We start from the raw sequence: 71,642 nt of genomic DNA on the forward strand, positions 1-71,642 counted from the left end.
CATCTGGAGGTCTGGGTTTGGTGGGGGGTGGCAGGAGAGAAAGGGAAAAGGTGGAAGTGGGAAGGAGACCCCCCATTTGCTATCACAACTAGCACCGGGTCCCTCTTCTCTCCAGGGCCTGGTGCATGATCTGACTGATGACTGGACTGGGATTTCTACTAACCTCTGGGTCTCACATCACATTCAACCACTTCCTCTGGTCTCCCTTAGTTCAGCTCTCTGAGCTTCTGTAAGCTAAAAAAAAAACAAGAATCGCTTGGTCACCTACAGTGAAGACAGAATAGCCACTTGCTTTGGTGCCTCCCTGAAAGTTCTCTGCTGGGGGGAGAAAAGGGTCTCTCTCTCTCTCTCTCTCTCTCTCTCTCTCTCTCTCTCTCTCTCTCTCTTTCTCTCTCAGAATTCTGTTTTGCATTAACTTGCAAAGTCTGGTTAGAGCCCCTGGAGAACGTGCATCAAATATTCAGCAATGACCTCAACCAATTGCATCAGAACTTCTGGGGAGGGAGCCGGAGCATCAGTATTATTAAAACCTCCCTAAGTGATTTTAATGTGAAGCCAGAGTCTACTGGACTAAATGGAGCCCGGAGCTTTGTCACTGGGAGCAGAGTGTGCAGGATCGAGGAGGTTGATCTATTATGAGGGGAGGCAGTATGATCTCAGCCAGGACCTCAGTCCGGCAAGAGCAATAATGAAACGTGTGCAGAGGAGAGCCAAAGACCACATTAGCTAAGGGAAGCTGGGGGTGGGGTGGGTGGAGAACTTTTGCAACACAGATGCAGGGAAAAGGTAGGAGGCTAAGGTCACAGACTTTGAATCTTAGGGTTGGGGATCATATACCCCATGAGACCCAGATTTTTGCCCTGCTCCCAAACAGACCTGCCTTATTAGTAATAAAATATCATCATAATAACCTGGACCTGGTGGGACCAAATAGCAGGTTATGAAGGCCCTGGGATTCATTGCAGGCAGTGCCCTTGCCCCAAGGCACCTGAATCCAGGATGCTAATGAGTCTTCCCTTCAGTCATAGTCAGGAGTTCTGCACCCGGCGCTCAGACTGTCGTGCTCAGACCACAGGTCTGCATCCACATCCAATGGGTCCCTAGATATATTTGTCCAGGATTGAGAGTCCAGAAATACACACAGCTCCCAGGGAGATGCTGACCAGTCCAGAGAGATGGGGAAGAAGGAATGGATACAAGTCCTAGCCTCTGTTCAGTTGGGGATCCATTCTTAGAGTCCGGGAGAGCCCAGATGGAGCATGGATTCGCAACACTGTCCTTGTACTTTCTAGAATCTATTTTGCTAGTGAGCCTCTTGCTCAGGCCCAGCTGAAAAGGCAGCCCAAACACCGGCCAACTCCAGCAGCATTTCAAGTGAACTCAGAGAGCTAGGGATGTAGCTCAGTCGATCGAACGATCAGGTAGCGTGCATGGAGCCCTGAGTTCCATTCCCAGCTCTGCACAGAGGGGATACAGCGGTGCCAGCGCTTGGGAGGGAGGGGCAAGATCAGAAGTGTGATGTCACCCTTGGTTATAGAGTGAACTCAAGGCCCAGCCTGGGATACAAGTGTTCTGCTCCCGCCCCCACAATCCTAACAAAATGAAGTATGCCTAGAAATCCCACTTGTAGAACCTCATAGTGTGGAGACCTGTATTAGTCACATCCAAAGTACAGGAACTGACAAGATAGCCCTGGAATGGGCACTGTGAGCTGCTTCCTCTCTACTTACAGAGAAGGAAGGAAGTCTTTGCTAAAAGTTAGACACAGAGTAGTATCGCTGTAGTAGTCAGACACCAAGTTCAAGAGGCAGAGCTAGAAAGCAGCCAGATGGTACCCCTGGGTGGGGCTGTTGCCTGGGGAAGGACATAAGGGGACTTTGTGGGATTCCGTCACTGTTCTAGACCTTGATCAAAGTAACAGTGACACTTGTGTAAAAATTCATGAACCCACACACCAAAAAAGCAGTGAAATTTAAATGCTCGATGTACCTAACAGCGACGGAAGAAAGTCAGGAAAGGTTGCAAAGTGTTGTTTTCAGATGTATGCCATCTTGTAACTGTGGTTCGTGGAGAAGAGTCTGGAAGAAAAGTAAACCCTTTGTCTGAGTGGACGGGGACAGTGGAAGCCCATCTCTACCTCTGAGCATTTGCATCTGTGCCTTCCCACGTTCCTCATGAGGTACCCCAGACTAGCTCAGTGGTTAGAGTACCACGTAAGAGTAAAGACCAGAGTTCAGATCCCCAGAGGCCTCGTAAAAAAGGAGTTGTCTATAAATTCCCTGGAGCAAACTTCCTTGAAGAACTAGCTAAACCTGTGAGCTGAGTCTCTTCTCCAGTGCAATCCTGCCTCCCAACGCAAGGTGGAGAGTGATGGAGAGTGACAATAAGTGTCAACCGCAGGTCTCCACAGGTGAGTGCACGGAAATGGGAACATGCACACACAAACACATGTCAAAACAAAACAAACAACAACACAAAACGACAGGCTTTGCAACCGGACCTTTAGAAACTGCGCATCCTGGAAACGTCCAGGGTCTCTGCTCATTGGTTCACAGGTACAGGTTCCCACATCCTAGAACTGAACAAGGCCAGGTGCTGCGGGTACTCCTCCCCCTCCCCCACCCCCGTCATTCAACTCTACACTAGGCAGAACCATCTGTAACAAGGCATTAGGAGAGGCAGGGGGACTCAGAACCCCGGTCATACCACCCCTACTCGTCCTGTCCCCTTCCCCATGAATGACTGAGTGGCCAGGTCCACTAATTGGTCTTTACAGGCCAGATTACAAATGGTGGTAGGGGCGAATTCCAGTCACACCTCCAACCAGGCAAATGAACCCTTGCTCTGTCCTCTCTTCAATATGAATGTGACACCTGCAGGCTACAGCTTGTCGCACTGTGAGAATTATTTCTCCATTAAAATGCAGGAATTGGAGCTTTGCCCAGGAAGGGCAGCTAAAAATACTGCTCTCCAAGGCACTTGTCATTGGGGGACATGGTGGCCACTCTCCTCACCCTTCAGCTTCCAGGCCAGTTCCATACCTGCCGGGTCTCTTCTCAAGCATTGGCTACTGTCGTGTCCAATCCTCACCTCAACCTGACTGGAAGAAAAGACACCAGGTGTCTCTCTTATACAGATGGGAAAACAGGTGCAGGCTGCTGCTGGCCCAGGGTCACTGCCCATTCTACAGAACCATTGAAACAGTAACAGTGTTGTGTTGACTGCAGGGTGGAAAGCCTCGGCCTCACCGCACCCTGACATGTTTTCCCTATTAGTCTTGTTTGCGTCTCACAACAAACCTTTGAAGCTGTCAGCCAACCCTGGGTGGGGACAGAGGTCCACAGATGGGAACAAAGTGCACAGGGCACTGATGGGGGAGTGTGTGTGTCAAGAGACAGTGCTTTTGGATTCCAAAACCCACCCAGAGCACCAAATGTAGGACATCAAGAAAAGACAATCTGTTGCTGGAGTCGTCAAACCCTCTGGTTTCGGTTGTTGTTTTGAGACAGGATCTCATGTAGCCAAGGCTGGTCTCAAAATCAATACACAGGCTAGATGACCTTGAACTCTGATCTTTCTGCCTCCAGCCCCTGAGTGCCAAGAACAGAAATGTATAGAGTCATGTCCCATTTATGCAGTGCTGAGGTTCAAACCCAGCCTCAAACCATCCAGTTTGTAAAGGTCACACGCGTCTCACACAGAACACTGCACCACTATTCAGTAAAGAAACCGTCAATGTTCTGAGGGATGACATCATGTGAGTAGCCTGAGCCCCATCAAAGCTCAGCTTTCTGCTCAAGGCTTGCTATGGTCTGACTAAGGCCTAGTTCTGAAGCTATGCCCCAAGGAAAAAGGACGCAGGACGTTTTGCAGGCTCCCCCATCCCTGAATCTTGTTCTCTACAAATTTGTTTGTTCACCAAGCTCACTATCCTCTCAGACTTCCTAGAGGAAGGTCATCCAAAGTGATAACCAAAGATCACAGAGCAGAGCCAGGCCCTGGGCCTATTTCAGATTACCCCGGGTCAGGCAGGAATAGCATATGTTTTTTTCTCCTCAACTTAACAGAAGCTTGAGAAGAGGGAACAGTTGAGAAAGTGCCTCTGTAAGATCGAGCTGCAGACAAGTCTGTGTGGCATTTTCTTGATTAGTGGTTGATGTGGGAGTGTCCATCCCACTGTGGGCGGCACCATCCCTGGGCAAGTGGTCCTGAGTTGTACAAGAAAGCAGGCTAAGCAAGACAAGAGGAGCAAACCTATAAGCAGCACTTCTTCGTGACGTCTGCTCCAGTTCATGTCTCCAGGTTCTCGCATTGATTTCACTTCCTGAAGAACTATGATCGGGATATGGAAGCTGAGATAAACCCTTTCCTCCCCAAGTTGACTTGGTCATGGTGTTTTATCACAGCAATAAAAACCTTAATACATTCTCATCATGAAGTGGGGACATCAGTAGACGCCCTAAACCAGGCTAGACTTGGAGACAAAGAAATCAAGGGGAATGCACATGAGTGGCAGGAGCCTCTGGCAAAGGAACCTGATTCTGGTCAACCAACTTCACTTTCCCAAGTAGGAAATTGCAGCCAGGAACCTAAGGAGGGCACAGGACTCTGGAGAGCTAGGTAACCCTTCTCCAGGCGGAAATGCACAGAACAAATTTGCTAGCCACCCCACTGTTTCACAGACATCACAGGTGAGAAGCTATTGAAAGAAAAAGACATTTATTTCTCCCAAAATATTCCCAGTTTAGCGTCCCGTGTTTATTAGTTTTAGCCCTTGAGATGGCTTCTCTGTCTAGCCCCAGTTGTCCTGGAACTCACTCTGTAGACCAGGCTGACTCCAAAGTAAGTCAGAGATCTTCCTGCTTCTGCCAGGGTCCCATGTTTAAATTATCCCCAGGTTCTCCAGTACTGGGGTGCGAGAGAGACCTTCAGGACATCAGAAGTTCTGCCAAAAGCCAGGGCTGTCAGAGACAAGCCAGGTATATACCCCAGCTCCAGAATAGCACCACAGTAAGAAGGCCCTTCTTGTCCTCAGACTTCAGCTGTTGAGGAGGTCCCAGCGTGGCATAGGCTTCTGACCCTACCCAGGTCTGCATGGCTGTGGCCACCTGCCTTCCAGTGCACACATATAGACTCTGAAAAATACCCAGTTCTCAAGGTATGGTAAGGGGCTGTGCCTTCTCCAGGTTTCCACCCCTACCCTGGGGTCAGGGACAGTGTTGGAAGCTGTGGGCACAGCAGGGAGCAAGGCCATTCCCCAGCTGGAGTTAAGGTCTCTGATTTCAGCAGGACCCTAGTACCCAGCACAATGCTCACCCCTGTTGTTGGGGTGCACTGTGTGAAGGTGTGTCTCTATATATTCAATTGTTAATTTGTACCAGCAGAGGGCTAAAGGCTGTCAGAATCTGGTGTTATTTCCATGGCCCATCTCTGGTCTCGTATTTTATAAATATGTTTCTTCCTCACGTGCCTAAGGCAAAATTATATCTGATCACCTTTAACAAAGAGTTGACGGCCAATAGTTGGTCAGGAAGTCAAAGGTCGTACTTCCGGGCAGAGATAGGGACGCTGGGAGAAGAACTGAATCATGGGAGATTTGTCGGCGGACACAGAGGTGGATGATTCAGAGTGGAGCAGAGGTAGGCCTGGCCATGTGGTGGGACATAGTGCCAGGATTAGTCGGGATAGAGTATTTGGGATACCTCCCGGCAAAAAAACCTAAGCTTTAAAATAATTAATAAACTTCTGTATCATTATTTAATCTAGCTGGCAGGGTCTGTGAAAGTCCTGTTGGACGCTGTGGTTGTTCAACAGATGTTAATTTACTAAGAAAGGAAAAGTAACAAAGATTTCCAACACGGGAAGCACAGGGTTGAAGGCTGACTCCCTGAGGGGCCCTGAGAACCAGGCCGACCAGCACCTGCTTCCTGAGGCGAGAAAGGGCACAGCCCAGGGCAGCCAGAGGAGACCATGCAAGGCAAGTATGTACGCGATCCAGCACGCACAGCTGTGACCCATGTGTGTGGATGGGGAGTGTGCCCCATCTCACTTAGGGAGGGAGAAAACCAAAGCCAGGGCCAGATGAGGGCAGGGGAGTCAGGTTGAGGACTTGCTGAGAGATGGGATCCCATCGTTGATGGGTGACTAAGATATGTCAGGGCCATGGGAGAAAGAACCAAGAGGTAACTAAGCATCTGTCTTCAGAGGAATAAGGCAGGGGTTCATCTGAATAGCATGTGCCTTGGAGAATAGTAGCAGTAATACAGTCTCTGCATGGCTTTGGAGGCACAAGGACATGGGGATGGTTTGTGTATATCTATTAAAGTAAGGCAGAAGGAAGGTCCGTGTAGTATCACAAGGCCACCGGATGACTCTGGAGGGACACTGAGGTGGAGAACTCTTTGTGTCGAGTCCGTAAGAAATAAGGCCGCAGGATGGTTCGTGTATCGTGTCACTGGAGAAAGGAGGCTTCAGGATGATGGGAATTAAGTCCATTGGGAAAATAAGGCTGTGGGTAGCCTGTAAACCACGTCCTCTAAAGAATGGGTAGATCTGTGGAACAAAACCCATTCATTGGGGGCAGGGCTCACATTGAGGCTCAATACAGCCAGAGGGTGGGCCCCCCCACCAGGGAAGGGCAGCAGCTTCCAGTCAAGCTATTTCTTGTCCGTCATCTGCATTTCATGGTGGGATGAAAGGAAAAGGAGGAAAATGCATTAGAAGCTAGAAGCTCTGCTCTTGGGGGTACATCAGACGTAACATGCCCAATTGGGAGTGTGCACCCTAACCACTAGCCTGGAGGCTGTTATGTGTGCAGGATAGGTAGTGCTAAGGAGTGTGTCTCCTTACACTGCTACCTTGTATGTACACAAGAGCCAGTAGGGAGAGTGAGTCTGCTCACCCTACATACTCCCTCCTACTGGCCTGCTCGGTTCATCTGACTCACCCTTCAAGGCCTGGCTCACTTCCCTCCTCTGGCAGGGTACCCCTTTCCATTCTGATGACCTGAAGAAGAAGAGTACTGCAGGAAACCCTTTCCCTCTGACTGTGCCTCCCTCTTGAGGAACATCCAGAGCTGACACCCCTGGCCCTGCTCCACGTCCCAGCTTGCACCAGCAGTTTACAAGGCCACGCGTGGCCCCGTTCTTCTCCCCTCCTTTGGAATCTGTCTGTCCTCAGGAAAGGAGCTGTCATAGCCTGCTTCTGCAGCCATCCATCTTGGACACAGACTAAGGCCAGCAGGATGCCTCCCTGGGGAGCAGGAAAGCCCGTTGCTTCCCCTATAGGGCTACTCTGTGTAGCAACTCTCTTCAGACACCCAGCTGACATTTCTCAGCAGCAGGCTCAATTCTTCCGTGCTCACTGCCTCCCAAGGGCAGCAAGGAGAGCGCTCACTTCCTGTTTCCGAATTAACCTGCCCACGTGAGTGACAAGGACCACTGTACAGACTAGCCCCCTCCTATGCACCAGAAACCTGACTGTCCGGATGAAAGCTAGATTTCTAGCCTCACCTGGAAAAAACAGGTCACATGACTAGGTTCTGCCCAATGGGATGTACCTAAAGTGACAGGAGCTATTCTTGACCAAGCCCTAGAAAGACGTTCCCTGCCCTCCTTCTCATGCCTTGCCTCTGGAGAGGGCATGGCAGCCATAGCAACCTCTTAGACCCAGGGATAAGAGCTTCTTTTTTTTTTTTTTTTTTTTTTTTGGTTCTTTTTTTCGGAGCTGGGGACCGAACCCAGGGCCTTGCCCTTCCTAGGTAAGCGCACTACCACTGAGCTAAATCCCCAGCCCCGGATAAGAGCTTCTTATTGCAGGGAACAGAATGCAGGCCCTAGGCTACCTGCAGCTTTAAAACCATCAGACAGGAGAGGTAGAAGTGCCTGGTGCGGGGAAACCTGTGTAGGACATTTGGGTCCTATTAAAGCAGCTAGGACTCAGGTTCCTCCACCATCTCACCAGGAGGCGAGTGGATACTACTCTTCTGGAGCAGAAGGTTGATGATGGCTACCCCACTCCCCAGCTTCCCTCACAGACACATAAACATGAACACACGCACACATTCAATCTCGGGTGATGCAACTTTACCTTCTTTGTTTTCAGAGTGTTTCAGAGGCCGAAGAGCTAAAAAAAAAATACAGGACAGACCTTGTAATGAGAGAAGCACCCCAGGGAGTTAGCTGGAGGGAGAAATAAGGTGGGGTGCGGAAGGGATGGACAGACCTCGGCACCATTGTAGTGCCGGGGGTAGGAGCCCCAGAGCCATCCCAAGCCTCAGCTCACTAGTCCGACCTCTACCCCCTCTGAATAAGTCCCACAGGTCTCTCCTCTCTGAATCTCAGGCTCCTATTTCTACAGAATGGGGACAAGGACTCACATCCCACTAGCTGGAGATGTGGCAGCCCACAGAGCCCAGGCCATAAATGAGGTGAAATGAGGATGAGGGAGGCTGGCATGGTTACAGATGCCTCCCGAGGCCCAAGGGCACGTGGCTGACTGACTCTAGCCCACTCTCCTCCCCTCTCCCTCCCCCCTCCCTCCTCCTGCCAACGTCTGCCTCTGTGTGAGAAATGAGGCCCAGTCCCAGGTCCATCTCCATGCTCCACACAGGCACCAACCAACAGGTGGTGAATTAATTGGCGTGATTTATAGCAGTCCCCAGGCATAGCTCCTGCTCTTTCTTCTCTGGGGGTGGGGAGGGAGCTGCTAGCAACCGGACCAGTACAGGAAGGCTCATTGGAAATCTGCCTTTCTCAGCCTGGTCGCTCCTGGTCCTGCAGCTGTGGGCCACTAGGACCTCAACATTCACCCTAAGACCCGATCTCAGTCTAAGACCCTCTACAAAGCAACGGCTTCTCTAGCTCTGGAGAGAGCTTCAGAACAGCTCTTAGGCACAATCAGAGCAGGGCCAGGGCCATGGAAGCCCAGGGGAGCAAAGCATTTTGCCGATGTTGCACAGCCTCTAAGGAGAACTGGGCTGTCCACAGATGTCTGCTTTATCACAACAGGCGCCACCTCAAGCTCTTAACTGGACACCAGGCGTGGTACTATCCTCTGTATAGACCATCTCATTTAATCCAATGTGGAAACACCTAGAGTCCTATTCTCATACCCATTTTTTTACACGTGGGAAAACAGACCAAAGGACAGTTATTTGCCGAAGGCTCCTTTGTTTATAAGAGACGTCCTCTCTCCTGAAGCGCTCCTCCTACCCCGTCTGGGAAAGTCCTCAGTTGGTACAGTCCTGATGGATGGACCAAGGTATCTAGGAGACTCCTGAGTGGTGGTTGACCCTGGGTTGGAGGCCTCCATCAGAGGGTTCTTCAAACCTCAGAGCATGAAGTCTCATCTCCTGTCCTCTCCAATTAAAAGGGCCAGACTCACCTGTCTTGGATCCTTCTCCATCCCCATCCTGGTCCTCAGCACCTAGAAGGGTGAATAACCAGCATTCTCAGTCCTCTTAGTCCTCTCAGCCTCGTACTCCCACACCTGGCGAATGAACGGATTTGACTTCTGGTCTGATTGCTGGATTCAAGGCTGGAGCTTGAGACCAGACCAGAGCCAAACCTAGGATATAATGGGAAAGCTGTAGCAAGAAGCCCAACTCTTCCTGGCCATGGCCGCTTACCCAGCTTTCTACCCACTCACAAGCCAGCCAACATCACCACATCTGCACTCTCCATTTGTGTGTGTGTGTGTGTGTGTGTGTGTGTGTGTGTGTGTGTGTGTGTGTCTGGTGTGGACATGTGTATGTGTGTATGGTGTAGGCATGTGTATGTGTATGGTGTGTGTGTGTGTGTATGGTGTAGGCATGTGTGTGTGTGTATGTGTATGGTGTGTGTGTGTGTATGTGTATGGTGTGTGTGTGTGTGTCTGGTGTGGGCATGTGCATGAGTGTGTCTGGTGTGGGCATGTGCATGTGTGTATGTGCATGTATGCGTGCATGCATATGAAGGTCAGATGTTGACATCAAGTATCTTCTTCAGTGAGTCCTCACCTTGGTTTTTTTTTTGTTTTTTTGGTTTTTTTTTTTTTTTTGTTTTTTTGGTTCTTTTTTTCGGAGCTGGGGACCGAACCCAGGGCCTTGCGCTTCCTAGGTAAGCGCTCTACCACTGAGCTAAATCCCCAGCCCCCTCACCTTGTTTTTTGACACAGGGTCTCTCATCGAACATGGAGCTCACTGATTCAGCTAGAATGGCTGGCCAGTGAACTTCAGGGACCTTTCTGTCTCCCCAAACCCCATCGTTGCAGAAGCAAGCTGCTACATCAGGCTTTAACCTGGGTGCTGGGGATCCAAACTCAAGTCCTCATGCTTGCCACTTTCCTGACAGAGTCACCTCCCCAGTCCCTCTGTTCCCCACTTTAATGTGCCCACCCATCCTCTATTTGCCACACACAGCCCACCTAACCATCTGGCCCAAGCATCACTTACCCACAATCCACCAAACTCTGCACACGTTTTCCTCATACCTAGTCACCTTCCTGTCTCCACTACCTACCTGTCTGCTCTCGTGTCTCAGTTTACTCATGTGACACCCACCAACATCCTCTCGCCCATCTACAATCACCAATACCAACTCAAAAGTGCTCATGTCCAGCAGATGATGGCACCATTCTGTACACTCCAAGGAAGACACACTCTTCCCAGTGACACACAAATTAAATGTTCACAATGCTCGAAACCCATTCTCACTCACATACCCACAAGGCTTATATATTCAGTTTCACGTTTGTTTCTGCAGATACACTGATTCCTCGTCACACGGCAGCCTTACACACCCACCACCCTCAAGAAAACATCACTCTCCTGTTTACACCCAGTTGCCATGCGTACACACTGACAGGGAGATTCACACCCACTCACATAGGATGTTAGCCTCAAGGTCTAAGGCTAGAACCCTCCTGTTTATTCTGTCACATGCCCAGAAACTGTTTGAATGTCTGTTTCCCTCCCAAACGCACACTGAAATTAGCTGCCGTCAAACTGTACCAAGGACTGGGACTTGTGGGCTGGAGAGATTGCGCAGTGGTTAGAGCACTGTCTGCTCTTGTAGAGGACAAGATTCTGTTCTCAGCACCCACAGGGCAACCAATCATCACCTGTAACTCCAGTTCCAGGCATGCATGCAGGCAAAACACCCATACACAAAAACTTTAAAAAATTAGACTTAAACTTTAAATTATTGTTTCTGAAAAAGGCGATGCTTCTAAAGAGTGATGAGGCCGTGACTGATCCACCCTTGCAGCTGGGACTGGTGCTGTGGCCTTTTGTTCTCGCTTTCCACCATTTAATGACCAGCAAGGCCTCTCCAGATGCAGGTGCCTGGGCACGGTATTGACTTACTTACTTTGCACATGCATCTGAGTATGTGGTACTCGTGCATGTGTGCATGCCTGTTTACATGTATATGGGTGACTCGTATGCAGAGGCCCAAGGCTGATGTCAGGAGTCTTCCTTGATCACTCGACATGTTGTTCATTAAGTCCAGGTCTCTCAGTTGAATCCAGAGCTCACTGATATGGCTAGTCTAGCTGACCCATTTGATCCGAGGAAGCCCTGTCCCCTTCTAAGAGCTGGAATTACAGACAGGCTGCCATGCCCATTAGACATTTATGTAGGAGCTGGGGTTCCAAACTCCAACTTTCATTCTTCTGTGGCAAGTGCCACAGCTGTCTGGATATGGTACCCCAGCTTGAGAAAAGCACAAGCCAGTAAATTTCTGTTCTTTACATGGTCCTGTCTTAGGTATTCTCTTACAGCTACACCAATAAACTAAAACAATGATGTATGCCCCAAGACATGCTGGCATGTATGTACACCACAAGCACACGTACACACACACACACACACACACACACACACACACACACACACACACGAGTCACTCTCCCTCACCTGCATTCTCCTCTTCACAGCTCTGCTTGATCTTTCTCCAGCACACGAAGGCCAGGGCCACCAGCAGTATCACAAGACAGACAGAGAGCCCCACAGTCACCCATAGAGCCTCAGGGGGGAATGTCATGGGCTGCCCTAGAAGAGGAAGAAGCATGAGACCATCTTGTTCCCATGGTGTGAACAGGGGCTCCCAGTCTTGCTGCAAGCCACCAAGGTAAATGATGGCTCACTCAGGCTCCCATGACCACAGCTCCACTCACCCTACCAAACCATTGTGGCTATGGGTTTGCCTCAGAAGGGAGGAGGGGGAGCTAAGAAGCCTGAGGGTGACTAATAACCATGGATAGGGCCTCACTGACCTAGGATAATCTTTCTGTCTTCTAAGGGTGTGGTTCCAAACACCAGCCTTCATTCTTCTGTGGCAAGTGCTTTCCTCAGTTCTCCCAGCTGCCTGGTTATGGTACTCCAGCTTGAGAAGCACAAGCCAGTAAATTTCTGTTCTTCACATGGACCTGTCGCAGGAATTCTCTGACAGCTGCACCAACTGAAATAGTGATGTGCCCCAAGACAAGCAGGCATGATCTCTAAGGATCTCTAAGCTGACCCAGCTCCCAGCTTTTCTGTCTAATGTTGCCACAGGAAACCCCACTTCAGCCATTCTTTACAGAATCACTTCCGACTCCTTCCAGGATCTACACAGTCGCTGTCATTTTCCCTTCCTAGCAGAGTCCCCTCTCCAGAGGCCTCCCTCACGGTTGCAGTCCCACCTGCTTTACATCATCTCGAAGGTCAGGAGGCATCAGTCAGCTACAGCCCGTGAGCCAGACTGTGGCCTGTTTTTGACAGTCCGTGAGCTAGTGTTCGCTTTTATATTTGGAAAAAGCTACAAAAAGAAAGGAGAAAGAAAGAGAACAGAAGGAAAAGCTACTCTGGAGATGTACCTCAGTCGGTAGACTGCTTACCTAGAACACATGAAGCTCCAGCTTTGATTCCCAGCAGCATATGAACTGGGTATGGTTTCCCACGCTGCCTGGGATCGCGGAACTAAGGAGTAGAGGTGGGAGGAGAAGAAACTCAAGGTCCTCTGACCTTTACACGTAGGCACATGATAAATGAGGTTTTAAAATAATGAAGATGGAGGAGACTAGTTGGGCAGAGGAGGGGGACCAGCAGGAGTGAGAGGGGACATGAAGTGGAATTAGGGGTGAGCATGATCAGAATGCATTGTATACATATGTGAAATAAAATCTATTCAATATGTAATTAATATAAGCTAATAAAAAAACTTAAATACTCAAAAGGAAAGTTCATCCTGACCCTGTCTCAAGCATGGTCTGACTTCCTTCATTCTCCCAGCCGAGGACACGGTCAGCTAGGCTCAGATCTACATCTCCAGTGTTTGCTCTAGAAAGCCCTCTCTCTCCAGAGACGCCTGGCACAGCACGCTCAACATCACTAACCCCCATCAGGTGAGGGGAGACCAGGCGGAGGACTGAGCATCGAAATCCCAGAATACTGTACGAGGCAGAGCTGCCCGAGGCCAAATGCAGGCCAAGAGCGCCAAGGTAAGCCAGCTCTGCTCTAATGGAAACAGGAGGCCAGCCGGCGGGGAGGAGAGAAACTGGGCTAAGAGGCCAACGCCGGATTCAGATCCTGGTTCATCTGCCCGCTGCAGAATGCGGCAGAAGGATCCAAAGGATCCTCAGGTGGAGTTGAGAGAAGCCGGGAACACGCCACTGCCTTTAGCACTTGTCAATTTTCAAAGTGGGGCCTGGCCCCCAAAACCTTTGGAGCCAGTGTGCTGGTTTGTAGTCTTGGGAGAATCTCTTTTTCCCTGGGCCTTGGTCTCTTGTCTGAATTGTGCTCGACGACTCTTGCCCAAATGAAATCCCTTTCAGTCAGTGATAGCTACTGAGGAAATGTTGCCTGAAGTGAGGCAACTGCTCTCTTTCACACACAAACCCTTGCTTCTCGGTGAGCCTACTGCAGACATCCCAGCCCACCAGTGCAGGATGGTCATGAGTCCTCCGTCCTTCCTGATAACCTCCACACCTCTGTCCATCCCACATCTCACTCCACACTTCTTGGTCTTTCTTGTAAAAACAAAACAAAACCAGAAACAAAACAAAAAACCTGTGGGTTTTTTTTTTTAAAGAAAGATTGTGAGTGCATACGTGTGTGCTCACACATGTATGTGAGAGCAACCACAGGCCAGAAAAGAGCATCTGTTTCCTTGGAGTTGGAATTATAGGTGTTTGCAAGCTACATGATGTGTGCTTGGATGTAAACTCTGGTCTTCAATGATAGAGCAGCAATAACCACTGAGCTCTCTGCCCAATCTCAGTGAAGCATGGCTTCCCTACAGTTCTCTGTAAGATCATGGTGGTACCTCAGAGTATGAGAGAGCTGAGGAAGGGTCTCCCTTAGAGGATGCATAGACTGGCTCTCTACAGAGAGTAGGCTCAGGCTTGGGGAGATCTGGGCAATGCCTTAAAGAGTAGGTAGAATAAGACTTAGCCCTGGAAGATTAAGCAGGAATGGTGGCCACTGGCTCTGAGTTCATCTGGATAGAAGGACCGGCATGCTTAGCAGGAGGTGAGCTGCAATGAGGCCTAAGGTTTACACAGACACTGGCAACCACTGGAAGGAGAAAGTTGGGTGGGCTGGAGGTGTCAGGCAGAAGGTATGGGAAGAGAAGAGACAAGGACCAGTGACAACACCCTGATCTCAGAGACATAGGAGGTCCCTGGGAAAGAGGATGACACTGGGGAGCTAGACCTAGCACACAGACTTACCAAAGGACTGAGCAGAGACATGCCGAGGCCAGACACAGAGGGTGACTGTCTACCTTGGCCTGAAAGTGAGCCTGGGCCCTCTTTACATCCCCAAGCACTGAAAGTGCCTATCTGGACTAGTACTGACCTGGAAACCAGAGATTAAGTGACTCCCCCAATGTGAGTCTCAATCTAGCGTTTGACCACATGGTGGCAGTAGAGACAATCCTGGCTAATCCGACTATGACACTCAAATCTGCAGGGAGAAGGGCTGCCCTGCCACCAGGTAAGATCTGCCTGCGAGGCTCCAAAGTCTCTTGGGCTTCACAGTTGGGACAATGAAGTGCTCACTGAAAGGCACATCCTCACTCAGCATGTCTCTAAGCAAGCCTGTGCCTGCCCCAGAATCCCACCCACACCTCTAGAGTCCAGGAAAATGCTTTGTGACCTAAGTAAGAGGCCCAGGTACCATGGAAAGCAAACATTACAAATGATTGACCAGCTCAAGAAAGCAAGTCCCTTAAAGACTTCTCACTGGGGAGGCTTTGGAATACATGAAATCTATATGAAGACTTCTACACTGATATTCCAGTTTAGGGCCTTGAGAAGAGGCAGCTGCTCCCTCAGCTCTTCCCCAGCTGGCCATCTCCCCTTACCTGTGATGGTGACCGAGCCATGAGCATCTTGCTGCAACACCGGGTTGCGGACCAGGCAGCTGTAGGTGCCATTAGCACCCAGCACCACCCTCAGCACACTGTGAACATCGAACAGGCCCCGCTCGTTGGCCATCTGGGATGTGGTCACATTGCCAGTCAAGGGCAATCCCTGTCCGTCCTTCCAGAACACCTCAGCCTCGGGATAGCCCTGGTAGCTGGAGCACGTGATGGTCACCATGTCCCCTGGACGCAGGTCCTTGTTGGGCTCCAGGGTCATGCTGGGCTTTGAGTAGGGGGCTGGAGGGTGGCAGAGGGCAGAGATTGATGACAGTTAGCACAGGGGATCCAGTGGAGGAAAGGACACAGAGGCTGAGGGTCAGGAGCCAGCTCTGGGGCTTTCTATGATGGTGGCTTCAGCAGTTGGACGGGGTGGGCTGCATGCAGACTGGACAAGGAGGGCGAAATGCTCCCACCTGTGATTCAACTGCCACCTGCAGACTGGCATCAGCACTGCGAAAGGCCTGGATGCCCACGAAGCAGGGGACGCCCCCAACAGCTACATACATGCACTAAACCCTCAAGAACACGCTGCCCTAGGCCAGCAGGTCAGGGACGAATGCTGTGCAGCTGCTAAGATAGGCCTGCTCTGCACTCAGTCCCCGGGGAAGCGTGCACAGGCTATTGGGTGTTCATTAGTTGCCAGATGAGGTTAAATTGTGCCAGACTGAACCAGGCTCGGGGGAGGAGCAGCATAGGGAGGTGTCACTGCCCACCAGGGCCACCACAGGGTCTTCAGAGACCTGGACCTTCATGCCTCCTGGGTCAGAATCAAAGACAAAGCATTAAGGAGGGATAGGGCCTCTACAGCCATTCCACACCCACTTCTCCCATCAAACCCCAGGCCTTCTTCATTCTCGTTCTCTAGAGACAGACGGAGTCTCATATTTTCACAGCAGGCTGGTCTTGTCTGACAAAAGCCATCCCTGAGATCCAGACTTGGGGCAATAGGATGGTCGTGAGTCTCTAAAGAACAACCCCCTTCCCCAGCAGAACCCCGTTCCCTTGTTCACGACCTGTTGACCAGGTGCATCTCCATTCTTCAGGAGATTTCTACGGCCTTGGAGTCTGGGAAGTCAAGAGGGCCTTCGAGCAGTGACTCCTCCCTACCTGGAGTGCCCTGCCCCACCACCCTATCACAATCAAGCATCTCACTTGTTTGGAGACTAAAGATAAGGAACTAACTTCCTTTCATTTCAAGTGTAATTGACAGAACTGTAACCTCCCCTTTAAGGTGCCACTGAAAACCAAAAAATAAAAGCCCGCGGGGCTTCTGTGGATTGTGGTGATCCTACTGTAACACTATGTTGAGTACCAGGCATCTGTAGGAACCATTAGCATCCTGGACCACCCTAAGCATGCTGTGCACATCAAACAAGCCCTGCTCCTTGGCCATCTAAGATGTGGTCACAAGGCCAGTCTGGTGAGCCCTGCCAGAACACGGAGACCTCAGGGCAGCCCTGGGAGCCAGAGCACATGATGTTGGCTTGTCCCCAGGTGGTTGGGCTCCAGAGTCATGCTGGGCTTTGAGTAGAAAGGCTGGAGGGTGGCAGAGGACAGTAATCGCCAAGCGCATCAGTGCAGGAGATTGTGGAAGACCACAAGGCTGTTAGTGTGGGAGTCGGCTCATCTATAGTGTAGCAGTGTATAAGAGGCCACATGCAGAAGGATGAAGAGTGGAAGCAGAGGGTGGATGTCCCTCTCCACACTCACCGGCCACCTGCAGGCTAACAGCAGCGCTGTCAAAGTCCTGGATGCTCACAAAGCAGGTGTAGCTGCCCTCGTCGGTTACTCGGACACGCTGCAGCCTCAGGGATGCATTGCCCTGCACCAACAAGTCAGGGAAGAGCGCCGTGCGGTTGGCATAGGCACTGCCTTGGTCCCGGCCCTCAGTGAAGCTGTGCACCAGCTGTTTGGTGTCTGTCAGCTGCCAGATGAGGTTGAGCTGTCTCAGGCTGAAGCCAGGCTCTGGGGAGAAGGAGCAGCGTAGGGTGGCATCCGTATCCACTAGGGCCACCACAGGGTCTTCAGAGACTTGGACCTCCACAGCTCCTGGGGTGGGGGTGAGTCGGAAGGAGCAGGGCAGTTAGGAAAAATGGGGTTTCTCAGGGTCTCTCTCCTTTTCCAGCTACTGCTAGGCTCTGCATACTCTTCCTTCTAGGGCTGAGGCTCACAGTAAGTTCTTCTGGAAGTACTTATGAAAGAAAAAGAAGAAGAAAGAGCCAAAGAAGCCAGGGACTCGAAAGCTGAAAGGCAGCTTTCAAGCTTGGCAGGTACTTTCCACCTACCGGGTCCTTTGCATTTTCCTACAAATACATACTATTTGTATAGGAAGGGTGCCTGCAAAAGTAAACACCCACTGTTCTTAGTGATTCCCTTTGGGTGCGAGAACTTCATGGGTGCCTTTCTCCTCTTCATGAATAAACATACTTAACTTCAGTGCAAGAAAGAATACCCATGTCTTTAAATAAGGTGTGAGGCAGGAGCTCTTATAACACAGAGCCCATAGTGTGTGCCAGGAAGAGGGACCAGCAGGTGTAAAGGCCCTGAGGTGTGGGCAGAAGGAGCACACGGGAAGGTAACTCAGTGGGAAAGCCCACTGGTGGCCGGCCAGACAGGGCTTTGAGAGATGCTGGAAGAAACCTGGGGTTTTCCACCTTCGAGAGGATGTCATTAAGGAGGGCACTAATTATTGGGTGTGTTCTGGGTAGAAAAGCCTGACGTTCACCCTGGCTCTGTCTATAAAGGGAGACTATATTGTAGAAGGGTAAGGGAGTAGTCGGGAGACCAGCTCAGAGGTCCTCATAAGAAGTGGTGATACAGTAGTGGATAGGATACCTGAGGCTGTTAGCACAGTCAGCTAAAGGCTTTAAGCACTCAGGAGGCAGAGGCAGGAGGATCTCCGTAACTTTGAAGCCAGCCTGGACAGCATAACAAGTTCTAGGCCCTGGAGTGAAAGGCAACCATAGATATTGAGAGAACCAGCCAGATCTCATATGCAGCCCAGAGAATTATCAATGTTTGCTGGTTGATGAGGGTGAAAAGGAAGAAATATGTGGTGATTTGAATGAGAACGTGCCTCCAAGAGATTGTTCATATGTTTAAAATACTAATGGAACTGTTTGGGAAGGATTAAGGGGTGTGGCCTAGTTAGAGGAGGTGTCGAATTAGTGTGGGCTTTGAGGTTTCAAAAGCCTGTGCCATCCTCTTTGTCTTGTGCTTGTGGATCAGATGTAATCTCTCAGTTACTGTTCTGGTGCTATGCCTGCCTGCCTGCCTGTCTGTCTGTCTGCCTGCCTGTCTGCCTGCCTGCCTGTCTGTCTGCCATCACATTCTCCACCATGATGGTCATGGACTCACCCTCTGACATTGTTAGGCAAGCTCCAAAGGAAATGCTTTCTTTTATAAGTTATAAGAAAATGGGCCCTGGACAAGTCCTCTGTTGGCCCCTGTGCCTTTTATCCTATAAACATTTCAGCACAAACAATCTTCAAATGAAGCCAACTGAAACAGCACCATAGAGGGCTTGAAAAATTTGTATTTGTTTTGTGATTAAGCTTTTACTATGAATTCTATACATACTCTTTCTTAGTATGTGGTGTCTAGCGGTTGATACTGGCCCTGAATCTTTCAGTGATTCCATGAAAACTCAGGCCAGTTTTCATCCTTGCCAACTAGTCCCCCCTTGTAGGGGACATGTAGGACATGGAACTTAGTCACCTAAAGTCCTTTTTAAAGAAGTTAAAACCAGGCCAGATGTGGTGGCACACACCTTTTATCCCAGCACTTGTGTGGCAGAAACAGGTGCATTTCTGTGTGAGTTTGAGACCTGCCTGTCTACATAGTGAGTTCAAAGACAGCCAGGAACACACAGTGAGACCCCGTCTCAAACAAACAGGTACACAAAAAGAAATCACTCATGGTTAGAGATGGTATTGTCTCTAGTGACCACTAGATGGCACCAGACACTCAGTTTTGTTTTCTCCATATGGTGGATGGTGGGAAGTACCTTCATCTATTCATCGTGGTGACTGGGCACTGTATACACAGCAAGCATCCACCCAGTCCCTGAGGTTAGACCCTGCTTTCTGAGCAGAGCGACAATAGGCAATAAGCAAAGGAACCGTATGTCGAGTGGAGGTAAATGCTAGGAAGAATGTAGTAAAGGCTAGGAGGGAGGGTGCTATGCTGTTTTACACAAAGTCGTCAAGAAGGCGTGCTGAGAAGCTGTCATTTGAGCAAAGGTTTGCAACAAAATAAAGAGTGGAATCATGCCTGTGTCTGAGGACAGAAAGTTCTGGGCAGAGGACAACGTATGCACCAGGGTCCTGAGGAGAATTCACAGTGTGTTCAAGAACTTGTACTATCACAGCACACAGTCCCATTTTACAGATGAAGAAGTAGAGGCTAAGGTAAAGAAGGTTGGTTGCCTTTGGTGCCGAGATAGAAATCAGTATAATTCTTCAAGACAGAGGCAGCCTGGCTGGAGCCCAGGGAGGAGTAAGCATCCCCATACACCACCACGACCGCCATCCTTCCCCTCACCTGTAAGGCAGAGGCACAACACTCCCAGTGCCGTGCCCATAGACACACCCACACTGGGGCCACCCCATCCTCGAAGCATCTTCCTGTGAGACAGCTGACAGCTGGACTCTCCGTGGCGGATGGCTGCTCCTGCCTGTGGAAAAGGAAGAGGGACTTTTGTCTTCAAAGTTCCTCCAGAGTCCCCAGAACCAACCAAATCTAGGTGGGAAGAGGCCAGGCAGCTAGCCAGACAAGGCCGATGAGCTTCGGGTCCAGGGTGTGCCCAGGTCACTTTGCATGATGGGAGAGTAAAGGGGTCGGATTTAGACAGACTTGGAGTTCAACTTGAAAAGTCTACTCAACCCTAAAGGTAGCCAGGAGCCACGGAGGGTTCTGGAATGAGGAAATAGCATTGTCGGGGATGCTTTGATAGCATCTTCAGGGTAAAAGAAAGGAGGCAGCCGAGTGATAAAGCAGGTGCAGATCACAGTGACGGCATCTGAGAGCGTAGGGTAGGACACAAGAAGGCAGCAGTCAGGACACTTGGTTCTGAGGCCTGGTTACTGGGGTGGGAAATGTGGAATATTTGGTCTAAGGCGTGTTAGGTTATGAGCATGTGTGCAGAAAGCCCAGGGCAGAGTCCTGGGAGCGGCAGAAACGTACGGATGTGGAGTTTGGAGAGACACTTGCTAGTTTAATACCTGTGTACCAAACCACCAAGGCCTGGCAGAGAAGAAGGCCAGGAGCAGGGCTGGTGTCTGTGTCACTGTCAGGCCTCAGCAAGAGTTGGATCTGTTACAACCGACCAAGGCTGGCCCAGAAGGGTCCCAGACTTCCCTAGGTTTAGCTTGCAGGTGCCTCACTCAGGCAGAGTGCAAGCACCAACCACATCTAGTGCCTTGTGCTGTTGCCTGCTCAAGCCATGTGACCCATGTCCGTCTGTCCCACCTAACAGTAACAGGCAAGAATACGAACATTTTATATCCTCATGACCACCTCCAGAGACAGACTGATTGCCTTGGTCACATTTAGCAGGAGAAACACATGCATACATACATACATACATACATACATACATACATACACACACACACACACACAGACACACACACACACACACACACACACACACACACACACACACGCAAGAGCTGAAAAGGGCCCAATCCGATGGCACTTCTTTCTACCTCTGATGGAGCAAATGCTGTCTACAACCAAGCATTTGGTCTAGCCTCAGGACAGCCCTTCCACCTTATCCTTTCCTCTCAGTCCCTTATGTCAGGCAGCTGCACAGAGGGAGTCCCTGAGCCAAACCTTGCATCCTGGCCAGCCACCCACTTCTCATGGTTCACTGCAGGGAAAACCCTGGGCAGCCACTTCCTTTCCAGATGCTTCCGGTCCAAGGTCTGGTGGCCTCAAAGCCTCACCGTCTGGGTGCTGAGTCAGCAGCTCCAATTCATAGAGGCACCCTTGGGGACACCATTTCCTGCCTGACAAGGGCACCGTCAGCCTGCAGGAAAACCTATCAGGCAGCTGCCTGTACTCCTGGCTATGTGCCACAGGAAGCTAAAGCCGACAGAGCTACCAGCCTCTAAGTCCTCTTTTACCCCCAGGCAGAAGCAAATCCTGGGAGCTGGGGTGTGGCTCAGTTGGTGGGGTGCTTACACAGCAAGTCCGAAGCTCCTGGTTCAACCTCTGAGGCCCTCTTAAACCAGGCGTGGTGCTTCATGCCAGTAATCTGAGCACTCCCAAATAGATGCAGGGAGATCAGGAGTTCAGGGCCATCCTTAGCTACATAGTGAGTGAGTGCAAGGCCATCCTGGGTTACAAGAGACGCTTGTCTCAAAACAAAAACAGACCCTGAGTCTGTCAGTGCTTCTTGGGTCCCATGTCTTCCACTCTGCTGCCTGGACCTGCCATCTAGGGCCACCCAGGCGCTCTTCACTAACCCCCTAAGACCCACACGTCACCCCTACCAAACTCATTCTCTCAGGTGCCTTCTCTTGAGAGCTAAGACAGGAATCAGCTCGTGTTGTCCCCTGCTTGAGAATCTCCCATGGCTTCCCGGTAGTTTCAAGAGAAGACCTACACACCTCTCTTCCTGACAGTCAAGGCTCTTAGGATGCCCTCCCCTGCTTCAAGCTATTCCGTTACTGGGCTTTACCCCTAAGATCACTTGTGAATGTCTGTCGAACATGTGAGATCAAGGAGTCCCTCTCCTCGTCAGGCTACTTGAGTTTCCCAGAATGTGGCTGTTCCTCCCTCCAGAAGCGTCCATGAGAGGCTTCCAGAGTGGACGCTAATTTTGTTCCTTTGCTTCTTTTACTCAATTCTGGGCTCACGAAGGCCATCATTGTAATCCAGCCTAGAAACTCCAGGGAGCACCCCCGCCCCCCAACAAGAAAGAGTACAGAGTGCCTTGACCTCCTGTAGAGACACTGTGGTAAGAGCCAGCCACGCTCACCTTAAACCTGCTGCAAGCATATTCAACCGATCCCAGAAGGTTTAGGACCCAAGGACACTCCCAAGACACCACCCAAGACTCATTACCCCAAACAGTAAAAAGAGCAAACCTGATTGCCAATACGGGGTCTGAGCCAAGATGCCCTGGACCTACAGGGATTCTACCCCAACCATAACCAATGGCATCATCCCAGTCTCTTTTATTTTATTTTTAATAAGATATTATTATTATTAAAAGGATATTGGATCCCATGAAACTGATGACTGTGAGTCACCACGTGGGTGCTGGAAACTGACTGGAACCAACTCTCCAACCTGATTTCTTTGTTTGATTATGTGTTGCGGTGTTGTGCGTGGGTTTGTACAAGTGTGGGTATGTGCACAAGGCAGTGCGGGTGCCCAGGGTCTGGAAGAGGGCATCAGATTTCCTTAAGTGGGAGTTACAGATGGCTGTGAGCCACCATGTGAGTGGGAACCGAACTTGGGGCTACCTGTAAGAGCAATACACGCTCTTAACCACAGAGCCACCCCCACCCCCATCCCACAACCCACCCCGCACCCCCAAACCTTTCAAAACAAGGACAAAGGTGAGAGAGTTGCAGAGCTCTAGAAATATCAACTTCCTGAATCCAGATATTCCTGAAGCAAGATGCAGACCTAGATGGGCCAATCTTTTCCCCTTAATCCAGGCCCAGCTAAGTTTCTGTCATGTGCAACTGAAGGAATCCTTATATATGTGGATTCATCTATGCATTGGACCATTCCTTTAATAATGCATAAAATACCCGTAGCAGAGGCCGTGGGGACAAAGGTGACTAATCTGCGTGTATATTCTCAAATAGCAGACCCAGTACAGAAGGTGGACATGCCTTTCAGTGCAGCCCACTTTAGATTCCATGAGGGCCGCTCAGTGGCATCTGAGAGCCATCATAGCCTCCAAGTGTACCGTGAGGACCTGGAACAGCTCTCCAGGTAAGGCTGGGAAAGGTGAGGTTCGTCTCAGGCAGATCTCCTCGATATGGCAGCATATGAAAGACCAAGGCATCCACAGCAGGAGGAACTGAGTTTGATCATCAGAATTTGGAGGGAATACCAGGCATGGTGATATTCGCTTGTAGTCCTGAGACTGGGGAGGTAAAGAAAGACGGATTCTCAGGCTCACTGGCAAACCAACGCAGCCTGCTTGGTGAGTTGTGGGCTAGTGAGAGAGCTAGTCTCAAACAAAACCAAACAAGCAAAAAACCAAGGTGGACGACAATTGAGGATCTGCAGCCAAGGTTGTCCTCTGGCTTCCACAGCTAGTGCCCACCTGGGTGCAAACGAGCTCGCACACATGCACAGACACACACACACACACACACACACACATGCACAGACACACACATACACAAACACACACAACACACATATACATATGCATAGACACACACATACACAAACACACACAACACACATGCACACACATGTACATGCATGCACACTCACACATGCACACAAACACATATACACAATGGCAGAAAATGAGCCCAAGGTTTGGGTCTCTGCCATTTCGCTGTACAGTCTTACTAAGGTCCCCCACAGTGGGGGTTTGAATGAGGATGGCCCTCATAGACTCATATGGTTGAATACTTGGCTTCCAGCTGCTTAGGAAGGATTAGGAGGTGTGGCCCTGTTGGAGGAGGGGTGTCACTAAGGGCAGGCTTGAAGTTTCAAAAGATTAGTGCTATTCCCAACGTGCTCTCTGCCTCCTGCTGCAGAATTGATCTCTCAGCTGTCCCAGCTACAATGTCTTCACTCTGCCATCATGAATTTTAAACTCAGGGAACTAAAAGCCCACTTAAACTCTTTCTTTTATAAGCTGCCTTTGGTCATGGTGTTTTATCACAATTTTTAAAAAAGGGGGGGGGGTTGGGGATTTAGCTCAGTGGTAGAGCGCTTGCCTAGCAATCGCAAGGCCCTGGGTTCGGTCCTCAGCTCCAAAAAAAAAAAAAAAAAAAAAAGAAAGAAAAGAAAAAAAGGATGACTACACCAATCTTTCTTTTTAAAAAAGGAGCAGGGACGGGGCGGGGGCTGGAGAGATGGCCCAGTGGTTAAACACACTTGCTGCTCCTGCAAAGCACCTAGGTTCAGTTCCCAGCACCCACATGGTGGGCCACAACCATCTGCAACTCCAGTTCCAAGAGATCTGACACCCTCTTCTGACCTCCTCTGGTATCAGGCACTCCCATGGTATAATACATACCTGCAGGCAAAACATTCATAAACATAAAATAAAATAAAAGGATCTTCTTAAATTTGTAATTATTTACATCCTTTTACTGAAGTATTTAATATTTAGTGTCTAAGCACTGAAGTACACAGAGCCCATGTACAGAGGTGACAGGTCAGCTTGTGCAAGTCAGTTCTCTTTCCACCACATGGGTCCATGGGTTCAGGTGGTCAGGCTTGGAAATAGGCACCACACTTTGCTGAGCCACATCTTACCAGCTCAACCTCCTCTCTCTGAGTTCAATGTTTCTAAAAGAAAAGCTTTGCTAAGCCTAATGGCTCTTCTTTCATATATTAATCCTTAGTACTATCATGCAAGTGACACCAAAATACATACAGCCATGTTACCACAGAAGACACCAATTATTTCCTTAAATCTGTTCTCCTCTTCTGTAGCATTATTAGTCAAGCATGGGGCGGCTCAGTTAAAGACTACAGATCCCAGACTCCTTTTCAGCTGGGTGTGGTCACAGGATCATTTCCCGGCTAATAAGATTTCAGAGGAACTAACATGTACAGTTTCTGGGTCATGTCCTTAAAGATGGAGGGCACACTTTTGTTTTTCTTCCTCCCCCTTCCAAGGCATGTTCCAGAGATGCGGCAAGCCTTGTAGGACCACACTGCCCGGGTAACACCCTAAGCATTACAAGGGTCCCTAGGGCTGTGGTTTCAGCCCTGGATGTAGCCAGATGGTCACATGGGTGAGAAGTAAGCATCTGCTCTAGCATAAGTCACTGTTATTTTGGTCTTTCTTACAGCATCTGAATGAACTAATTTAGGGAGCCATCCCTCTCTGTTTATCTCTTCCTTCTCTCTCCACCCTAGGAAAATTGCTAGTGCTCGGAGCCACACAAGAAACCATCTAAAATAGGTGTCTCAGAATTTGAGCTACAGACAGACACAGTCTCAACAATCACCGGCGGATGAGAGAGCCCAGCTAAGAGATATTTCAAGGATGGAAGTGACCCAGGGTGTGCATGAAAGGAGCAAAGACTGGTGCTTAGGACAGATGGCTAAGTGTGGACACACAGACCGGGATGTGGAGTTGAGAGAGCGAGGTATGCTCCAGGGGAAGAAAAAAGTCACGCTGAAATTAAGCTAGGTTCATTCCACAAAGTGAGAGATGGGGGCAAGTCATTCGCACAAGGTGACCACAGAAACCAAAGCTGGCACCGCTCCTCCTCAGAGACCAGAGACCGACAGAATGAGAAGAGGCTTCCGGGACAAATTCTGGAGAAACCTCAGAAGTGGATGGCTAGGTGTCAGAACACAGGAGGCCTTTCCCTGGCCATCCTCGCCAGCTTGTATGCTCTCTCTGAGGATGGGAACCAACTTCCTCCGGGCAGTCTGCTTGCTCTGAGGCAGATCACTGGTGAAAACTCCTTCCTTACACTGAGCCAAAACCTGTCTCTAAGAACAACCTATGCTGGTCCTCATGAAGTCCCTACAACCACACAACAAGCATGTGTCCCTTCTCGTGGCCCTGCAAGTATTTGAAATCCCTTGATGAGGTCACCACCAGGCAACTGTGTCACATACTTCACACACACAAAAAAAGATTAATTATCAAATGTGTGGCTCAAAATCATAAGTCCTTGAACTCAGCACCACTTTCCTGTTTCTAGCCACCTGCTTCTGAGGAAGCTGGAGTGGACTGGAGCCTCTAGGTTGTTCCACGTGTTCTGACAGTTCACTGGGCCCATCTAAGTCCAACCCTCAGCTTCCATGATTGATTAGGCTGCCTGGCCAGTAAGCCCTGGGATGTACCTCTTTCTATCTCCTGCAGGGCTGGGGATTTAGGGAAACCCCTGTACCCGGCTTTTTCTTGGGTTCTGGGAATTCAAACTCAAGTCCTCATGTTTGTAAGGCAAGCACTTATGGCAAGCACCATCTCCTCAGCCCCTAAAATGACACATTTTCATAATAAATACCAGGGAACGGTTTTGGGAACAGATATATAATGAAAGTATAATACGACCAGTCCTTTGGTGCCAGTACATGCAATTCCTTGACAACTTTCAGGGAGGCTTAGGGCTGTTCAGAGAAGGGGACATTCCTCTGTCTGGGAGAGGAGGTGGCAGAGAAAGTGATGGAGTGAAGGAGTGTCACAGCATATTCTGGGAAGACGAAGATGGCACCCTGGGAGAGAAATGCTGTGGGAAGATGAAGCAGAGGTCACTTAAGGACTCCAGGTTGCTTCTGTGCAGTGGGGAGCTGAGACACTGTGGCCTACACCTACACCTCCTCCCCGAGTTCTACCCAGACTGCCTTGAAATATCCCTGACAGCTTCTTGGAGACAAGTTCGCTCAGCATGAGGACAGCCAATCCCAGGGGGCAGATGAAATTAAAACAGATCACCACTTCCTCACCTGACTTGCTTAGTTCCCTGGCCATCTGTGCTTTTCCTCCTTGGCAATGGAGTAACACATACACCAGGCGTGTGTGCACACAAACACGCAGCAATCTAAAGGAACTGATCCGGGGGCTGGGGAAATGGCTCGATAGATAAAGTGACTGCCGTACAAACATGAGGATGTGAGCTTGGAGCCCCGGCACCTATCCCAGCTTTCCTGACATGTGGGTCACAACCCCAAGGGGGGGGGTCACACATCAGATATTTACATTATGATTCCTTACAGTGGCAAACCTACAGTAATGAAGTAGCAATGAAAATCATTTTATGGTTGGGGATCACCACAACATGAGAAATTGCATTAAAGGGTCGCAGCACTAGAAGGGTTGAGAACCACCGGCCTACAGAAAAGCAGCGTGTAATGTCATACATATAATCCCAGTGCTAGGATAGGGTTAACAGGTGGATCCTTGGGGCTCGCTGGCCAGGCAGGCTTACCAAATCGGCAAGATCCAGGGTCAGTAAGAGACTTTGTCTGGGGCTGGAGAGATGGCTCAGCGGTTAAGAGCACCTGACTGCTCTTCCAGAGGTCATGAGTTCAATTCCCAGCAACCACATGGTGGCTCACAACCATCTGTAAAGAGATCCGATGCCCTCTTCTGGGAGACTTTGTCTCAAAAAAGCAGGGTGCAACAACTGAGGAAGACAGTCAAGTTTGACTTCTGGCTCCTATTTACACACGCACACGCACACAGACATGCTTACACCTGTATGAACACACTCACATACGTAGACACACACTCATAAAACATGCACTGCATCCAATCACCCCCTTCCACAGGGAAGCCAGGCCTGTTCATCCACTTAGAATAACAGCTCAGCGGCAAGGGAGCCTGTGTGGCCTGAATGCCCCACCTCCCCACTTCCCACTTCCTCGCACCTGTCCCACAGCGCAGTGAGCTGCTTCCAGCTTCTATAGCACAAGACTCTCTTTCCTATCATAAGGGATTGTCTTTACGGCTCTAGTCGCCTACGCTGAGATGACATGGTAATACCTTTCTACCCTGAAGGTACACGTGACAGTAGAGCCAGAACAAAGGCTGCCACTCGCTATCCCGTGTGCCTTACCTGACACCTCAGAACCTCCCTGAGGACCAACCCTGTGTGCTTCCATTAACTCTTCCATCGTTAATCCTAGCAAGGACTGAGCATGATCCGTAGGGAGCTCAGTGCTTTCTGCTCAGTGGTGGACGAGTGGATGGACAGACAGGAGCTGTAATGAACAAAGGGTCTAGAAGCCTGATTATGAACCCACCCCTGGAATGTGGGAATGGAGGACAAGTCCACTTTTGTCTTCTACTTGATACAGTTTGGGGTTTTTTTTTTGTTGTTGTTTTGGTTTGGTTTTTGTTGGTTTTACAATGGATGTGCAATCCTTTTGCAATAAACAAATAGAAAAGAGAAAGCAGCTATATGGTTCCCCTGCTTACTCACTAGGCTCTCACTCTTAGGCCAGAATAAAGATCCCAGCCACTGACCCCTGCTGAGATCATAATTACATGCTGGGCTGGCAAAAGCACTGAAGGTCTGCCTGAAGTGGGTCTTAAGGTCTAAGAAGGTGACATTGGAGTTGGAGGTTCAAATCCACACTCTGCCATTTCCAAAGGCATGCAATTTAGGGTTATATGCTGGACCTCAGTTTGCTCATTCATAAATTGGGAATAATAAGCCCTGTCCTCTCAGAGTTTGGCTGAGTAAGATAATCTGAAACTGACCTAACAAACCCTAGATGCCCTGTAAGTGGATAAGGGACCTGGGAAAGGGAAGAGGGTCTCTAGAATTCATTCTCTGGGGAGGTGTCTCTGAGATGGCTTTCTTTTCCTGACACTCTGAGTCAGTTCAGGCCTTTTGTGTCCAAGGTTACCCACTACTAGATACCATGCCCCAGCCCTGTGATTTCATCCATCAGAGCAACCCAACTTCCTCTCAAAATGACTGTGTGAGTCAGAGCTGCGGTAAGTCATGAGAACCATCTGCAGAGCCCGCATTGTGGCCCAGGGGGTCTTCCCAGCATCCTCAGGCCATTTCCCCCGTGCCTGCAGGAAGTACTCAGAGGAGGGAAACAGAACGCCGGACAGGGTGACTGGTCTCCCACACAGAGGTCAAGACCCCAAGTCCAAAGAGGGCAAACCACTCAGTGGAACACGTGCTGCCAAGCTGCCCCTCCTTTCTCCCTCCTTTCTGCTCAGGAAGAGGCTCTCAAATGAATGAGCATCTTCTAGGACCTCACAGCCACTTAAAGCATGCACTGTGACGCCATCTTGAACTCAGTATCACCTGCAGAGGTGAGAAGCTGACCTGAGCATACACAAGGGGCACGTGCGCGCACGCGCGCGCGCGCACACACACACACACACACACACACACACACACACACACACACACACACACGATCAGAGGCTTGGGAAAGGGCCAGCCAGAATGAAGAGAAATGGAGGAACAGGAGCATAGGAGCCTAAATCAGAGGGCAGATCCCAGGCCAGATCCTGGCAGACCATGAAACATACACCTGAATTCACTCAGCACCTGTTGAGCTCTGCCAAGTGTCCATCAAACGTGCCTGGGAATGGCAGCCCAGCCAGAAGTCATGCCAGTCTCATGGAAGGGTCTGCTTGCTCAGATGTGTTCTATTCAATGCCTCTCTGCCCTGAAAGAGGCTCTGCCTAGCAGAAAGCCGCCCCACCCCCCTCACATGCCCCACTGCCTCTACCAGGGACAGGTCTCAGTGGTGTAGCCTGCTCTGCCAGTCCTCAGAGCTGGGGGTCTTTTGAAATACACCTGGCCCGGGGCTCATGCCAGGTTCATATGAGAATGTGAGCCCCAGGGAGACGGTGCTGCCCTAGAGTCCCCAATCATCCATCGCCAGCGAGGGTGGCTAATGAGTGTTAGAACTAGCTCAGGACCGCACCCAGGCCTGGAGTCCTCACCCAGCAGCCAGAGTTGCCAGGAAGTTTTAACTGCCCAGGACATACATAGGCTCAGGAGCAGCCCTGGCTTAAAATCCTGACACAGACGCTCTACCAGAATCACAACCAAACACCAGTGACTATGGCTACCTACTTGAGACTCACCCACAAAATAGGAGTGATGATTCCTAACCTACAAAGCTGCTATGAGAATAAAGACAGCAAGGATCAATAATACCAAATCAGTGGTAAATTGCTTTGTGTGTGTGTGTGTGTGTGTGTGTGTGTGTGTGTGTGTGAGTAGTGTGTGTTCATGTGTGATGCCTGGTGTCAATGGCATACATGTGAAGATCAGAGGTCAGCCTTGAAGGCCAGTCTTCGCCTTTCACCTTGTCTGAAGCAAGGCTAGCTTCTGGGAATTATTCTGTGTCCACAACCCCACCTCACCACAACAACTCTGGAATTGCAAACACATCCATCCAGCTTAGTGGGTTGTGGGACTGCAAACTCAGGTCCTTTGGCTTCACTTCCCACGGAGCCATCTCCTCAGCCTGGTTTATTGTTTTTATTGAGTCAGGTCTCCTATAGCCAGGATTGGCTTCAAATTCATTATGTAGCTGAGACTGGCCTTGAATTCATTATGTAGCTAAGACTGGCCTTGAACCCCTGATATTCCCACCTCCACTTCTCAGTGACTGGAATCATAGGGTTGTGTCAGGAAGCCCTTCTGCTAAGGTGGAAGTCTGACATTAGCAGACAGATAGCCCTCAGCTTGGTGCAACATGGCAGACTCCCTGTGTCAATACAGCTTCCTCTTCTCTGGGGTATCCTGGACCCCACACCAGAGAATGTCATGAGATTCCTGGAACGCCTCCCCATGCTAATGAGGCATCTCAGTGCCTTTAGCCTTCAGCCAATGATCTTTGTCCACCCTGGATATTCTCACCCCTTCCTAAAACTATATAACCCTTGGTTCACCCCAAATCAAGTGTGTGCATAAAACCCACCCTGAGAAAAGACATATGCACAAGCTAAGTTCCTCTCAGAGAACTATTTCATTGAAGATCCTCAGAGAAGGCCTTCTCTCCTCACCCTCACCCCTAGGATCCAGCCCATTTTGGCCTCCACTTCATCCTTGCAGCTGCATCTGAACAACCCGAGAGGAAGAAAGTGGAGGACCCACAGCTTGGCATCATATGTACACCCAGCTTCACAGAGATAATTGTCACTACTGCTATTACAGCCACGGGCATGACGTAGGCCTTCTGGGTCCTCTTCCAGCCAAGACCTACTTTGTAGAGCTGTACATCTAGGTTCCTGCAACTGTAGGCCTTCTGTGTGCTCTCCTTTCCACCTAGACCCTACCAACCCTGGACTCCAACACAGCAAACACACAGCCTAGCCTCACCTCTAGGTCTGGCTCCTTCTATGCTTACCCTCTGCTTGTCCCAGAAACTGGGCCATAGCTCTACTCATCAAGAGTTCCAGTCCCCGCTACCCACTGCTGTCAACCCCAGGTCAGGAAAATATTCCAGTGTTTCCCCTAGGAAGGTGAATGCCCAGAGTTATGAGGATTGGTAGCATCTTTCCCAGGTGCCATAGAGAAACTGAGGAGTGTGGATCTGCCAACTTGAGAACTAGACAAAACTGGAGGGCATAGAAGGCTCTCCTCTCCAAGAGTGAAGAGCACCTTGGGACAAAGACTAAGTCTCTGGTAGGAAAAGAATGTTCTATCAGGGACAAGTCTCTGTGGTCAGGCCTGTCCTCTCCCTAGCTCACCAGATGAGTTCTCTCTGCCCAAGTGCACCCTTGGCACATTTTCCAGGGTCCAAGCTGAGAGGTCAAACCTGAGGCTGCTTCTAAGATGGCAGAAAAAGTCAGTTCTGAAGGCAGACAGCAGACTGCCCTCACCCCCTGCCCATTCTGTGTCTCTGGGTATGTGACCTGCCCTTGCTGGCCTTGGGTTTCTCCTTCTCTTCAGTGATATCAAGACAATCACACAAGGTGATGGTCATCCGGCACAGCCCCATCCCAAGTCCTGCCCTGAACACTGCAGGAATTGCCAGATGACCTATGGTGGTGGCAAAGGCTATAATACCAGAATATGTGGCTCTCCCAGTGTGTGATCCACACCAAACTCCTCTCCCTAACCAAGCTCCCCCGCACCTCCCACCTTTTCCTGGTAGAGTTCCCTGCCACTCCTGCCCCAGGGTGTGGGAAAAAGGACAGCAATGAGAAGTCCCCACTCACTCAGAGGATAGGCTTTGGGTGGTGACATCATCCTCCTTGTCCCTCTTCCTTCTTTGCCGTCCTATGACTCAGACCCACAGCTCAACAGCCCCCGTGTGGTCATAATCTCAGAGGATCTGGGTTGTTTTCTGCACAGAGCCCAACCCAGAAGCATCCAGCTATAGGTCAGACACTCAACACTTTCTAGGAGTCTCTCTGAGGATACAGAACACCAGCTCACAGCTCTTACTGCATCCCCAACTGGATTTCTCATCTTCGCATCTAACCCAAATCCCATCAAAAAGAGTGAATTCTAGAGGTCAGCACTGGAGGAGGGTGACTCCTGCAGAAAGCTTCAGGAGAGGCCTCTCCAGAACAAGGAGGCTGGCTCCCCAGAGGACAGTTCTGAAAGGCCACCACTTCTATCACTGTTCTGAAGATAAACATGAAAGCATCCAGCCCAGCTGCCAGGCACCCAGCTGCCAGGCACCTGAGCATCTTGGACATTCAACCTCCCTGTTCCCATCAGGTGCCTGGACAGAGCTTAAGGGGGACAGAGATGGTAAAGAGAACTGGGTCAAAAATCCCAACTCACCTCTGAAACTAGGCTTCTTCCCTTACAGGATGCAGACTCTGTCCTCTTGTAGCAAAGTCTGGAGTGCATAAGTAATACTCTGCAAACAGGAAGAAGCCACCACGTATGCCAGGACTGTACAGAACCCTGCCCTGTTGACCAGCCATGGGACCAACTCTGTGTATGAGCAAACATTCTCCCTCTTTATGATTTCTTTGCCTCATGACACTTTGGACAAAACTGATGTTCACACTGTTTACCTAAAGTGATGTAATGCAAACTTCTTTCTTTTTTGTTTTGACCGAAGTCTCATGTATCCCAGGTGAGCTTTGAACTATGGAGCTTAGGATGACTTCTGATCCTCCCGCTTCTATCCCTATGCACAGAGATTACCGCCATGAGCCACTAGGACCAGTGTATGCATCACAGGCCGCTAGGGATCCAGTTCAGGATTCCTGGGTGCCAGGCAAGCACTCTACTAACTGAGCTCTATCCCCAGATTTCTATTCATCACATGATGAAAAATTCAGTGATATCAGGACCCCATGTCAGCTAACTGTGATGTATTTGTAACACGGGGGAAGACATCCACGGGCCACAGTTAGCCAAGAGTTAGTGCTGAAGATTGAGAACACCATCTACCAAGAAAACGCACACATCCAAAATATTCCCATTCCCAAGCAAGGTGGAAATATAGGCTACCCCTCCATACGCTACCCCTCCATACACCTTAGCTCCCCAGTCAACAGAACCCATAAGGCAGGTTTAGGTTTCAATTTCAAGTACAGATTTCAGATTCACTTATTTCAGGTACCCACACTACTCAGAATGTCGCCGTTAAACAACAGGAGTCCTAGGGATTCTTGGGAGACCAGAAGGAATGAGAATGGAGGCTCCGTTAAATAAGTAGCTCTCAAACAGTTCCATTGGCTTCTCGAACTGAAAGTAACTACTACATACTTAAAAGAAAAGGTCTGTGAGCCTGGCATGGTGATGCATGTCTTTATCCCAGCATCTGGGAGACATAGGCAGGAAGATTTCTGTGAGTTCAAGGTCAGTCAAATCTGTAGTGAAATCCTATCTCAAAAAAAACAAAAAACAAAAAACAAAAAACCCACCCCAACTTTTTTTTTTAGGATTTGAGTTTTAATTTAATCAATATTCATTTACAGGTCGTCCACAATCAATTTGAAGGGAAATAGTTTTTCACAATTAAGTAGGTGTCTCCCGGACACAAATACAAAACAAAAAACAAAAAACCCAGATACACACATACAAACTTTCGGTTTAATATTTGCTTAATATTTTCTTTCAATGATAAGCTCTCTCAGGTCTGAGTCATCCACCATGCATTTCTCATTAGGACAGGTTTGGCTTAGAAATAAAACTCCCTTTCTGCCAGTTCACTGCCTTAAGCTCAGAAATCTTCGACTGGTTGGCTGGGGCCTACTGAGGAAGGGCCCTGGGGGACTGGATTCGATCTTCTAGTCTCTGTGTCCCACCCTGGCCCTCCAGTTTCTCTCCACCCTCCTTCAGATCTCCTCTCCATCCACCTCCATTTAGCTAAGACAGCCCAAACCGCCCCATCCCTATTTCCTCTTCAATCTTTAATTTCTCGTGGGAGCCTTTAAAGCTATTCCCAGAACCTGTTCCCCCATGCTCTTCTGCAGACCTGGGCCCCCTTCACCCTTCAGAGCCAAGAACAGGGGAATCACCTAACCTCGTGCTCCCCTCCCCCGCGGCTTCCCCTTTCAGAGCTAGCATTCATAGTGTTTTCCTCCTCAAAGTCGGGAAAATGCTTCCCTCCCAGTCTTGGCTAGCAGCTTCCTTTGGCCTTGAGAACCATCAACACAGTGACCTACCTCCCTGCATCCCCTCTCCACACCCAGGCCTGAATAATCAGCCACCCACCCCGTTTCAGGCCCCACAAGTCCTAGACAAGGGAGTCGTTAGATCCCACAAATCCCAGCGGGTCTCAGCACCCAAGGAGGGAGCGGCCAAGCAAGGGTGCTCCCAGCTCCTCGCGGCCCTAGAGCCCTAGCGGTGACCGTGGATCAGGGTGCCGGTGCCCTGCGGGTAAGGGCCTCCGAGTTCCCAGCTCCCTGCACCAGGAGCCTGAGCGCGTGCGATCCAGGCGCGGCCGCACACAAAGGCGGCCCCAGCCCACGCCGCCCCGCGCCACGCAAGCACTCACCGCGCCGCGCCGACTCCCGGGACTCGGGGACGCGGCGGGGCGCAGCACAATCGCCGCCACCGTCGGTAGAGCAGCCGCGAGGCCCGGCCAGACTGGGGCCGGGGGCGGGAGTGTGAGGGGCGGGACGGCCGGAGGAAGCTGAAGGCCAGGAAAGGCCGCCGGGGTGCGCCCCAGAGGCTGGATTGGCCTGGCGGCGGAGATCCCAGGGTGAGGCCTGAGTTCGCCTGCTGGGCAGGGCCCCAGGTCTGGACCCGCCCCGACCCAGACCCTTGCCGGACCCCGGCGGGGGACGTGGGAACTCTGAGGGGGAGGTGTTGGACTACTCGCTGCCCATCCCCCACACGGATCCTAGCACTTCCAAGAGCCGAAGTTTCTTTTTCGATGAGAGGGGACAGGTGACCGGCCATTGACCACTCCCACCCTTGGAGCTGCTGGCTCCAAGCCCCGCTGCAATCTAGCTGCCCCATTCAGTCCAGAATTTCTCCCCTCGACACCAGCCACAGCACCGCGGTTCGGAAAGGGTTAACTCGACAGCGAAGAATTCCGAGTTGCTGGGAGCTCTCTATAAATACAGTGTCGTGGGCGCCTGAGCCAACCACAGGGCAATTTCCACTGAGATGGTTTTCCTCATTTTCTTACACCCACAGCCACCGGACTAACACTGCCCCCAACCCTTGCCCCAGCCGCATGCCAGCTGTTGGCCAGTTCAGGTTCCATAGAGAAGAGTAAGCCTGGGTGCCCCCAACCTCGACCCCTTTCTTTACCACCTATCATTTCCATTCCCTTGGACTACGTCCTTAAAGATCTAGCTCCAGGCAGTGACAAGAGGAGGGCAGAAGGATGATTAAGCCTGTCTGGAATTTGCCAACATCCCTACACCTGTGCTTGTATCTGTCCATCACACAGACAGGAAACAGCATTAGCACAGAGGGTCTTCTGTGGATTCAAGTCTAGGCGGAATGCTTTCCTCTCTGGCCTGAATACATCTTCCCAAGGGTCCCGCCAGGTAGATACCATTTCTATTTTGCAGATGAGAAAAATTGAGGCACCAGGGATGAAGGGACTCCAACCTTGCATTCCTTCCAGACTTAGCACCAAGTGACAGCAGCTGTCAGGGAGGGCTTAGGAAATATGCATGAATCCATGTGGGTCTCTGCTTGTGCCAGCTACTATTTTAAGCTCTTCACAATTTATCTCTTTTAATCCTCAGAATTCAGTGAAGTGAATGCTGTTACTCTCATTTTTGCAGATAAGGAGATTCAGACAGAAAGAGATTTTATAGTAACTCACCTGAGGGCACCCAGCTATTAAGGGAAGAGTCAGAATTATATTATGTCCTTGAATGTGTGTGCTGAGATCAAACATAACTATGTCTATGCTTCTAAGTATAAATTTGGCGTTTCGGGGGGCTGGAGAGATGGCTCAGTGGTTAAGAGCACTGACTGCTTTTCCAGAGGTCCTGAGTCCAATTCCCAGTAACCACATGGTGACTCACAACCATCTGTAATGGGATCTGATGCCCTCTTCTAGTGTGTCTGAAGACAGCTACAGTGTATTCATATAAATAAAAAAATAATAAATATTTTTAAAAATTGGCATTTTTTAAAACATTCGTGCATGGTCTTGCCCTTGAGCAAAGGTTCTCATGTGGAGGTCAGAGGATAACCTTGGGTATCAGTCCTTGACTTCAATCTTACTTAAAACAGTCTTTTTTTTTTCCCCCTGCTGGTTCAGAGCTTCCCAACTCTGCCATGAGAGGTTTTGAAGGAACACTTTACTCTGGGGAGGCTTTTCTCATTCTTGCTCAAGAGCACAGTCCAAAAGGGAAGGAAATTATGAGCACTGGTTCTCAGTTCAAGGAGTTCTGACATCACCACCACCACCTCCCAGGAAATGGAAACAACTTAACAAGAAGTAGATACTGTATCTAAAGGACCATTCAGCTGAGATGCAATCAGTTGACCACAGACATAGAAAGCTACGATGTTCATTCTAGCACACAAGAGTTTCTTAATTTAGAAGAGGTTGGCTTGGTATTTCTAGGAAGTTGACCAGAGGGATGTTTCCAACAGAGTCCTATCTGAAGCTGAGGCATTCGGGATGAAGGGAGTTCTCTACACTTTCTGTCTGGACAAGGGTCCTCCCATTCCCCTTCTCTGTTTCCTGGACCAGCACTGTCGTGGTTTGAATGGGACTTGCCCCCATACCTCATATGTCTGGATGCTTGGTCCCCAATCACTGAAATTTTGGAGCTGGGGACGGAACCCAGGGCCTTGCGCTTGCTAGGCAAGCGCTCTACCACTGAGCCAAATCCCCAACCCTGACTAGTTGGCTTTTATTGAGACAAGGTCTCATGTAGCCCAAGCTGGCTTCAAGCTTGCTCTGTAGCCAAAGATGATTGTTAACTTCTGATCCTCCAACCTTTGCCTCCTGTATGCTAGGATTACAGGCATGTGCCACCACCCCCAGTGTTATGCAGAGCTAGATATCAAACCAAGGACTCTGTGCATTCTGGGCAAGCACTCTAGTACTGAGCTACATTACAACCCCAAGGCAGCTCATCTTTAGAAAGCAACTCAGAGACACTGGATGCCTCACTTGAGAACAATACTCAAAATCTATTTGTGTCAATAAGAAGTCAAGCTTTGGCTGTGCCAGAGCCCAAAACTCTTTTTGCACATCTTTCTAGAGAATCACTGCAACCCTATTTGGACATTTTTCTAGAGAATCATTGAGACCCTGTTTGGACATTTTTCTAGAGAATCACCTTAACACTTAGCCAGGACTTTCACACTGGCCTCCAAACTCAGCCTGGAGTTGTTTACATTTGTAGGCCCCATGTCCTTAGAGTTTGGACAAGGGCCACCACTCAACCCTGACCACTCATGTAAAGTTCACAGGGCTGTCTTCCAATATCCAATCTAGACTGAGGCAAGCAGTTGGCCAAGACGTTGCAATGCAGGGGTGGAAATAGTAAGTAGTGGCCACTGCAAGTTCCTTCTTGCTGGCTTTCTACTCCTGAGAATTGAATACTGGGACAGGTTTCAAGTATTCAGATCGAAATGCTTCCCACTGGAAGCAGCTGGTAGGGAAAATAGCAGAAGCAATCTCAAGAAAGAATTGATCATCCAGAGAGGATCATCTGAGACACTCCACTCTGTCTCAGTACACTCAAAAATAGCAAACTATAACCCAGCTTGTCTAGCTATCTATCTGCTTTGACTGACTCCCTACCCCTCTTCTTGTTCACCCTCTTCTATATCTGTCCTCCTTCCCCATCCTTGAAGAAACCATTCGACTCCCCCAAGCCCTTGCTTTCCCCCAAGAGCTTTCCAGAGACCAGGCTCCCAACACTCCCAATACTGGGAATCTATTTTAGACTTTCTTGGAGGTTCTACTGTTGGAGTTTTAGGGAATCCTCCAACTCAAAGGCTGAGGACAGTGTTCAAAAAGCAAGAGAACAGGGGCCTGGAGAGATGGCTCAGCCAGTTAAGAATTTGTTGTGCAAGCACAAGGATTTGAACTCAATCCCGAGCATGTGCATTAAATGCAGGGGACAACACTGTGCACCTGCAATCTCAGTGATGGGGAGATGGAGACAGAAGGACTCTGGAGCTTGTTAGATATCCAGTCTAGCCTAATCACTGAGCTCTAGGTTAAACATGAGACCCAGTCTCAAAATATAAGGTTGGAAGCCAGACAAAGTGGCACACACCTTTAAACTCAGCACTGAAAAAATACAGGTAAGCAGATCTCTATGAGGCCGGCCTGGTGTACATAGTGAATTCCAGACCAGTTAAGGCTACATAGAGAGACCCTATCTGATGGTGGTGATGATGATGATGATGATGATGATGATGATGACGACGACGATGACGATGACGATGACGATGACGACAACAACAACGATGACGAGGATGGAAAGTGATTGTAAAAGATACCTTATATTGACCCCTGGCCTCCTCAGACATATGCAACATGTACATGCACGGCCGCATGCACAAACATACATGTACAAACATGTGCACACCCAAATACAACCAAAAAAAATGAAGTCCATACTATGGTGCAGGGGTGAAGCTTCCATCCTACTCCTGTCAGTTTCTAGTAGCTTCTGTGTGTGGATACTGCATTATTCAAACAGGCTTCAACCAAGTGAGAACCTTCCTTGATTTTGAATTCTAGGGGGATCTCACTTACTTCACAGTAGTCCTGACCTTTCTCTCAGGTTTGGTCTATGACAGGATCCGAAAGGACAGCATAGACCAGAACAAGACTAAGAGCGAGTGGCTTGGAGAAAAGAGATCTAGCATATAACACTGGTGATCCTCTTGTAGAAGGCAGGGAATAAACCACAGGAAATCCAGCAATCCTGACCTCGACCCAGGTGCTGAAGCTGCAGGGCTAATGCTGCTGTGTGTAGAATCACAAGATCCCTTTGTTTTAGTTGTTTCCAGATAGGTTTGAGATACTGTGCTGGAGCATCTTTGAGCATCTTACCACAGCCTTGGCCCTCAAAGGAAAGCACCAGGCTGTCCCAACAGGGAGAATAGTCCCAGTCCTCCTGGAACACCCCTGACCTTGCCAATCCCCACACACTTTCCCTCTGACCCTACCACCAGAAGTGGGGGGCTCTGCCCACTGGTCATGTCACCAAAGTTACCACAATAGATGCAGAGCATTTCTGCTTCTTCCACTTCTGTGGTTAGCAGTTGATAATGAATATAATCTTAGGCTTATTTTCTTAAATCAAAACTTTCAGCACAATAATGGACTTGGTACTTCCTCCTTCCTCGTTTCCCAGGAGGTCATTCTTTCTAAAGAAATTCTCACAGTCACTCTTTCAGAGGAAACCCGGCACTCCCCAGGGAAGCAGTGGCTCTCTATCCTCCCAGGGAGAACTTTAACTGTGCATGCATGGTGTACCCTTCTCCTCTAGCTCTAAAAATCTCCCAGTTAAGGACAGGGATTCGGTTTAGTTGGAGAACTGCTTGCAGGAAGTCCTGGATTCAACCCCCAACACTACATAAAGATTTCTAGCACACCTGTAACCTAGCACTTGGAGGATAAAAGTTCAAGGTCATCCTCAGCTACATAACAAATTCAAGTCCATATATGTATGTATGTATATATATATATATATATATATATATATATATATATATATATATATCCTAATATACTCTTAAGGTTTGTATTGCTACCACAATGTGGTTTCTCCATTATCCCTCAACACTCCTACCCCACCATAAATAACACAGTCTGCTTCCTCTCCCCTGAGGGCGGCAGTCTGTCATTGGTAAGCTCACTAGCTGGATAAATTCACTCCCTACCCAGATATCAGGGGACAGGCACTGTCTAAGTCTTCTATTGCTGTGACAAAACACTAGGATCAAGGCAACTTGTAAAAGAAAGTGTTTAATTGGACTTACAGTTGCACACTGTTGAGTCTATGATGGCATGACAGCAGGAACAGCTCAGAGCTCACATCTTGAGCTGAAAACCAAAGGTAGCAGTGGTGTGGGGGTGGTGGGGGGAGCACCTCAAAGCCCACGCATCTCCTGCAATAAGGCCATACCTCCTAATCCTTGCCAAACTAATGTCACCAATCATTCAAACCTATGAGCCGAGGAGCTGTTCTCATTCACCCCTGCTCTATTCAGATATGTATTGCCCAGGGTTCTCTGTTCTGTGCTGTCCATGTGCCTTACCTTTCAGCATTTAGGAAGGGGTGGAGTTAGGGTCTGGATATATAGCTCAAGCTGATCTTGAACTCACTTTATAGTCTAAGCTGCCCTCAGGCTCACAATGATCCTACTGCCTCTGACTCTTGAGCACTGGGATAACAGGCCTGCACTAGTATACCTTTGAGCGTGTTAATAACCCCCTGGCAAGATGGTTCGGGTGTGGGTAAAGGTGCTTGACTTCAAGCCTGACTACCTGGAGTCTGATCTCCTGCTGGACCCACACGGTGGAAGGAAAGAAATGACTCTGCCAGGTTGCCTCTGACCGCCACTTGTGCCGTGACACACACGCACAGTAGTGCACGTGCTCTGATTCAAGCACACATAGGCACACACAAACCATACTAGATAAATACCTGAATGTTTGAAGGAAGAAAAAATTCCCTGAAGATAGGGACTCTGGCTCATCTCCTCAATCCCCCAGACTCCTCTCAAGCTGCTAATACTGTCGCTGCCTGGAAGCTCAAACTCTACAGGGAATGCCCTGCCCCTGGCTGGGGGAAATAGGGTGGAGGGTAGGTAGTTCAACAGGCTGGAGAACAGACTACTAGGTTCACCTGCTGGGCCTGCTATGGAGGAGGCACATGGCCAGGAGAAAGAAGTAGCTTAACTGTGCTGGGTCCCTGTCTCCTTCTTTTGAGCATCCTCCCCAGACGTGCCTGTAGTCTGTTGAGCCACAATTCTTCTCCAAGAGCTCTAGAAGGATAATTTCCTTGGCCCTGTAGTAGGATAGTACAATGGGCAGGCAGCCTATAAGGCCATGAAGGGACAAGACCTTTGCTTCCAACTTCCCCTCCAAGTTCTTGCCAAGGCTGACCAGGGCTCTTGCTCCCATGAGTCCCCTGGTGGTGACAGGTGGAAACGCAGCTGAAGAGGGTTCTGTCTCACCTGTGTGGACATCTTGCATCTGAAGCAGTCTTCCCTTGCTTTTCCATCCACCTTCTAGTTTCCTATGCTGGGCTCTTCTCTCCACAGCCCCGTAACGTTGAGGATTCCCAGGACTGAGTGTACTCAGATCTCTTTTCTTCTGGGTTTTTTGCCCACCTCCCTGTCGTCTCATCCTGTCTGATGGCTTTGACTGAAATCCACACTATGAGACTAGTCCTAGGAAACCCTCCAGCTAAGAGCCCTTGAGATTCGCATAACCAAAGGCCTACAGATGTCCTTACTTAACTCTTGTTTCCTAGAACTTCCACACCCCAACCACTGTTCATGGAACAAAATGAGCCATTTGCAATGAGTCTTCCCCACCTGGTGATGGCAAGCCATTCTTCCAGCAGCTCCAACCAACCATTTTGTAGTTACCCCTGCTTTTTCTCTGTCTTGGCAAACCCACATCTGCCGTGCTACTGTAAGGCTCTTAATGGAGCCGAGGTAGGATGATTGGTATATAGGTCATGACCCAGGGCTGGGGAGAACCACTTCTTTTTTTTTTTTTTTTAATTATTTAATGTATATGAGTATGTTGTAGCTGTCTTCAGACACACCAGAAGAGGGCATCAGATCTCATTACAGATGGTTGTGAGCCACCATGTGGTTGCTGGGAATTGAACTCAGGACCTCTGGAAGAGCAGTCAGTGCTCTTAACCACTGAGCCATCTCTCCAGCCTGAACCACTCCTTACATTGGCTAGAAGAAAGGATAGAAGATGGGTAATAGAATGGGAAATGGGAAATGGGAAATTGATAGATACGGCCAGTCGCTTGCTTTTTCTTTTCTCCACATTTACACACAAGGCAAGGTCACCATCTATCGAAAGGAAAGAAAACATAGGTTGAGATTGGGGAAACATGAAGATTTTGGGTAGCGGCTCTAAGTAGAAGGAATTGATCTTCCACAATACAGAGCATGTTTGTTTTGCTTTTCTGACACAGAATCTTGCAGTGTAGACAAGGCTGGCCTTAAACTTACTGTCCTTCCACCTACGTCTTCCAAGTCGCTAGGTTGATAGACACATGACACTGTCCCATCTCATGGTGTGGATGGTTAAAAACATATTTTGTAGATCTGGGTATTTCTCATCATGCCTTGTGCCCAAGATGGTTGCCGGCCTAGCATCAAAGAAATGTAATGCCCTGGATTCAATCTCAGCATTAAAGGAGGTGGTGGGAGTGGGAGACACTTTGTAATATACGAAGACAAAAAAACGCTAGTAATGATAATGAAAAGAAACATTGCAGAGCGAAACTTGATTACTACAAGTTGAAGATTGATAGAATCCAATGCAGGTGAAGTCCATAAAAGCAAAAATCAGTTAATGGAGACTGAAGTGGAAACTCAGGGTTCTTTGGAAAGTCAGTTGAATGGTGTTTTGCTGGGTCAAACACATGAAGGAGTGTTTTCCTGAAGTGGACACGTGTGAAAGACTAAGGTAGACTCATGAAGGAATGTTTAACTGAAGCAGACACAGGGAAAAAAGATGTTCTGCTAAAGCAAGCACATGAAAGGACATGTGCTGAAGTATTCTTTGCTAAAAACACACATGTATTGGTCCTCATTACATTGTATAGTTGAGCTGCATTTGTCATGACTCCATACAGAGAAACACAGCAAAAAACTTCTGGGGGTGTGCTGCAGTTTCTTGCCGCTTGAGTGATGTCAGCTGAGATGGACTTGTGCTGAGGCAAGACCTGTGGGGGGGACACATGTTGTTTGGAGGGTATAAATAGGACTTGAAGGACAGTGATGAAGGCTGAGCTTTGCTTGCTTATAGAGCTAGCTGTTCAATGCCTGTGAGAATCAGGTCTTAGCTGATCTTTGCTTCCCTGAGAGGCACAACAGAGAACTTCTCTTGTCATTCCTGCTGGCCCTGATCCCTCCTGCTGATTGGTGCTGAGCCTGAGGCCTGGCTGTCTCTGCAAGGTTGTGTCGCCCCTATTGCTAACCTGACTCTACCAAACTGAACTGCTGGTTTATCTGTGAAGTGTTGATGAGTGGATTTAGCTGCTGCTGCTACCCTATGAACTGAACTGCTGATTTCCAGACAACACAGATGGGAGTTTCTCCAAAGAACCTTTCTAAACAGGGCCACTGCCCCTCCATCCCCTGCTCATCTGTTCTTTCCCACTACCTTTGGTGGGTGGTGGGTTAAAAGAGAGGGTAAAGCATTTAAGAACCATCATTAAAAAGTTACAGGAGGGGTTGGGGATTTGTCTCAGTGGTAGAGCGCTTGCCTAGTAAGCGCAAGGCCCTGGGTTCGATCCCCAACTCCGTAAAAAAAAAAAAAAAGTTACAGGAGATGATATTAAGGAAGATACATTTGCATGCTAAATAGATTTAAATAAGTTAGAGGAGTTTTCTTTGTTTTCAGATTATCTGTTTTGGTTTTTTTATATATATATATACATTTGAATGCTTTGCCCGAATATGCGCACATGCCTGGTATTCACGGAGGTAAGAAAATGTTGTTGGATTCTCTGGAACTGGGCTTTATGGATGGCTTTAAGCTGCCATGTGGATGCTGGGAACCTAAACTGGGATTTCTGCAAAAGCAACAAGTGCTCCTTCTTCCAGCCCAGAATTATTTTTTCCCCAAAAGAACTTGAAGAGTCAGTAAGGGGGTTTGGGGATTTAGCTCAGTGGTAGAGCACTTGCCTAGCAAGCGCAAGGCCCTGGGTTCAGTCCCCAGCTCCGAAAAAAAGAAATGGAAAAAAAAAAAAAAAAAGAGTCAGTAAGGGCCAGAAACAAGAGTGGGACCTGGAGTCATTACTTAAAGAGATTTATTCCGAAGAGCTGGCCAGCCATTCTCTCTCCTGCTCCACTGACTGGCAGCCAGTTGCAGAGTGTGACCAAGTCTACAGGACCCAGGATGATTGGCAGAGTCTACTCAGATTGGAGAATCTGTCTGACGTGGAGTCTTTATCAGCTCCTGAGATCAAAGAAGCTGATCAGGCCCGAGACAATTTCGTGATTTTGAAATGTAAGTAGAGGAAAAAAAGAAAGAAAGGAGAGCGAGAGCGAGAGCGAGAGCGAGAGCGAGAGCGAGAGCGAGAGCGAGAGAGAGAAGCAATTCCACCTTCCACCCCTGGTTAACATAAAGTACCTACTTCTCTGTAAGACTTTCCCTTTTACTTACCTGTTGGGAGCTTAACAACTGCTTTTGATCTCACGCTGAAAGCCCTCCCTTCATCATGCGATTAAAAGAAAATACCCATCAGGAACTGGAACTTAAACTGTGAGAATGAATGAATGGAGTTAACTATCAGCCTAGCCTGACACTTAGAAAACACAAGGGGCGAGGACCCGCAGGGAGCTGGGTGTGGTCCATTGCCTGTTGCTGAAGCAAGAAGATTGACTCGAGTGTGATTGGGCCTGAACCACCCAGTGGGTTCTCAGGTTTCCTGGGCTGTGATGTAAGGTCCTGTCTCAGAATAACAACAAAACCAAACAAGCAGCAGACATTTTAAGGTAAGCAACAATATAGTGAGAAAGTGAACAAGTAGAGACTCAACCTGGAAAGACCTAGAGCTAATTCAGTGAACAGAAGACCTTCCAAAAAAAAATATATATGCAAGCAAAACACCCATACACATAAAATAAATATATATCATATTATAATATATAATTATATGTTATATTTATATATTATATTTATACATTACATATTTATTCATTTGAATTTATATTATTTGTTTGTATATTTATATGCATATACATTCATAATGTATGAATAAATAAATTTTCATATGTGAATAAATATATTAAAATACATTTCAAGGCTGAGGTTGGAGGTGTAGCTCAGTTGGCAGGGTACCTGCCTATCTTGCATGAAGCCCTAGGTTCAGTTCCTAGCAGTACAGCCAGCATTCAGGAGCATTCAGGAGCACGAGAAGTTCCAGGTCATTCTCAGCCACATATTACATCTGAGGTCAATCTGGTACACATGAGACTCTGACTCCAAAAAAAAGTATTTTTAAGAGAATTTGTGTCTTTGGAGGAGTAAGAGGAGCTTGCTGTTATGAAAAGTTAGTAATAGGAAAACAGGAAACATTGACATTTGTAAAATTGACATTTGCCTGGCTGCCGTATACCTGTAATTCTAGAATTTGGAAGGCAGACAAAAAGAATACTAGCCAGTCCCAGCTATTTCATGTTTAGGATGTTTGAACACTGTACATAGAAAACCTAACCGTTAGCAAAATACAAGCTTAGAAAGGTACCACGTTGTTAAGTGCAGCTAAGTGTCCTCTGGAGAGGCAGTTTGGGGTGCCCCTAAAAGCTTTCACAGATAAGAAAGATAACGAGTGGAATGTTGCTCAGGAGAAGTCTTGTGGTCTTTGGTTGATGATCTAAGGCGAAGTCGAGCTAACCCACCATAAAGGTAAAATAGTTCAACCCTCCTGACTTGGCTTGGAGGCACCCACCGTGAAAGTGACATGGTTTGGTCTGTCAAGTGTAGGGAAGGAGCTAGAGACGTCTTTTATAAGCAGTTGGACTTTTGACAGAGCTCCGTCTCTTTTGGTTTGGAAGAGCTTCATGGACAGAGCTCCCAGTAGGAGATAGGAACTTTCTCTTTGGACTTGCAGGAACCAGAGAAGCATCTGGCAGGCACAGTAAAACAGTATTCTAGGTAAGACAGCAAAGAGTCCTCTTGCATTTGGAGGAGCTCAAGAGAAAGGTAGACTACCTCCACAGAATGACATAGAGAGAAGGATTTCTAAAGAGCTAGCAGTTTACTGTAAGAATGAAAATTATATGGGGCTCGAGAGATGGCTCAGCAGGAAAAGCACTTCCTGCCCAAGCAAGAGGCTCTCTTATCCTCTCATCAGTCTATACCTGATGGTTTCACATAAAAAGAGTGAAGTTTTATTCAATCACGATGAAGAACAAAATTATATCATTTCAGAAAGGTAGATGAAACTGGAGATCATCATGTTAAATGAAACAACCCAGCCTCAGATATCAGATTTTCACTGATTTGTGGAATGTATATATTACTATATTATATTTAATATATAATAAATATATTTTACTTTTCAAGACTAATAGTGTGTTAGTTCTCACAATGTCATACTATAAAAATAAAAAGCAGGGCTGGAGAGATGGCTCAGTGGTTAAGAGCACTGACTGCTCTTCCAGAGGTCCTGAGTTCAATTCCCAGCAACCACATGGTGGCTCACAACCATCTGTAATGGGATCTGGTGTGTCTGAAGACATCTACAGTGTGCTTATATATAATAAATAAATCTTTAAAATAAATAAAATAAAAACAAATCAAACTCAAAATACCTCCAATTTTATCAAATTGTTTTATGAACTGTGAGGTAGTTTTTGTTAATTTCATATATATATGATTAACACCATGCACCTTTTTTTTGAGATTTTATTTACTTTTTATTTCACGTGTATGGGGGTTGACTGATTTTTAAATTTTTGATGCTGGGGGTTAAACTCGAAGCTTGTGTATGCATATATGTTTGTGCATCGCATGCATGCAGTACCTGAAGAGCCCAGGAGAGAGTGATGGACATGTCTAACCCTACCTAGTGAGGTGGAGGCAGGAGCACTAGGAGTTTGAGATTACCTTTGGCTGCCAAGCCAGTTTGAGGCCAGACTGGTCTACATAGTGAGTGCCACCTGGCTGAGGCTACTACAAAGTAAGATCTTTCTCAAGAGGCTGGAGAGGTGGCTCAGCAGTAAAGAGCACTGGCTGCTGTTGCTGAGGACTGGGGTTAGAGTCCCAACACCAATATAAAGGCTCACAACGGTCTGTAACTCCAATTCCAGCAGCTCTGATGCCCTCTTCTTGCCTCTGTGTGCTCAGGGCATACATAAGGTATGCATATAAGCAAAGTATCTATACTCATAAAATTAAATTTAAAAAGAAAAGTAATCCATCTCAAAACCAGAAAGGGCAGAAGGGAGAGAGGAAAATTTCAAAGATGGTTCTCTGTCTGAACCGTCCCCATGAGTCCTCAGGTCTATAAACTATTATAGGCAAGTATTTTCATGACTCAAAGGAAAAAAGATAATTCCTATAACATTTATACTAATGCCTTCCAAACTCAGCTATGCACCTGATTTATCTGGAATCACATTTGCTTATCTGCTTACTGATTGACTTATTTTTAAATTTTTGGTGCTGGGAGTTAAACTCAAAGCTTGTGTATGGTAAGGCATAAATTCTACCACCCTTTTCCTAGAAAATGTATTTAAAATAAATCTACTTCTTGGCCTCTCAAACTCAGTGAACTAAAAGTCTCCAAAACTTTGGCCTGGGGATCTATCCCATAAGCTCCTTTATTTTCATTTCAGAAGTTATTTTGGTGATTACTTAAAAAAAAAAACTGAACAGCTGGGTGATAGTGGCACATGCCCTTAATCCCAGTACTAAGGACACTAGGGTGCATCTCTGAGTTCTGAGTCAAGGCCAGCCTGGAGTACAGAGCAAGTTCCAGGACAGCCAGGGCTATGCAAAGAAACCCTGTGTCAGAAAAACAAAGGGGAAAAATAGAAAAAAAGAACAATGTAGATACATATAGAATGTAAAGCTTTTTTCTCCCTAATCTGTCTGCTTCCACGACATAATGAATCAATTATGTGTAAATGTGTCAATTTATATCTATCCTCCAATATTTTTCCTGTGTTGGAAAAAGATGAATGGAATCTACACTTGAACAATTATTCCCAGGGAATTGTAACCCTATACTTCTTTGGTCCACTGTTTAGAAAACTCAGGCTATCCCAAAGCCCAAGAAAAAAGAAAACAAGAGCTAATTCTTCTGTAAGGTTGTTCTAACCCTGACCTCAGAACCAAAGAAAGACCACCATAAAGGAAAACAAAGCCTATAGAACACTCCCATTTTAAAAGACATAAAAATTACAAACAAAATGTTTGCATGTAGACCAGCTAAAGAAGATCCTACATCCTCTTCTGGTCATAGTCTGTCTGTCTGTCTGTCTGTCTGTCTGTCTGTCTCTCTCTCTCTCTCTCTCTCTCTCTCTCTCTCCCTCAAAATAAAAATAATTTTATAGCCAGGAATAGTGCTGCATGCCTTTAATCCCAGTACATGGGAGGCAGATGCAAGTAGCTCTCCATGAGTTCCAGGCCAGCCTGGTGTTCATAATGAGTTCCAGGCCAGCCTGGTGTTCATAATGAGTTCCAGGTCAGCCTGGTGTTCATAATGAGTTCCAGGCCAGCCTGGTGTTCATAATGAGTTCCAAGACAGCCAGAGCTATACAGTGAGACTTAGTCTCAAAAATAAAATTAAAAAAAAAAAGGAAGAAATCTTTTAGAAATCAGGAACATTGGTAAAGGGGGCATATGTGTTCATCTTTTCCTTCTACAGAAACTGCATTAGCATGATAATAAAGGGAATGAACTTTCACCACAAAGAGAAGGGAAGGAATACAGGATGTTGAGGAGGAGGCTGCACTCCTGGCACAGCCGTCATGTTCGCAGGTGAAGAGGTAGAGAAGAAATGATGTGGACATCTTTCCATACACATCTTCCTGAAATGTCCCTGATGGCTACTGCCCCTTGCTACTTTTTCTCACTCGCAACTCAAGCAGATGGCATTAAGAAAGAAAACAAAGGGGGTTGGGGATTTGGCTCAGTGGTAGAGCGCTTACCTAGGAAGCGCAAGGCCCTGGGTTCGGTCCCCAGCTCCGAAAAAAAGAACAAAAAAAAAAGAAAGAAAGAAAGAAAGAAAGAAAGAAAGAAAGAAAACAAAGGTTTCTAGGTGGGTGTCCTGACTTTGTTTCTGTTGCTGTGATACAATATCCAGTCAAAAAGCAATTTGTGTGCAAGAGGGTTTGTTTGTTTGACAATCCCAGGTAATAGTAAAGAAGTCAAGGCAGGAACGGATAGCTAGTCATATCATATCCAAGAGCAGAGAGAGAATAAATGTTTGTCCACCTCTTTCTTGCCTTCTTGTGCTCAACTAGATTTCTTTGATTGTATACAATCCAGGGTATTTTGCCTGCTGCTCATACCAGGCTGCGTCTTCCAACAACAGTTAACTTCTCCTCCTGTCCCACAGGCAGGCTAACCCATTACTGACAATTAATGTTACTCATCACAATAGGTAACTATCTCAAAACAAAGACTCCTCCTCCTTCTAAGGCATTTTCTGTGGGAAGCTTAAGCAGAATGCAGTCTTTTCTTTCACAGGGTTAAGTAAGACAAGGTTCCATTTTAAACAATTGCAGCAGCCTGGAGAAGTGGATCAGAGATTAACATTGTTGCTTTTGCCAAAGACCCGATTCAGTTCTCAGCACCCACATGGCAGCTCACAACTCTCTGCAATTCCAGTTCTAGAGGACCAGATGCCCTCTTCTGGCACACATCGTTGGTATTCTGTCAAAGCTCCACCCCCACAGCCACCTGGGAACAGCTAGGTATGCTCCGCCCCACAGTTGCCTAGCAACAGCCAGCTGTGCCTGACTATATAAGGATCTCCTTGCCTCCTCCTCCTCTCTCTCTCTCTCTCTCTCTCTCTCTCTCTCTCTTTGGTTCTTTTTTTTCGGAGCTGGGGACCGAACCCTCCTCTCTCTCTTACCTCCTCTTACTCTTGGTTCTTCTCTCTCCTTGACCCCTTCCTCCTTCCCACGTGCCCATGGCCATCCGGCTTTCCTCTCTTCTTCTACTCTTCTCTCATTAGACCTCTCCCTGTGGAACCATGTTGTCTGGGTGTGTCCTGTGCATGGGCCGAAATTTAAACCCTAACACATATGGTGCACATATATACACATAAAATGAAAATAAGTAAATTTATGAAGAAGTGACTTTGCAGAAATCAGATCTCTCCAGGATCAGTTCTTGGAATCAAAATAGGCTTCCTTCATTTTTTTCTAGAATTTGCTCTGTGCTATATTAGTCAATCACATAAGAATGCAAGCCAAGCTCTGACTACATGTGAGGCACAGGACATTTCTCATTAGGAATAAAACCCCCGAGGGACCCTTGTGTGGTTGCCCATTTTCTTGCTTTCTTTTTTGCTTTCTTGCTTGAGTGTGGCATGACCCTTTCTGCAGAAATAAAAATTTTGTCTTGTCAAAATACTTAGAACTGTGCAATCATGTTTTTCAGACCCCAGAGCCATGTCTTATGCCACCACCATTCAACTCCAGTGCCACTCTGAAAAGTAACAATACTTGTTCACAGAACCTCTGGGCAGCATTTTCGTTATGGTGACATAGATAGAAAAATAGAAGAAAAAAGAGAAAAAAAGATAGACCTATACTCAGAACATATGGGGAATGCATACTATCAACGTAGGCAAATCAATATGGTTCCTCTTTTATAAATATAAAAAGACAAAAGTGGATCACTACACAAATATAAGAAAAACAATGTGTCGAAATATTTTTTTAAAACTTTTAGTCCAAGAGAAATAAAGAATATGGAAAGCAGAAAAAAATATGAAAAAAAACTTTACACTTTTTATTTCTAGAATGGTTGTAAAGAGGTAGCATATCCAGAAAATGGTATAAATTTTATAATAAAAGAATAGCAATGGAGTAAGACATTGCTCAGAATTTTAAGCATAATCGCTGAACTTAGAAATGTCATAGAAGAGTTGGCAGGTAAAGGAAATCTTCTAGAATCAATTTAAAAAAATAAAAGGGATGAGAATTGTGAGGTAAAAGATAAAATAGAGAACAAATTCAGAAAATCAAACATTTCAGAGAGAGAAGAAAGAACATGGAATGTCAGGCTCCGTCTTGAGTATTGAACATTAATTTTCAGATTAAAAGGTCCCAGCAGTATTGAGCAGAATAAATGTATAAAAAAAATTGAAGGCTAGTCAGACAAATTCACATTTCTATTTATTTTGTGTGCCTGTGTGTGGGCACACATGATGTGCCCCAATGTGTGTGGGGTGGGGTTGTGGGGGTGGAGGACAGAGGACAACTTGCAGGATTTGGTCCTCTCCTCTCATTTTTGCTGTCTGGGGAGTGAACCTAGGTTGTCAGGAATGGCAACAAGTGCTTTTATCCTCTGAGCCATCTCACCAGATGCTCAAACAAATTTAAATTTAAAGTGGGCTGACTCCCAGGTAAGGCAGGAGAGGAGAAGCTGCCTCCCTGTGGCCCAATAAAGGAGACTTAGAATAATAATAAATAAATGCAAGTTTGTTCCAAGGAGAGAAAGGAAGATCTTTCGGAGCAAAGGTAATGGGATACCTGGAAAATATGAAAAACATAACAGGTGATGCACCAAAAAATGTAAACCAAGGCATCCAACTCTAGCTGTACACACCTCCACAGAGAGGGTAGGAAGCAGAAGCCTCATCTAAAAAGTAAAGCTTGTGGGCCTCAGGGAAAACTGACAGGAAGTCCTACCTCATGGGAAAAACCCACAGCCCTCATAAACCTTAGATCCAGGTTCTGCCCCAACAGATGGATCAGAAACCTATTTTGTCACTCAGCATGTTCTGCAAGGCAGTGATCAGGGCCATCTTGACAGAGAAACTGTTATTTAAAACTGAGCTGGCGGGGTTGGGGATTTAGCTCAGTAGTAGAGCGCTTGCCTAGGAAGCGCAAGACCCTGGGTTCGGTCCCCAGCTCCGAAAAAAAGAACCAAAAGAAAAAAAAAAAAAGAACCAAAAGATAAAACTGAGCTGGCCTGTTGTCCCGAGAATAGGAAACATCTGCAAGTTGGGGAGCCCGAACTTAACCTGCTACAGTGTCAGGCTGAAAGACAGCTCTGGAAAGCAGTTGTAAAGAGAGGGAAGGCCAAGCAGATGATCACAAGGGGCTTTGATCAGTTAGTGATGTACATAGGAAATGATGGCTACTGGGGCCAGGAAGGGATCTCATCAACTGACAATGAGTAGGAGCTGAATGGTCCTGAGCCTCAGGTCAGCAGGTGGATCAGCCTCTGGAGCTCCCATCTGCTGTTCCTGTAGAACCTGAAAATCGGAAGCTGCAGTGGGCTACTTTGTATCCACAGCAGCATGGATGTAGCAGGTGATTGATGTTCAGTGGGGTTTTGGAAGCATGGAGAAAGGTTCACCGCTACAGAGACTGCAGTGTGGCCATTGCATTCCCCACTCCTAACACTCTCAGGAGATAACCTAAGTCAGAACATTAGCTACCACAGTGGGTGTGACCTTGGAAATCTTGGGAGAGTGAGAGAACCTCCAAGGCCACAGAGTACTGCCGGCAGAAGTGCTTAGCTTCACAGAACATTCCACATTAGTTTTTACCATGATCTGGTTTGTGTTCATCGATGATGTGTCTTTAGGCAGTGTGGGATTTAATTACTTCTAGATTGTATATGGTTGGATGTTGTTGCTGTTACAGTAGTTTGTTGTCTCCTCTCTGAGTGGCCTGGAAGATTGAGCCCTTGAGAATAGTCTACTCAGTGAGCCAAGTGAAGAACACAGTCACAAGCATAATCAATAGACCTGATAAAGCAGAGGAAGAGATTAGGGATGGAGGACAAGGTCAAAGAAATACTACATTCAAACATCAATAAAGAAAAATGCTAAACTCACTGGTGTATGCCTATAATGCAAATTAGAGGTTGGAGACAGGAAGATGGGAGTTTGAAGCATCCTCAGCTATGAAGTGAGTTCTAGTTCAGCTTGTACTTCATGAGAGGTTATCTCAAAAAAAAAAAAAAAGGAAAACAAAACAAAACCAAAAAAAATAATAAATGTGTAACACAATCATGAAACCAAACCTAATAAATAATCCATGGGATAGATGGAAGAGCTGAGAGAAAGAAAAACAAAATCCCCATGGTATAGTGAATCCTTTTCATGAAATTATAGCAAAAAAACAAAACAAAACAAACAAATGACAAAAACCTTCCAAATCTAGAGAATAGACACCTAAATACAAGAAGCATTTAGGGTTCCAAATATACATGACTAGAGAAGAACCACTCCATGACATATTATAATCAAATATCAAACATACTTGGCAAAAATATTAAAAGCCATGAGGAAAAAAGCCAATTCCTCTACAAAGGCTGGCGTGTTAGAGCAATATTCTCTCTCTTATTAGCAACCAAAAAGCTAAGAAAGCATGGAACGATATGTTTAAAAACCCCTGAAAGTAAATCAGCACCAACTGAGATTGTTATACCCAGCAAAACTATCTTTAAAGTTGGTAGAGAAATAAGGGTATTTCAAGACAAATACAAACTAAGGCTCAGGTACCCACACCCTTTACCCTATATTCACCTTTTCAACACCCTAACACTAGAGAGGACAGGAAAAAGGATGGAAGGAAAGAGGATGATGTTATCATTATACTACTTCCTGCTGAGTAGGAGCATCAAGTTCCTTGAGGCAGGAAAAGTCCCCAGAATTCCAAACATTACACAATCACAGAAACTATCTACTGCTGGCAAAAATCACACCTCTGCTAGAGCATGAGGCAAATCATTTGTTGTTTTCAGCTCAACAATATGAAACAGCTCCATATTCTATGCCTGGGATTAAAACTAACACATTCTTATAATATTTCTGTGGTGTTCCTCCCCCCCCCCACACACACTTTGGTCATCCTTCTTGAGCTTCATGTGGTCTGTGGATTGTATCTTGGGTAATTCGAGCTTTGGGGTTAATAGCCACTTATCAGTGAGTGCATACCATGTGTGTTTTTCTGTGATTGGGTTACCTCACTCAGGATGATATTTTCTAGTTCAAATCCATTTGCCTATGAATTTCATGAAGTCATTGTTTTTGATAGCTGAGTAGTACTCCATTGTGTAGATGTACCACATTTTCTGTATCCATTCTTCTGTTGAAAGGCATCTGGGTTCTTTCCAGCTTCTGCATATTATAAATAAGGCTGCTATGAACATAGTGAAGCAGGTGCCTTTGTTGTACATTGGAGCATCTTTTGGGTATATGCCCAGGAGAGGTATAGCTGGGTATTTCTGTGGTTTTTTTTTTAAAAGAAACTAAAATGCCAAAATTGTCACTACATTTTCCTAACAGAAAAGATCTCTAAAGAAAAAGGTGGGTACCGACTTACTCTTGCTAGAAAGGATTGTGATCTCATGCAATGCCACAAGTTTGGTTCTCAGTGGCACACATCAGGCATGATGTCTCAAACCTGCAACCCTAGCAGCATCAATACCATGGAGAAACTTGTGTATGCTCAGGTTCCATCCCAGGCCCTGTGAATCAGTAGCTCAGGAAGTGAGGCCCAGCAGTCCATCTTTGAACAGTTCTCCATTTAATTCTATAGAAGTTTCAAGCAACAGGGACTGGGGCGTGCCTGGAGCTACTGCTCACTAATAGAACATTTTCCTGGCAAGTGTGAAGCCCTGAGTGTGATCCTTAGCACTGCATAAAACATTTGAATGATAATGCCAATCCATTTGAACATCTATCTTGGCTGTGAATTGGAATCAGAGTCTTTGTTAAGAAGTTATTTACGGGTATGGGTGTTTTACCTGCATGTATGTGCCTGGTACCCACGGAGATCAGAAGAGGTCACTGGGTCCTCTAGAAATACAGATGGTTTTGAGGCACCATGTGGATTCTGGGAACAGAACCTAAGTCTTCTGCAAGAGCAGTCAGTGCTCTTAATTACTGAGCCATTTCTCCAGCCTCCATCAGAGATTTAACAACCTGCTTTTCTCCAAGATTGTGATTTAATTGATAAGATCTAGAGATTATTTTTTAAAAAGACTTAGATTATTTATTTATTTATTTATTTATTTATCTATTTATTTGTTTATTTATGTGGTATGTTTGCATGTGCTGCACATTTTCATGTGTAGATGTGCAAAAGCCAGAGGAGGATATTGGATGTCCTATTCTATCACTATCAGTCTTGGTCACTATCAGTCTTAGTCCCCTGAGACAGAGCTTCGAATTGAAACTAGAGCAAGGACGGCAGCAACAAAAAGTCTTAGTCTCCTGTCTCTGTCACCCACAGGGTTACAGGCACACATGCGTCCAGTGTCTGGTTTTTCATGTGGAAGCTGGGGATTTGAACTCAGATCCTCATGTTTGTGAAGCAAGCACTCTTACCTACTGAGCTACCGCCCCTGCCCCAGGGTTGAAATTGTTTAAGAGTTCTGGGTTGTTCTTAAGGTGCATCAAAGCTGGAAACGCAGAGCACTTGCACAACAGCACATTAGAGGTTGCTATGCATCCACATAAACTGGGCTCCACCCCAGACGATGGACCGAAGTCTCCAGAGCCTGAGATCTGAATGCTGTTGCGCATATCTCTTTGAGTGCTGCATTTTATTCACACTCCCCAGCTGATTCTAATGCGTAGCCACAGAGGACCATTTCATTACTGTAACTTTCACGGCTTCTCTTTACTCGCTTCTCTCCCTGAGGGCTCAAGAAGAGTGAGGTTTCGGGTGAGCCACTGTTGGGAAGGAATTGAGCAACTCTGAGACCTGCCACTTAGAGAGGACATGGAAACATTTGGTTTTGCTCCTCCCTTGTACCCTAAGTTCCCAAGTAGTAATGGGAAACAGCATGGTCACTCACTGCTGTTGCCTGGGTCTGCACATACGTGCAGCATTCAGGAGCAATGTGTTTCCAAGCTGGTGTGGCTAGCAGACTACTGGAGAGTATCCAATATCACCTTTATAAGGGGAACGCTTTAATTTCTATAGGCATATTCATGTCTTTCATTCAATTATTTCCAAATCTGAGCAGAGATTAACCCCTAGGATCCAACTCCAATCTCAGAGAGTGTAACCCAGCTGTTAGGCTGGTCTGCCTCATCCTCATCCCTATGTTAGTCATCAAAGTGGATGTGGTACCCAACGTTCTTTCTAATGAGAAGCATCCCATGCTACTGTCAAGGGAACAAACATTATTCTAACCTTGGCAGACCCTGAATGGAGAGTTTGCCCAAGGATATTGCTTTACTCAGAAAAAGATTCATGTTTCATGAAGAAGATCATTCATTGTAAGAGACTGTCTTCCTCTAGATCAGTGGTTTTCAACCTGTGGGTTGACTAAGACAGATATTTACATTACAGTTTGTAACAGCAGCAAAATTACAGTTACAAAATAGTCACAAAAATGATCTTGTGGCTGGGAGTCCCCACAACACGAGGAACTGTCCTAAAGGGTTGCAGCATCAGGAAGGGTGAGAGCCACTGTCACAGAGAGTGTTGGAGTCATCCTCAGCATATTCTGTTTGGGTTCAAAAAGACTGCGATTCAAATTGTATCTTGGTTGCCTGCCAGCTGGGAGCCGAGATGTTATTCTTCTTTCTACACTCTGGTTGTCTTAGGAAAAGGGTTATTACAATAACCATGTGGGTTAGTGTGGAAATGCTTTCTGAGTTGTGGAAAGGTGCAACAGAAAAGAGGTTGTTAGAAAAACCTTGATATCCCAGATGGGGAGACTGGAAGTGGGAAAGTGTAAAGTTGACCCCTGTCACTTGTGACTTGGTACTAGTTTTCAATGGTACAGAGAAGACAGAGGAATCACTGAAGGCTGGTAACCTGCCAATTGCTAGCGTCTTAGGCAGAGGCAGAACCATCCTTCCCTCCTTCTGCACTTTACCCTCTTACGTCTTTGAGACAGCAGCCCCTATGTCATGGCCTCAGGGGAGGAGGAGACATGTGCCTTTATGATTTAACCCAAGTGACAACTATCCTTCTCTCAATTCCTGGAGACTGAGTCTGCAGGAGACAGGGAAGCAAAATGCCATCAGGAGCAGGGAGTGTGCTGGAGAAGCACACAGGCAGGCTCTAGGAGAGCACACTGAGGATTAGGGGCTGCACCCGCAGTAGGAGGCAGTAGGCAGAGCTGTAGATGGTGGGAGGAGTGGGGCAGTTGGTACTCTGGATCCTAAACTTCCTGTACCGTCTGTCCTCTGTATGTTCTAGGCTTAGGCCTTCTCTCACCCGAGACAGGAAGATGGTGACCTCAAAGAAGACAAGCAAATCTACTCAAAACTGTGTCCACCGTCATGGCTGCAATCACCTTGAGATGATGACAGAATCAGGAAAATACGAAATGTGTGCATTGGTGGTCACAGATGCTGGTCATTCTGACATAAGCCTGCAAGGACCAATCGGTGAGAAGCAAACCTATCAGAGATTAGTTTTGCCTGTACTGTTTAATTTTCTGGTGCTGAGTTGAACCCATGCATGGCCTTGTTCATGCCAGCATAAAGTCATTCCCTGAGCTCTTTGTGTGTGTGTGTGTGTGTGTGTGTGTGTGTGTGTGTGTGTGTGTGTGTCTTTCATTCTTGGATCCAAAGATAGCTCCTGGGGGAGCACAAAGTAGTGTAGCTAAAAACTCCTGCTATAAGATTGTTCCATTTATATTTTAAAACTGGGAACACACACATACACACACACACACACACACACACACACACACACACACACACACACACACACCAAAATGTCTCCATGGTAGGGTAGTTTTGTTAGGGTAGGCATACTATGTGTATGCGAGTTCTAATTTCTGCAGATCTCCAACAACACTTAGTATTGCTAGGTTTTGAAATGACTAAGTTAATGTGTATGACACATAACCTCATTTAGATGCTAATTTTCATAATAAAGTAATGATGTGAAGCTTATATCGAAAGGGTGATGAAGAGATCAGATGCTGGAGATAGAGTGGTGTGACTTCCGTGCAAAACCAAACCAAACCCCTCCAAATACACCAAGGCTTCAGGGTTTAAAGAAGCAAAGTCGTCATAAAAAACAACAGGGAGTGGGGTGTGGGGAGTGGGGTGTGGGGAGTGGAGTGTGGGGTGTGGGGTGTAGGGTGTGGGGAGTGGGGTGTGTGGTGTGGGGAGTGATGTGTGGGGTGTGGGGAGTGAGGTGTGGGGAGTGGGGTGTGGGGAGTGAGGTGTGGGGAGTGGGGTGTGGGGACTGGGGTGTGGGGTGTGGGGAGTGGGGTGTGGGGACTGGGGTGTGGGGTGTGGGGAGTGGAGTGTGGGGTGTGGGGTGTAGGGTGTGGGGAGTGGGGTGTGGGGTGTGTGGTGTGGGGAGTGATGTGTGGGGTGTGGGGAGTGAGGTGTGGGGAGTGGGGTGTGGGGAGTGGGGTGTGGGGAGTGGGGTGTGGGGTGTGGGGAGTGGGGTGTGCGGAGTGGGGAGTGGGGTGTGGGGAGTGGGGTGTGGGGTGTGGGGAGTGGGGTGTGCAGAGTGGGGTGTGGGGAGTGGGGTGTGGGGTGTGGGGAGTGGGGTGTGGAGTGTGCGGAGTGGGGTGTGGGGTGTGGGGTGTGGGGTGTGGGGGGAGGCAGCTCATAAGTAGTGATGGATGATAGCACAGAATCACTTGCCTTCAAGGAGTTGTGTGAATCTGGGCAGTGCACACACCAGCAGAAACCAAAGTTACCCACCCCCAAAAAGTAAATGCCAGGACTGGAGAGTGCTTCAGTGGTTTAGAGCGATCTGCTCTTCTACAGGACCCCAGTTTGAAAACCAGCACCCACAAGGCAGCTCACAATCCTCTGTAACTCCAGTCCCAGGAAATCTGGAGTTCTCTTCTGGCCTCAGTGGATATTGAATGTGCATAGTTCATAGACATTAATGTATGCAAAACCCCACACACATAAAATAAAAAAGCAATCATCCTACAGACTGCACAAAAGTCAAGGGATAACAAGGAGTGGGGCTTCGTGAATGAATCCAGCACTTGGGAGACTGAGGCAGGAGGCCTGAAAGTTTGAGAACAGCCATTTGTGGAGTTCCAGAACAATCTGGACTACAAAGCAAGACAGAAATCTTAAAAAACCAAACCAAACCAAAATAAGCCAAGCCAAGCAAACAAACAAACAGTTGACAACGGTACACCAATGCAACAACCAATCAAACGGAAACCCAGGACTTTCCTATTACCCTGGGCAACAGGGATGAAGGCTCATGATGACCAAGATAGAATCTCTTGTGCTCTCAGCAAACAGACTCTCATGATTGATTACATCTGACTTGGAATGGGGTAGAAAATAAGGCATTCCTTGTAGGTGATCACTGTAGATGCAAATTCAGGCTACCACATACAAAGTAAGTTTGCTGGACAGGGTGAGTGCCCTTCGAGAGTATGAGATTGTGCATAGGAAATGAAGTCATTCAGGGTCTGGAGAAATGGCTCAGTCATTAAGGGCACAGAGGACCTCAGTCTGGTTCTCAGCACTGACTTGTTGGCTAACAGTAGTCTAAAACCCAAGTTCCAGAGGCTCTGACACCCTCTTCTGGCCTCTGTGGGCACAGACATACATGCTGCAACAAAAACAGCCATGCACATAAAATAAAATAAAAGTAAATTTAAAGTCATTTATTTATTTTCATTTTATGTGCATTGGTGTTTGATTACATGCATGTCTGTGTTAAGGTGTCAGATCTTGGAGTTACAGTTGTGAGCGAGAGTGAGCTAGAGAGATGGCTTGGTAGTTAAGAGCACTGGCTGCTCTTCCGGGGAACCTGAGGTTCAATTCCCAGCACCCAGGTAGCAGCTCACACCTGTCTGTGACTCCAGTTTCTGCTTTAGATCTCTGGCAGGTTGTGGTTCTCTCGGGACACTACTGGAGATTGGGGGGCGGGGAGTGGGTGGTCACAGGGCTGAGCCACCAAATTTGATCAAGAGGGAAAGGTAGAATGGAATGAAGAGAACTTGGCAGGATTGGTGGATCAGCGGTCTCATCAAGGTTGAGGAATTACAGCAAATGGGTTACTAGCACAAGGATATGAGAGTGTCGGTGTCAGTTTGTGGAGTAGAGACTTTCATAGTCCCCTGAGAGTGATTAGTTCTAGTGAGAAGTTGTTAGAAAAGGAAAAGAACTGAGGCGTCAAGGTACTGAATAGGATCTCAGCATGGTTGTTAAATTCATGCGTTATGTTCAAAAACAGTGCAAGGAGCAGGAAAAGGTGAGGCAAAGACTGCATTGATTGGGAAGGTCGGATGACGGCAGTCAACATGAGTGGGGAAATATATATGAATAGAACGAGCTTTTAAGGTGCAGAGATCTTTGCAGGATGGAGACAGGAAAACATTAGGAAGTTCAAGATCATGTCTAGGAACCCTACAACTCCATCGTTTTGACCAATCTTCCATTCCAATTGCCAAGTGAACCATATCAAACCAAACCAAGGGAAGCCTTTTCCATTTGGTAATTACAGGCCTTACCACCAGGGGGCACTACCAACACTGGAAAAAAGATCTCCAAGGGATTCTCAGGAGGCCAGGAAAGTGTTTCAGCCTGAGCTCGGAGGACCCCTAGGGCTCTTCTGATGCATTACCAGGAGTTTAACAATCCCAGGGCACATCTGCATTTGTAGTTTTCTTAGTGCATGTAAATAATACTCAGTTTTGTTTTCAGACAGGACTTTGATCCCCATAGCGTAGGCTGATGATCTGGATCTCACTATGTAGCCAAGCCTGACCTGGAACTTGTAGTGATCCTCCTGCCTCAGCCTCCTAAGTATTGGTGTGAGATACTATGTCTGGTAAGCCGTAAAACGACAAGAACCCCCCCCCCCACATTTCTAAATTCCTTTAAAGAAGTTCCCACATCAATAGGAGATTTTAGTTGTGTGTTTTAGCAGCAGACAGAAACCAATAGTGCTGTTACTGTCATGTGGGACCTCCTGATGTTTTCCCTAGGTAAAAAGGGGTCTTTATAACTGAGTGCTTTGAGAGTCGAATGGTAACACCCATAGATTAAAAACTGCTCCTGAGTCACCTTTTGTAATCATGACATTGTATCACTGGGGAGGGAAAATGTAGGCTGGAGTCTGAGCTATAGTGATGTCATGATCAATGTTGAAGTGCTTGTGACACACCAGAAATTGTTCAAAACATCACACATAAATGTCTGAAGTCTCTCTTACAGTCTTTCGAGGCTGCAATGATCGTTGTTCCTACTTGACAGATAAGGTCAAGAGAAATTATTAGGTCACTGGGGCAAAGATACATAGATACTAGTGATGTGGTGGGGGTGGATTTGGATTTATCAGGTCTTATCCGGAATAGTTCGGATTGTGCTATAAGAACAACCATGGAGGGCTGGAGAGGCAGCTCAGCTGTTGAGAACACTTACTGCTCTTTCAAAGGATCCAGGTTCAGTTCTCAGTACCCACATGGACACTCACAACCATTGAGGGTTCCAACATCCCCTTGTAGACTTTACAGGCACTGTGACACACAAACACACACGCAAGGAAAACATTCATACACATAAAAGTGGAAAGGAGCAAACATTCTGGGCAACTCAGAGATGTCATCCATTCTGTGTGGGTGGACAGGAGGGTTCGGTTTATTGTGTTAATTCCCAGTTCCAAGCGGTCATACCTTTCTTGTTGATGTGTATTTTCACCATCATAGCCATGGTTCACTGTTACCAAGGCAGAAGAGCTGGAAACCCTGAGAATGAATGAATGCTTCGTTTGGAAAATGATGCATGCCACGTCTCAAATTTCATTGGCTGAGTCAGCCACAAGCCACTCTCAACTTCAAGAGGGCAAGGAGATGTGCTTCTAAAATAAGCCTAGAAGCAAGTGAACCAGACTGCCATTGACAGTTCTGCTCGGAGATCCTGAGTAAAACCTGTCACCTCTTAGCCTCAGTTTCCCCTTCTTTGAATGATATTTTTACAAGAATTCCTCATTGCAAGTAGAAATAGGTAGGTTTGTTACGGTTTCTAGGAGGCAGAATGACTGCATTCAACAAGAGCTTTCATCAGCTGAGAATCTTGGCTGTACTTAAAGGCAGCTTGATAGCTGTCCTTACAGGATGTCAGTGGAACAGTGTTTGTTCAGACAAAAATACCTGCCAGCCTCTTTATCACAAGTGCAGATGTGAGGACCTGAACAGCTTTTCTTCTGTGAATACAACCCTAGACCTTGCTGGGAAGCACAGTCTGTATCGGACAGTTGTCCAGCTCCTGGGAAAGCTGGAGAGTTTGTGCTGGTCTCCTTCCTCCAAGTTCTCTAACCCTTTTGGATATAGTCACTTTCAAGCTAGAGGAACCCGAGGATGTCTGTTGTGACTCAGAGATGAGCTAAGCCACAGAAAACACTCCTTTGCTAACCACAAGTGCTAAGGGTGGCACAGGAAAAATAAACAAGCCAACAACCCCCAGACTGTGTTTGTGTGTGAGGGAGAGCCTGCATGCACTTGGAGGCCAGAAGTCAACTTCTGGGTAACTCCCTTAACTAGTCTTCATTTTTTTTTTTTTTTTTTTAAGGAGACTATTCCAGTTTTTGAGGCAAGGTCTCTCACTGACTCGTGATTAGCGCTCACAGCCAGGCAGACTAGTCAGTAAAATGGAGAGTTCTCTTCTCCAGTCTGGGATTACCGTGGCGGCCCTGGTGGCCATCTTTTTCCTTTCATGCTGGGAAACTCAGGTCTTCATGCTTTGTACCAAGCATATTTATGGACTATCTCATCTCCCCAGTACTCCCTCCCTGCAAAAGAAGGCATTTCTCAACATGGCTAAACTCCATTTTGATGGCGCCTTTCTTATGGGTCATTTGACTCTTCCTAATCTCTGATACACTAGGCTGAACTGTGAACTGAGTGGAAACCTACGTCTACCAAAGGTTTTGCCCATTTCTGGACACACTGTGACTTCCTTGTAGAATTGGACCTATGGCCCTGCATAGACTACTTAACTTCAGGTCCTCAGAGCTTGTGAAGCTAAATTAGGCCAAAGAGGGGTGGGGGTGGGGAGGGCACAGGTAGGGAGGAAAGGAGGACACTTGAAGGCTGAGGGAACAGATGTCCGTGCCGGAAAGCACAGCGATTGTAACACTGCCTGCGAGGGAAAAACACACGAGGCAGGGAGGTTGTGGCCAGATACCTTTAGCGGTCTCTGGTCAAAGTCCAGAAGGAAGAGCAGATTTTTTTGATAGGGGACAATAACAGGAAGCTTACAAACGGGGTCTAGTGTATCCATTTCTGAAGCTTAGTGTGGTAATGGCACCAAAGGCAGGATGGGTGGGGGAGAGACATTGTTTTCTCAATGCTTCCTCTAATTTATGGGCGCTAGGACTCCACAGAATAGATGACTGTACTCTGCCTGCCCTCCTCCCCCGTGGGAGCGGGAGCGGGTGGAGTCCCCGCCTCGCCCCATCACGTGGCCAGAAGCGCCCTTTGCACGTGACCTCCCTTTCGCTAGGCCAATCAGTCTCTGCAGGGGCGGAGACTTCGGGCGAGGGCCTCTTCTCGCGAGCCTTGCCGCCGGCGCTCCTGGACCGCCCACGGCCGCCAGCGGAGGTCTCGCGAGGCTTGGACGCTGCGGCGGTAGGAGGAGGACGGGGAAGGACGGAGCTCGGCCGCTGCTGCCTCCCTCGTTCACTCCCTCGCGCTCTCGCCCGCCCCCTCCCTCCCTCCCCTCCCTTCCCCGGCCCCGGCCCCGGCCCATTCGCTGCTCGCTCTCCGGCTAGGGAGGATGTCGGGCTCGTCGCTCCCCGGCGCCCTGGCCCTCTCGCTCTTGCTGGTCTCTGGCTCGCTCCTCCCAGGGCCAGGCGCTGCTCAGAACGGTAAGCCGAGGGGCCGGGGGCGGGTCGGGCGGGGGCGCCCGGCTCCGGCAACCAGAGGGGCCGGGCCCAGGCCTGAGGGGGATGCTGGAGCCGGCAGCAGGCGGTCCGGCTGAGGCGAGGAAGTGCTTCGTTGAGAGGTGGAGGCGTCGCTTTGGTGCGAGCCCGGGGCTCTGTAGACAGGTCCGCGGCGTGGGGCTCTTCGCGCACCGGGAGCTGGAGTAGCGGGGGCGGCTCTGGAGAAAGCGGCGGGAGACAGGCGTTCGAGTTCGAGCTGGCGGAGGGGTGGTGTCGGAGAGAGAACCCGGCTCCGCTGGCGCTGACACCCGGGATTCTACTGGGACCCTGGAATCCGGGTGACATTCTGCAAAATGGGAGGAGGGGGAAAGCTGGGATCAAAGGATCCCGTAGAATACCTAGGGGCAGACGTCTGCTTGAGTCTTTTAAGGAGAGGGGTTAGTAAGAGATTCGGGGAACCTTGGATTTGGGGGTAGAGGAAAGGTGGGCGGAAAGATGATGGAGTGGGTTGACTGCAGTAGGGGGACCTGGAAAAGAGAAGCAGCAGTATCTCCAAACGAGCTGGGGGAAGAGGGCTGGGATTTGCCAAAGAGGGTGGAGTGCTGGGCATTCTAGGGTAGCGGTTGGGAAAGCAAAAGGGAGTTTCTAAATAAGGAGAGGAAAATGAGCAGAGGATGCGGGGAAAGCTTTAAAACCGAGGTAGAGGAAATATCAGGGAAGTTAAGGGTGCCTGGGTATAGTGGTGGAAGTGGGGGAAGACAAAAAATAAGGGAAGAGAGTAAAAATGCAGGAAGTCGGGGGTGTAATGTTTGTAGCGCGGCAGATACATTAGGGAGGGGACGAATTGTGGCTACTGCTGTATGGTGTTAGTTCGGCCTTTGGGGAGGGCTGGGATACAGCCACATCTGCAGTGGTGGGATTGAGGAGAGTGAGAGATGGTGGCAGGAAGATGGAGGAAGTGGGCTTTTAGAACTGAAAGTTTCAAGACTGCAAAGATATTATTTCTGAGGAATATGAATATGGCCTCTGGGGTATGTTTAAGTTACAGTGGAAGTGAGAGAATTGGGTTTTGAACTGAAGCTTTTTTAGAGAAGATGAAAGGTAATAGGCTTGGGGGAGCTAAACAGGACAGATTCTGCTGGACAGCATTGTTACAGTCCGTTGTTGAACCGATCATTCAGGTACAAACCTAAAAGGATAATGAATCTAATTCAGCTATTGTGGAAACAACTATTAGTAGGCTTAAAGATTTTTTTTTTAAACATGAAAAAATGTATGAGAAGTTGGTTAGGGATAGGGAGCCTTACGTTAATTTTAATCTTGGATTTTCTTTGTTGTTATGCTAAAACAATTAAAATTGTGCTTGTCTGAAATTGAAATGGCTTACATTAAAACAAAATCAGTCAGAGCCAGTGGAGTTCAGTATTCTGAAGACAAACTGAGCTTAAAATGATAAAGGTTACAGTGAAAATGTATCACATTTGGTATTGAAAAAAAGTCACTTTAAGTATTAAATTCCACAACGGAATTGTATACCCTATAGCTTTATTACTGCATGAGTCAGAAAGGAAACGTTTGTTTCTTACACTTACATCCTCTTTCCTTTAAGTATGAAGCTATGGAAGGGAAAGGATAAAGTTAGTCTGATTTGCACCATCTGTGCTTGTTTTATCTATCTATCTATCTATCTATCTATCTCTCTATCATCTATCATAGGTGTGATAACAATGTGAGTTTAATTTTGATTTCAGTTATTTGTGGAAATAGCATAGTTTTATTTTGCACTATAGATGAGAGATTCTTGATTGTATATATTTAATCTCTGTTGGCATAAGTTCTTGATGATTTATAATATGGTAAATTGTAGTTTCTTAGCAACTAAGGCAAGGGTTTTGGATAGGACTACAAAGACTCATCTGCTCTTAGTTCTATGTTCTAAATATGTTCTAAGTATAGACTAGTACAGCCTTTCCTTTGAAATGAGCTTGGACTTAGTCACGTGACAGGGCTAGTAAAGTGATGATGAAACTATAGTTGAACTAAATGAGTGTAAATTGAACTCAAGGAAGAAATGGTTACTTCTGAGTTTATATGGTTAGGGATGCAATGTGTCTCCGTGATAATATTTATGCTTTCTGTTAATTATAGTTCCATAATAGCCTGATTTTGTGTCCTCAAGGCTTTTTACTTTCTTATACAGTAATTCAGAAAAAGATACCATGTTTCATGTAATGTTTAAATGTTAGACATACTGATTATAAAAACAGTGCTTTGGAAAATCAGTAGTAGAGTCACTTTATGGATTGAAAATGTGGCAATTTAGATTAGGCATGTAGAAGTTTTTGAAGAGGCTTCTGTTTTCTTTATTCCTTAAGAGAAGAATTTGGTATCTACAGCATCTCTTTTAACTCCAAAAGGAATCTGACCCTTACCTTAAGGATTCTAGTATATTTTATTTTCCATAAAAATATTCAGACTTGTAAGGTCCTAGTTTCATTTAAAATCCTAATTTGGTTTGTATATATCACCCACTGGCAATTCAAAGTTTTTAAGATAATCAAAGGTTTTAGGTTAAAATTGAACATTAAACCAAGCAGTATAATGTGATCTAGAGCACAGGCTTTGGACACTGATAGAACTGATGTTTTATTGTTTTTTTTGTGTGTGTGTGTGTGTGTGTGAGTGTATGAAGAATGAGTGTGTGGGGGGGTACTAGGGCTCAAACCTTTGAACATATTAGGCAAGCACACTACTGTTGAGCTTTAACTTCCCAAGAACTGGATTTGAATTCTAATTCTCTACCTACAGCTAAGTGACCTTGAGTAGTAAGGCAAGTTTGATCTGTGAGATGGGGATTACAGTGTTAATCACGGAGGGATGATGTAAGGATTAAGTGAGGTAATGAGTCCAGTTGGGTTTCATTTTGATAATGCAAGTCTCAGTGTTAGCCATGACTATTATCCTTAAAAAGTAGCACGATTGCTTTTCTTTTTATGTATATTAAACACTTATTAAGGCTTCTGTCATCATAAATACAAGTAAATAGGTCATTTGAAGGTCTCTGAGAGATTTGAGCCAACCATGTTGCTGCAGTTGAAATTCTAGTGAGAAAGTTCATATTCTATTTGATTGTCTGGGAGATTTCATGGCATTCTTTTCTCTTGACCATGCACACAAATGAGTACATTTTCATAAGGGTTTGGTGTTGCTTTTTTATAGAATACCATTGTTGTAAGAGAAGTAGAATGTAGTACCTGGAAGATGTTCAAGAGTTTCACAGGTGTTGACTGAATGGATGAATGTGGGATGGAATGTAAAAATGGAGTGTGTTCATCCTGAAATTTATAAAATTAGATAATATTGTAAGGGCAAATAGAGAATCTAATGTTCACAGCTGCATTTGAAGAAACCATTTTGCTTAGGCTCTAGATAGCTGTGAACATTATGCTCAAAACAATGCCAGTATCTGCGCTAAGTGATTCATGAATCTTTTTGTCAAGTGCTTGTTTGCTTCAGTTGTTTGGCAGTTTGCTTTAGATTGTCTTCCTACTTAGAGTGAACTAAAATGAATATCGGAAAAATAAAATCTTATCAGTGATAGCCATGGCACCCATGTATGACAAAAGGGTAAGCAACAGATTTAAACATAATTAAAATGTTATTTGACCAGAATAAGGAACCTAGCTTTGAATAAAGCCTTTCCTCAGTAGATTGTATGTCTTTAATCTCTTCACACACATTTGTCAGGGGTCTAATAGGAAAGGCCGTCTGACTATAATAGGACTTGTTTCTTGGCTTGTTTTATAATTACTGAGTCCATGTTAGACAACTTTGTGTGCGTGCCGTGTGTGTGTGTGTGTGTGTGTGTGTGTCTGTGTGTGTGTGTCTGTGTGTTTCTGTGTGTGTGTGTGTGTGCGCGCAAGCGCACATGCAAACACAGCTTAACCTATGAGTATGCCAAAGTTTAACAGAAAATGAAAGAAAAAATACAAATGTGTTCCACAGTTAGTTTACTTGCTACAAATTAAGATTTGATTTCATTATAGATCTGACTTCCCATGAGTTATATTTTCTTGAGAAATTAGACTATTACAAGAAGTTTTTTGCTTTTTCAATATGGTTTTGCTGTAAAACATTTCCTTGTAGGCTCTAAGGCAGTGGCTTGTGGACTGCAACCGATCAAACAACCCCTTTCCCAGGGTAGTCACATATTGGATATTTATATTATGATTCATAACAACAAAATTACAATTATGAAGTAGCAACAAAAATAAGGTTATGGTTGGGGGTCACCACAACATGAAGAACTGTATTAAAGGGTCACAGCATTAGGAAGGTTGAGAACCACTGCTCCAAGGTAACATATTACTTTTCTATCACTTTAATTTTATTAAAAATATTTTTTCAGACTGAGATTAAATTTAGGGCTACTCAGATGTTAGGCAAATGTTCTACCATTGAGCTATATCCTCAACCTTTTGATCTTATTTGTTATTTAAAAATTTCTTACGCTTATTTACCTATGTGTATATGTTTCTGTGCATATGTGAATGGGTGTTCATTTCTTGGTACATCAGTGCAAGTCAAAGGCAAACCTCACAGTTTGGTATCTTCTATCATGTAGATTTTGGGAATTGAAGCCAGGTTGTCAGGCCTGGTAATTGGGTGGCAAAGCTGACCACCCGTGACTCTGTGAGTTTGTATGTTTTTAATTAAAGTGTCTTTGGAATTCAGAACTATGAAAATGTTTCCCCTTATGTTTTATTTATTTTATTTTTTTGAGACAGGTTTTTGCTGGGCAGCACCTTACTTTGAACTTAGTTCAAAGACTAGTTTTTGTGCTTTGGGAAGGAGATAGGATGCTGTTATCCGTTAAAATGAACTATATGGAAAAATGAGTGACCGTGTTTAATACCATACAGAAGGTATTCAGTTAAAGTTTGATAATAAAATTACACAGAGAAGCTTTAGAAAATGGGTTTTATGAAATAATTTCTGATGTTTAACTCATTCTGTCGTAACTCATTGTTTACAACAAGAGCACAATATGGACAGGATCAAACAAAATGAATGCGGTTTTGAGAGAAAGGGAAAGCCAGAAGGTTGTAGTAGGTCAAGGAGAAAAGCTGGATGCTTGAATAAGAAATGAATGGATCTTCATTTAAGAAACATCTGGAGGGATAGAAACTGCTAGAAAGAATAGTAGGATGGGGCAAGAGAAATGACTTTCAGTGGTTAAGAGCACATACTGTTCTTCCAGAGGATGAAGGTAGCTTGTGACTCCAGCTCCAGGGGTTCCAAAGATCTTTGGTTTCCATGGGCACTTGTATTTGTGTGCATGTACACATATAGACACATAACTAAAAACAATAAGAATATATCTTTAAAAAATAGTAGAGACATTTAAATAAATTGACAAATCAGAATTGTAAAAGCGGTGCAAAAGCACTTCCTGTGAACAACTTGACTTTGATAATGACTGAACAAAAACATTTTACATAAATGGACAAATGACATTGGTAATGTAGAGTTTAATTTTAATATTAGACAATACATTTTAAAACTCACTTGTGAGACCTTTGAAGACTTTTTTTTCAATTCTTTTAAAGATTTATTTATTTTATGTATATGAGTATATGTAGCTGTCTCCAGACATACTAGAAGAAGGCATCAGATCCCATTACAGATGGTTGGTGCTGGGAATTGAACTCAGGACCTCTGGAAGAGCAGTCAGTGCTCTTAACCACTGAGCCCATCTCTCCAGCCCACACCACAGTTTTTATCACATTCAAGTGTTTCCTCTTATTCTAAAAATGATTAAACTTAAAGTACCTTAAGACCTTTCCTTGTAGAATGCTGACTAGGCCCAGTGCAGGAGAGTTACAAGTAAAACTGTAAGAATGCTGCTTGTTTGGGTTAATGTTATTGACTTGTCTTTCCTTCCCTGCCTTGCTTTTAGATGGGTGGGTTTGATATCTCAACTGTTTTCCAGTTCCAAAAATGACTTAGTTCTTAGACCCAATGTAGGCTCTGCCTCCAATGGGTCTTTATAAGCTTCTATTTTTATAAGCTCTTAGAAACCTACCTACGGGATGATGATAAAATTAAAACATGTACTGTTTTGAAATTTGACTTTCTCTGAGTATACTTCAAACAGTACTTGCAGTTTCTTGTTTTAAGGAAGACAGAACAATAACTGTTTTATAGAGATTGCAGCTCAGTTCAGAAATTGCCAGAGTAAATTAAAAATTAAGAAACGAACATTCTTGCCAGGTAGATATTTGTATTCCTTTCTATTGGTTAATGAAGAGACAATGAAATAACACTTAACTAATATTACTTTTTAAATGTTATCCTTTGAGGAAATCTGTTTCTGTATATGACTTATTTTAACTATGTTTCTAAAATAGACCCCAAATCTCTTTATTGTAGGTAAAGAAGGCAGCCCAAATATTATCTGAATTAAATCTGAGAAGTTAATAGCCTCTAGAAACAACACATAAAATAAAAAAAGTGCATGCACACATGTATACATGTATAATGTGCGATATGGGAACTCAATATGCCTCAGTGTATGTTTTGAGGTCAGAGGACAACTTGTAGGAATTGATTTCTCTCTTTTCACCAAGTGGGTTCCCAGGATTGAATTCAGGTCATCAAGCTTGGCACAAGTACCTTTACACACTAAGACATCTTGCCTGCCCAAACTAAACCACAGTTTATCAGCTTACTTATCATGCTTGTTGTATCCATTTCTTCTTTCCCATTTTTGTTAGAATTGTAAACATACAGCAAATAAACTACATGTGGTGGCATATACTTGTAACCTCAGAGATGGGAAATGGAGGTAGGAACGTCATTCTTGGTTACATAACAAATTGGAGACCAGCTTGGGTTCAAAAGAACAAAATCAACCCAACCAATAAACCAAAACCTAAAGCGATCATGTAGCCTCCTGTATACTAATCATCTAGTTTCAGTAGTTGTCACCTACATCTTTGTTGTTTATTAACTGAAAATAACCTAAAAATATATTATAAACTAGAATTTTTCATGATCTAAAGTACAATGTGAAGGATTTAATTGTAGTACAACAATGTATTTGGTTCACAAGATGCTGAAGTAACTTTAAGAGTATAAGAATTACTGTTGGCAGACAGGTTGGTATGTTTGTAATCCCAGAACCAGGAGGTTGAAACAGGAAGGAAAAGAGTTTGAGACTAGCCTAGGCTATACAGCAAGATGCTTTCTTCAAAGTGTGTGTGTGTGTGTGTGTGTGTGTGTGTGTGTGTGTGTGTGTGTGTGTGTGTGTTTGACTCAGATGGAAGAATAGTTTATTAGGCCAATGAAATGGCTTGTTACCAAGCCTGGTGATCTTGAGTTCAATTTCCAGAACCAACCTCCTGCAAGCTATTCTCTGACCTCCACATAATGTACACTGTAGCACAGTCTCCTCCCCCCAGTGCATGGACCCACGTAAGTAGTACAATAAAGCTCACAAGTATATTCACCATTAAATGTACTGTGAGAAAATTAGAGTGAC

The 71,642-nt window shown here is 46.7% G+C and overlaps 2 protein-coding genes across 9 annotated transcripts in view; one reads left to right on the forward strand and one right to left on the reverse strand.

Moving 5' to 3' along the window:
- Positions 1-4,702: 4,702 nt before the first annotated feature.
- On the reverse strand, positions 4,703-35,034 carry Cd276 (Cd276 molecule). The gene is made up of 8 exons (NM_182824.2): positions 34,956-35,034; positions 19,929-20,061; positions 17,097-17,435; positions 15,327-15,623; positions 11,897-12,031; positions 9,385-9,426; positions 8,089-8,124; positions 4,703-6,674 (listed from the first exon to the last, which is right to left on the reverse strand). The coding sequence occupies exons 2-8, from the start codon at positions 20,005-20,007 to the stop codon at positions 6,652-6,654; spliced, it is 951 nt and encodes a 316-aa protein (NP_877976.1). The 5' UTR covers positions 20,008-20,061; positions 34,956-35,034; the 3' UTR covers positions 4,703-6,651.
- A 28,759-nt stretch (positions 35,035-63,793) lies between these two features.
- Nptn (neuroplastin) overlaps positions 63,794-71,642 on the forward strand; it is a 66,554-nt gene continuing 58,705 nt past the window's right edge. For 4 of the 8 annotated variants that reach the window (NM_001413347.1, NM_019380.3, NM_001413348.1 and 1 more), the window contains exon 1: positions 63,826-64,084. In NM_001413347.1, coding sequence (NP_001400276.1) covers positions 63,994-64,084 — 91 coding nt within the window. In that variant the 5' untranslated portion in view covers positions 63,826-63,993. Of the gene's footprint in view, positions 64,085-71,642 lie in introns of all 8 variants that reach the window. The other 4 variants (XM_063266041.1, XM_039082020.2, XR_010054023.1 and 1 more) reach the window with 3 other exon arrangements.

The sequence above is a fragment of the Rattus norvegicus genome, chromosome 8, assembly GCF_036323735.1.
Source record: "Rattus norvegicus strain BN/NHsdMcwi chromosome 8, GRCr8, whole genome shotgun sequence".
Classification (NCBI taxonomy): Eukaryota; Metazoa; Chordata; class Mammalia; order Rodentia; family Muridae; genus Rattus; species Rattus norvegicus.

Coding starts and splice junctions, on each gene's coding strand:
- Cd276 (NM_182824.2), bottom strand. CDS start 20,007: ATGCTTCGAGGATGGGGTGGCCCCAGTGTGGGTGTGTCTATGGGCACG. Junction 9,427..11,896: donor CTGTGAAGAGGAGAATGCAG/GTGAGGGAGAGT, acceptor TCACCCTTCTAG/GTGCTGAGGACCAGGATGGG. Junction 6,675..8,088: donor ACACTCTGAAAACAAAGAAG/GTAAAGTTGCAT, acceptor CATGAAATGCAG/ATGACGGACAAGAAATAGCT.